Source organism: Pinus tabuliformis, chromosome 3_1 (genome assembly GCF_031772625.1).
Source record: "Pinus tabuliformis cultivar Carrire ecotype Pingquan chromosome 3_1, CPIR1, whole genome shotgun sequence".
NCBI classification, from domain to species: domain Eukaryota; kingdom Viridiplantae; phylum Streptophyta; class Pinopsida; order Pinales; family Pinaceae; genus Pinus; species Pinus tabuliformis.
Genome location: NC_142301.1, coordinates 978,350,578 through 978,422,666, shown reverse-complemented (window position 1 = coordinate 978,422,666; position 72,089 = coordinate 978,350,578). Strand labels below are relative to the sequence as shown.

Sequence of the window (72,089 nt, the reverse complement as noted above, 5' to 3'; positions counted from 1 at the left end):
CCCTATGATTGGGTTGCTCGACAGTGACATTGTATTAAAGAGGACCCAAGCCAATATTAGGAGGACCTGTGATTCTACTGGATAGTATATCATTCACAAGAACGATCACATCATTCAAATTTAGTGAGATGTTAAATGTAGATTGTGCATATAGTATGATAATGATGAGCAGACAAGGAATATTTGAGCATGCAATAGTAAGGAGTGAATCCATAATCACCTTTAATTGTTATTCTTCCTATATCATCATTAGTGATAACATTGGGTTTTTATTTACTTACTAATTAGTATAGCTTTATTTTAATCACAAATCTAGCAAGCGTCGAGAGGGATCAAATATTTTGAGGTGAAAATTCTTTTAGAGTGCAAAACTTGTAAAAAGATTTGTAGTTGGAGAGATTTGGGCCCCCTTTCTCCCTAATATGTTTTTGGTTGGTTATATTTTTTAAATTTCGCATATTAATTTTATATTAAGAATCAAATGAATTACACATCTCACTCTTACTATATTAATTAGGAATTAATTGAACTTTTTTACCTCCAATTACTTCTCTTCTTTGTAGAGTGAAATATTTTATTATGGTTAACACACACACCTTCTCTTCCTATATACATATATATGAAATTGATCTTGAAATAAATTAGTTAGTATAGATATTCAAAAAAGTCAATTTAAATTTTGTATTAAAATATTTTTAAAAAGGTGTAATAAATATACATCTTGTTCACACTCAAAAGTGAAAATACAAGATTTTTTACTTTTAGTTATTTTATCTCTCTATTGATGGTGCTGGACCCGCCAACATGTCAGGGGATCTCCTCGGTAAGGAGTCCCAATTAGACCTCAGACCATTTGGTGTAGGAGTCCCAGCAGTGGGTTTTACTATATCGCCTTGACCACGGTTTCACACAGAGGCAAGTAAGATGTCCCTGTTCATAGCAAGGGTGTGACATATGCAGTAAGTCAAAAAAGGTGCATGAGCACTTCTAACATATGGAGGGTGAGGTGAGTGTGACCCTTGGAAACCTGTGAAAGCACTGAGTTAAGAAGGGAACACATGAGCAAAGATGCATCACAACATGGAAGGCAAGTAAGCTAGCAATCCAAAGTCATGGTTAAACCAACAACACATTTCAGTAAGATTCATACATACATATACATAGAATAGGTACACATGCAATCATAAGTAAACATATACATATATCATTTACAGTAAACAATATAGCTGAAATACAATACGACATACGTGTTGGATTTGTTATAGCATGAAACGTGTTGGATTTGTTATATTAAGAAGTGTAAGTTTCATTCATACAATACATCCATGACCAACCACTAGTTCCAACAGCGGAACATTACAATAATTGTCACCTGCTCCTTGAAAGACATATACTAACTCTACATAGTCAAGAAGCTAAGGCTCGTTACAATATTGTCCAAGCTTTCTCTAAGATACTCCTATTGGAAGCTTGGCTGAGCAAAAGTGTTGGGTCGCTATAATACTAGTTATTACCCCATTAATATTGTAATTGTACCCCTTATTAATATTGTTGTGCCCCTATTATCCCCATATTGTTATTACTGTGCCCCATAGAATCCCTCTATTGTTATTTTTGTGGCTTTATATTATTATTGTTAGGTCGGCTGGGTTATATTGTGACTCCTTAGACTCCTATATATAGAAAGGAGGTTTTGTCATTTGAATCATCCAAGAATTGTTCATTTATGTAATGTAAAGGAGGTTTTCCCCTCGAAGAGGCTGAATTTTAAGGTGTTGATCTATCTTTTCTATCTCTTTCCTGAGCTGGTTTTAAAACATTTGGTATCAGAGCTTTGGATTCTAAAGTTTTGCTGCTCCAAACAGGTCATCGTGGAATTTTTGCTATAACTTTTTTTCTGCGACGTTTCAGAAGATAAAAAAAAAACCACTTGAGAAGACATCGCACTGAAGCTTAGGTCCGAATTTCAGAGCTTTTCGCGCTATATTTGCGGAGATATGATCTGAGGAAGTTGGTCTTTTTGCAAACTCCTGAATTACATTTCAAACGGATGACCTGGGGAAAATCGTCATAACTTTCTCTCTGAGTATCGGATTGAAATTTCATAAGAAGGCGTAGAAAGAGGACGGACTGTAGTTTCTTGTATATATTTTGCAGAGCCAATGGTCGAAACAGTGACTCGTGGCACGTCGTACAATTTTGCTCTACTGAACTAGTCTATAATCAGGTCACTGTGGGAGATTTCGCATAACTCTTCCTTGGAGAATCCAATTTGGATCAGAATAGTGGCATTGGAAAGAGGACAAAGAGGGTTACTGCAAGTCATAATTTCAGAACTGGAGGATTTGAATGTACAGAGATACATCAGAGGCAATATCGAGCTCCTACAAAGTGAAAAACAGTGTCTAGATTCTTTTAAATTTTTGTTTAAGATTGGTTTGAAATTTATTTTGAAGGAATTCAAAGGGCATAGTAGAGCATTATTATCGGTAACTGATGCCCCGAGGAAAGAAAATGCAAACACCTAGTAAGGAACCTGAAAGCTCTAGCATGACTCATGAAGAAGAGGAAGAAATGCAACATGATATATCAAAATTACAATACCAAGTGAAACAACTGTCCCTTGCACAAAAAGGAACAGAATCTAAGATGGATGGTTTAAAGAAAGATGTAGAAGCTAAGATGGATGGTTTAAAGAAAGGTGTAGAAGCTAAGATGGACTGTTTAAAGAAAGGCGTAGAAGCTAAGATGATTGACGTGGAAGGTAAGATGGATGATTTGAAGATAGATTTGAAGACAAACATGGAAGATTTGAAGACAGGCATAGAAGATTTGAAGACAGATTTAACAAAGTTTCTACAAGAAATGCTTACTAATGGTGAAAGGGTAGTAAAGGAAACTCATGATGAGAACAAAAGAAATGTTAATCATGATTTCATAGACTCTAATTTTGGATCAAAGACCCACCATATTCCAAAAATCAATATGAGGAATTTTGATGGCAAGGATCTCGCAAAATGGATATTACAGATGGAGCAATTTTTCGATCTCAATAATGTGAAAAACACACAAAAGGTACGTATTGCAACTTTATATTTGGAACCAAATCAGTTTATATGGTATCAATGGTTTTGCTCTCATAAACAATTTATCACTTTGGAAATTTTTACGGAAGAATTGATAGCACATTATGAGGATACAAAAAGAACACTTTCTTTAGCCATTTGATAAGTCTCAAACAAAAGGGTTCAATAATGGAGCACATTGAGGAGTTCCAAAAATTGAACATAAGGGTAAAAAATATTCCAGAGGAGCATAGGATTGATGTGTTCATAGGGTCTTTAAAGGATAATATCCAACATGATGTTCGCCTTTAGGAACCTGATTCATTAGAGAAGGCATTCAGGTTAGCAAGAAAAATGGAAAGAAAAATTATGGCAACCAGGAAGCATACCACTCACAACTATAAAGTTGGAAGTGTTGTTGCCCCTAGTCTTCCACAACTTATAAGGTTGACACCACAACAATTAGAAGAAAAAAGAGCAAAAGGGATTTGTTATAGTTGTGATAGCAAATACACTAAAGGTCATAAGTGTGCTGAGAAGAAATTATTCTACATAGATTGTGAAGAGGAAGAAGAAAAGGAGAAAGAAGGGTCAAAAGAAGAGGATATACTCCAAGAACAAAGCCTAGATAAAGAAGAAATGAATCCGACCATATCTTGTAATGCATTGGCGGGAATTACCACTCCTCAAACCATCAAGATAGAAAGACAAATCAAGAAGAAAAAGGTAATAGTGTTGATTGATTCAGGAAGTACCCATAATTTTATTCATTGTAAGGTAGCAAAAGAATTGAATTTCTTCTTATATCCAGCACCGGAGTGTCAAGTGATGGTTGCAAATGGAGGAACAATAAATTGCTCTAGAAAGTGTCATAATATCAAGCTATCCATGGGAGAATATGTATTGACTAGCCCAATTCTTTCCATTCCAATGGGAGGTGTTGATGTTGTACTAGGAGTCCAATGGCTATAACCCTTGGGTACAATAGCTTTTAATTTTCAAGAAATTTTCATCAAATTTTCTACGTAAGGAAAGAAAGTTGAATTAAGGGGTATTGCAGGGAAACCAGGAATGATAATCAGCTCTAATGGTATGACAAAGCTTTTAAAAAAGGAACAAAGAGGTGTGATTGCACAATTATGTTCGCTAGATGTTTCCACATTGGAATCATCTATTTCTCCAGATCTCAAAAAAGTCCTGGACAATCATTCCAAGGTATTTGAGACTCCCAAAGGTCTCCCACCTATGCGTGATCATGATCATGCTATTCATCTGATTCCAGGAAGTGTTCCTCCAAACATCAGGCCATACAGATATCCCTATGCCCAAAAGAGTGAAATTGAACGTATGGTTGCAGAAATGCCAGAGGTTGGTATAATTCAACCGAGTCAAAGTTCTTTCTCTGCTCCAGTAGTATTGGTGCACAAGAAGGATGGATCATGGTGCATGTGTCCGGATTATAGGGAGCTCAACAAGCTCACTATTAAAGATAATTTTCCCATTCCTGTCATTGATGAATTACTGGATGAATTGCATGGATCAATTTACTTCACCAAGTTGGATCTTCATTCAGGATATCATCAAATCAGAATGAAGATTGAAGACATTCCGAAAACAACATTTAGAACTCATGAGGGTCATTATGAATTTTTGGTCATGCCTTTTGTCCTTACCAATGCACCTTCAACATTTCAAGGTTTGATGAATTCAATTTTCAAACCATTCCTTAGAAAGTTTGTGTTAGTATTTTTTGATGATATACTAATCTACAACAAGTCTTGGAAGGATCATGTTGAACATGTTGACAGGGTGCTGCAACTATTGGAGGAAAAACAATTATATGCAAAAAGATCCAAATGTTTCTTTGGAGTCCAAGAGGTGGAATATCTAGGTCATATTGTATCTCATGAAGGGGTTAAGGTAAACCCTAGCAAAATTAAAGCCATTAAGGAATGGAAAATCCCCACATCCATAAATCAGCTACGAGGATTTCTTGGGTTGACAGGGTATTATTGCAAGTTTGTTAAGAATTATGGGAGAATAGCAGCACCTCTAACAACATTATTGAAGAAAGATGCATTTTCATGGACTCTGGAAGCAACGAAGGCCTTCGAACATCTTAAAGAGGCAATGTGTCAAGCACCGGTCTTAGCTACACCGGACTTCACAAAAACTTTTATTGTGGAATGTGATGCTTCAGGAAATTGAATTGGTGATGTTCTAATGCAAGATGAAAGACCCATTTCTTTTGAAAGTCGTCCAATCAAGGGAAAGTTTTTACACAAAGCTATTTATGAGAAGGAAATGTTGGCAATACTCCATGCACTTAAGAAATGGCGACCCTACCTAATGGGAAGACACTTCAAGGTAAAAACGGATCATGATAGCCTTAAATACTTTTTAGAACAAATATTATCCTCTGAAGAGCAACAAAAGTGGCTCACAAAGATGTTGGGTTATGACTTTGAAATCATCTACAAAAAAGGGAAGAAAAATGTGGTGGCAGATGCACTCTCAAGAAAGGATGAGGATGTGGAAGCATTGTTGTGTGCCATTTCTATTATCCAACCAGATTGGATAAATGAAGCAAGGGAGGAATGGAAGAATGATGAAGAAGTGTGGGCACTTATTCGAAAGTTACAACAAGATTCCAATACGTCTGATACATTTAGCTGGCAAAATGATTCGTTAGGGTACAAATATCACTTATACCTCTGTAAGGATTCCCAGCTAAAACAAAAGATTCTTATGGAATTGCACACTTCTCCCTTAGGAGGGCACTCAGGATTTTAAAAAACTTACCACAGGGTTAAGAAGGAATTTTTTTGGGTTGGCCTTAAATCAAATATTCAAAAGTTTGTAGCGGAATGTTTGGTTTGCCAACAAAATAAAGTTGAAACAATTAAGACACCGGGTCTATTACAACCTTTATCCATTCCAAGCCAACGTTGGGAGGAGGTTTTAATGGATTTTATCACAGGTTTAGCCAAGTCTGAGGGAAAGAGTGTCATCATGGCGGTAGTTGACAGACTTACCAAGTATGCACACTTTTGTGCATTATCACATCCATTTAAAGCCATTACAATTTCTACTGCATTTATGGAAACAATTCAAAAGCTACATGGAAACCCAAAGATTATTGTAAGTGACAGAGAACCAATTTTCACTGGAAATTTTTGGACAGAATTATTTTCTTGTCTTGGTACTCAGTTAGCTCATAGCTCATCTTATCATCCTCAATCTGATGGGCAAACTGAGATAGTAAACAAATGTTTAGAAGGATATCTTCGTTGCTTTTTATCTGATAAACAGACACAATGGGTCAAATGGTTGCCTTTGGCTGAATGGTGGTATAACACTTCCTTCCATACAGCAACAAAAATGACCCCATTTATGGCACTTTATGGGTATCAGCCACCATCCATCACATCATATTTAAGAGAAAATTCTAAGGTTTAGGCAGTGGAACATCACATCGAACATCAAAAACAAGTCCTCCCACGCTTAAAGGATAACCTCATGTTGGCACAGAATAGAATGAAACAACAGATAGATCAACATCGCAGCGAAATAAGTTTTGATGTAGGTGATTGGGTATTGCTACGGCTACAACCATATAAGAAAATGTCCCTCAAGCAAGCTAAGAAGGATAATAAATTATCACCAAAGTATTATGGTCCATATAAGGTGTTGCAAAAGATTGGTACTATGGCATACAAATTGGAGCTTCCTGCAGCTTCTCGATTGCACCCAGTTTTCCATGTTTCATGTTTAAAGAAGGTTATAGGCGACAAGCTCTCAGTTCAAACAATATTGCCAGAACTTGACGAGGAAGGAAAAATTATATTGGAATCGGAAGCAGTCACAGAAACAAGAACTCGACAGCTACGAAATCGATCAATTTCGGAGTATCTTATCAAGTGGAAGAACTTATCCGTTGAATATTCCACATGGGAGGATGAGAATTTTATACCGAAGTATCCAGAACTACTCAAGCGTTGAGTACAACACTTTTTTGAAGGAGAGGGGCATGTTGGGTCCCTATAATACTAGTGATTACCCCATTACTATTGTAATTGTACCCCTTATTAATATTGTTGTGCCCCTATTATCCCCATATTGTTATTACTGTGCCCCATAAAATCCCTCTATTGTTATTTTTGTGGCTTTATATTATTATTGTTAGGCCGGCTGGGTTATATTGTGACTCCTTAGACTCCTATATACATAAAGGAGGTTTTTTCATTTGAATCATCCAAGAATTGTTCATTTATGTAATATAAAGGAGATTGCCCCCTTGAAGAGGCTGAATTTTAAGGCGTTGATCTATCTTTTCTATCTTTTTCTTGAGCTGGTTTCATAACAAAAAGCCTCTAGAATGAGTTATGAGGGGCTATTTATAGCCAAAGGGTGGGGTGACCTTTGACATTACCCTTTGTGACCGTTTATCTACCCTCATGACTCTTCAACTACTCTATCACTGTTACATTCAACTATCGACACTTGAATTTCTACTTGAGAAGACGTACATACAATCTGCGCATGTACCCATGCGAGACAAAATGGCTTGAGCAAGCCATGCAAGACATCACTAACACTTGGAGCGTTGTGGTGAGAAAAACTCTTTTGAAATCCTTGTGATGGTCAATGGTGGTGAGCTGATGCCAAGAATGGTCGTCCGTGATGGTGTTCGTGTTCTCAATGGTGACATCCTACTGAAAGTGAACTCTTTCCTTCATTTCATCTGGGTACATTGATATGGCTCCTCTATCCAACTCGTCCGATAGCATGCGCATGGTTGTCTTGAGTGCATCTAGACGAGCAACACACTGATGCATAGTGTCTGTATTGACCTCCAAGTGTTTGCTAGTGACCATGTGCATCAACTTGTCAAAATACATGTTCAACTCTAGTAGGACTTACTTCTTGTCTTCGCCTCGGTGAGTGTGCCAAATGGGTGAGATCGCATGCATGCGCATAATGAAATATATGTTGCTGAATTCCCTTGCATGCGATCAACAACACTACTCACCTTGTTTACTCTGTGCCTACTGCTGGGATGGATATATAACTTGTATGGACGCGGTTTTATCCGTCTGTGCATGTTGCGCCCCCTGTTGTACCTGTTCCTACTACAACTCATTCTCTCATTTGTGCAGCTCCTGTTATTCCTTAAGTTACTGCTTTAGCACATGCAACTCCTTCTCCATTCCTTTATCTACTCTCGCACGATCTCTTGTTGCGCCATCACCTCATAGGCTCAATATCTAAAGCTAGTTTCGTCACGAGTGGATGTACTTTGAACTTGCAGCTTTGCTTTACCTCTTTGTTGACAACAACTTCCTCTTGCACTTGCCACATGTGGGTGTGCTTCCTTCTGCTGCTGTTGATGGTGCTTCTTGTTGTGATGCTGCTGCCATCTCATCTTGATGCCTTTGTCTATGAACAACTTGATGTCTTCATAAGTAGGCATGTTCATAGACACTTGCTTGGTTCCAACCCCCGTTGTGCTTTCAACGGTGTCCTTTGACTCTGCTCTCCTGAAGTCCATTGTACTTGAGCTGCTAAGATAAAGACAAACACCTGTGATCCCTAGAGACATAGCAACACTAATGGAAAGCTATCTGTTAGTTGAAAACCAAAACAAACTTGAGGATTGACTTGCAACATACCTTTGTGATTGATCGTGAATGTTGCGCAATTTTTGTTGGGAGGTTGGGAGGCTAATTGCCAAAACTGCACAAGGCACAGCTCGGGCTGTCTGAAGGCTAATTGACTATTGGAACTGCACAATGTAAATTCGAGCCCAGCCTGCTGAGGAGAGAAATTGCACAATGTGCAATTTTAGTGAGCAGTGACATCCAACGAGCAATTTGCATTGCACAGTTTTTGGGGCCAGCAGGACACTGCTGCCAAGAATTGCACAATGCAAGCTTGGAGGTCAGTGTTGGGAAAAACTTGAGCAATTTCTACAGGGAAGAAAGAGCTTTCACTTTCAAAAATGTGCAGTGCTAGCGGGGTAAGGCACGGTTCAGGTCAAGGCAACCTAGACTGGCTGATGGGAAACTAAAAACATAAGAAGTCTGAATGCTTGATGAGATGAGTGAAACCAAGAGTGAATGATCATACATGAAAACAACAAGTGCAAGATTCAAAAAATCAGAAATCATGCATGTGTGTGAAGTGAGTTGCCTCAACGGCAACCGTCCGTGCAAAAATAGTGTCATGCATGCGACAATAGTGAGATGCGAATGAAAACAAAAATAATGCTTCTAAAAGATAACATACATCAAAACGACAACAAGCGCTCACTGAAATCAAGAAGATAGCCCTCACACAAAGAGAAACACAAAAAGTGATAGAAATGCAGCACAAGAAATGAAAAGCGGGCTTACCTCGAAATGACTGAGATGAATTTGTCGACGACTCCTATATGCAATGTGGGATGTTAGAGCTGCAAGGTCGATGTGAGGAATTAGCTCTGTAGCGTCCAGTTGATGAGATTTGATAAAATCAAGGTTGTGACATGCATGCCACAAACCAAGGAAACACAACACTTGGCATGAGGTCTCTGAAATGATTCTTGAATGTAACCACCAGCTGCTAAAAATCGATCCATGAATCAAGGGATGCCTTTGCATGTTGCCTTGGGAAAGTTAGTCCATGCATCCAAATCATGTTTGCTCGGTCTCAAAGGGAATCGATCAACCTAAAGGTACATGTATCGGTCTATGAGCCTGGGATGAAAATGTGTGCAATTTCTGGGCTGAGTAGAGATGGTTTTCCCAGAAGGATTGTGCAATTTATGGGAGGAATAGGTGACTGTCTTCTAGGATTGTGCAATTTCAGGGTTGATCAGTTGTCTTGGGTCAGACCTCACAATTTTCTCAAGAAAGTATATCTCACTGTATTACGCAATTTCTGAGTTGAGCAGGGATCCTGGGTTAGACCTCGCAATTTTAACAAGGAAGCCTGTTTGACTATATTGCACAATTTCTGAGCTGAGTAATTGTCCTATGTCAAACCTCACAATTTTCTCAAGGAAGCATGTTTGACTGTATTGTGCAATTTTTGTGCCCAACAGGCTGCTTGGATGGATTTGTGCAATTTCTTCTAGCTGCTGGGTTGGTTGTCCCAGAGGGATTGTGCAATTTCTGGGAGTAGCAAGTGACTGCTGCCTAAAATTGCACAATTTCTAGGCCGAGTAGCTGCCCTAGATGAATTGCCCATTTTTGTCATCCCATTTTTTAGAGGAAGTGATGCAGAAGCATCTAACCTGGGTTAATCATTTACTATAGGAGTTAGTTTGTAAAGTAGGGATTTGATTAATTATTGTATTTTTCTATAGTTTTTAAGAGAGAATGATAATTCTTGTAAATAGCAGAATATTCGAGAGTATTGTGGAAGGTTTGAGAGGATTATGGATTAGTGAGCTCTTATCTAGGGATAAGGATTTGGATGAGAGATTTTACGGATGAAGGAAGATATTGTTGGAGTTTGTTGAGGGATCTAAAACCTACTTGGGTTTTAATCCATTTGTATAAATTGAGAGTCTATGAGGCATGTAGGATAGATTTTGTGAGTGGGTGTGAAGTATGAGAAGTTCTCTTGTAATTAGTTTATTAATTATTCTCATATTTCTTGTGTGCATATGTTTGGGAGTGAGATTCTAGTTAATGAAATTTTATATTTTGTTAATTTAATAATCGTTGCACCATTTTTGATATCAGAGCACAGAAAAATGGTAAGCGTTGTGAACAATTGTGAATACGATTGTTATTATACCCCTGTGTCAATTCCTGTTTGATTTAAAGTAGATCTCATAGTACTGGATTGTAGAATTTGGTGCGTTAAAATAGTCTGGACATTCAATGGAGCTCCCTCATAATGTTGTGAAGTTGATCATAAAATTGTGCATAAAAATGCATGATGTACAGACGCTATTAGTGTGTGGAGACTTGCAAAGAGCAACATTGGAAAAACGTGTACGATGATTGAAAGCGCGTGTGAGATCTGTAGACAGCGTGGAGCCTATCCTTACCCACGTATCTTCATTAAAGCGGAGCTGAGTAATGAGCCTGAAGTAAAGCCAAATTGGGTGGAGTTTCGAAGTGTTGTTTTGAGAAATCAGATTCTTGGATTGAGCAAGCAATGCTGAACGAGGAGTGTGAAAAATGAGCGAGGTTGTGAAACAATTAACTGCATTGTGACCCTGGGTAACCGAAGGTTGTAGCGTGGAGAGAACAAAGATTATTGGAGGAAGATTCGATAGCTCATGATACATAAAAATCGTATCCAAGCTTCACGGAGTTCACTTGGCATTATGTGTAAAGGCTCCCTGTGGTTACGTTGAAATTTAAAATTAATGGTATGGAAGTCAACGTAATTACCATAAACCTCATGTCTCATAAGTTATTTTAAGTCATAAAAGGGATAAAAGAGATTGTCTCATAAGTTATTTTAAGTCATAAAAGGGATAAAAGAGATTGTCTCATAAGTTATTTTAAGTCATAAAGGAATAAAAGAGATTCGTATGAGAGAGAGTGAGTGGTGAGATTATATTATTTTATTTAATGAAGAAGGATTTGTATAAAGAGTGGTTAATGAGATTGTTGATTTTAAACTCAGGTGTGGGTTGTCTATGACATTTGGGGTTTTATCATCAAGGCATGAGTCCATAATAGATATTCCACCTTTAGTTTATTTATAAGATTATTGTAAATATATTGCAATGGTCTACTTCAAAATTGAGACTATAATGTAATAATTTGAAAGCAAGATAGGGTCACGGAAGAGGAGTTGTAATTGAGGAGTCAATGTTTATTTGAGAATATTTTTGAAGTTGCAGTCAAATTAAAATTTGAGTTATTGTAAAAAATGATGCATTTTCGGTTGTACCCACACCCAAGGTCCATTAATGCATAATTGATGTAAAAGTTAAGGTTAAATTAAGAGTCAGGGTCAAAAAGTCAAGCTAAGTCAAGTCAAAAAGTTTGAGTCTTTAAATGTAATGGGTACATGATCGGCGGAGCCCGACACCCAAAGTCTCGTCAAAGTGTTGTAAGGATAATTTGAAGAGTTACTTCAGTTGTTGTTTGTAGCAAAACGAGGAGCATAGTGTTCTCACTAGTAAGGTTCAAGTGAAAGGAATCATGACCATTTTCATAGGAGTTAACATGGTAAAATTGCAGGTTACAGTGAACAAGGTGAAGTTCACGACAAAAGATGCAAATTCCAGGAAAAGGGCACGATGATGCCATAGCAATTGGCATTAATAATGACGAGAAAGAGATTGTTGAATTAAAGGTACGACTTGACATGTTGCTAGAGCTATTACAAAGACAGAGACACAGATGGATTATGAAAAGAAAAGTCAAATGGCATAGATTGCAAGTGAAGTGGGAGCATAAATTGAATGCTCAACTGAAGGAAGAGTTACTCAGAGTAAATGAAGTTTTGGTATGTGAACCAGAACATGGCCCATTGCTTTTTGAAAGTAATGAAGATACAAAGGAGAAATCTACAAAGAATCTTTTGAATCATATGAAGGATTCAGAGCAACAAGAAGACTTGGTGGCTGAAGCATCAATTGAGACCGCAAGGTCTTATGTTTTTAAAACTAACAATTTGTGTATGATTGCAGGTATTGCGGAAGATAGGCAACCTTTTGAAGATGTCTTCAGGATAGGTGAAGATCTTGAAGTAAAATATGATGAAGAAAACCTCTTAGATGAGGAAGGACAACTACTGAAAGACGTTAAGAAAGAAGAAGAACCTATTGAAGACTATAAACAACATCATGATGAAGTACTTGTGAGGTGTCAAAGAGAAATTGAGTTGCTAGAGTATTTGCTAAAAGAACATGAGTATGAGAGTCTGATTGCGGTCACGAATGAGGAAGTGTCTCAAGCTTTGATTAGGACAGAGATATGTGTTAGTTGCCAAGTTTCTGATGTACTGGCTAATAGAGAACAAGAGGTGGATGTGTATGCAATTAGAAAGATGACAAACAATTTACTTCTTGAAATTAAATTTGAAGATAAGCAACAAATGGAAATTGTAGAGGAAGGTGTTTTCAAAGGCATTAAGGATGTGTGGATGGCATAAAAAGTTGAAAAGAGCATCCAACAGATTAGAAATGAATGTGCAAAATTACCGCAAAGAAAGGATCTCAGGCAAGTTGCTGAGACAAAAGGATTACATAAGAAAGAATAAATTGATTTTGTGATTGAAGAACTATGGAAATTGATGATGAAACAGTCCAAATGGAGACAACTAACAACAAAAAGGATGATCAATCAAAATTTGAACCTAATTGAAGAAAGGATAATGAACCAAAAGATAGTAGACATGCAGCAACAGTAAAGGTGCAGAGCATTTGGACAATTACAAATTAAGGTTTGGGATCCAGGAAGAGTTTTATCATATATTGAAGATTAATGGTCAGAAGATCATAATTTTATTTTACCTTGGGATTTTGATGTAGGAGAATCTAACTTGGTTTGATCATTTACTAGAGGAGTTAGTTTGTAATGTAGGGATTTAATTAATTATTGTATTTTTCTATACTTTTTAAGAGAGAATGATAATTCTTGCAAATAGGAGAAGATTCGAGAGTATTGTGGAATGTTTGAGAGGATTATGGATTAGTTAGCTCTTATCTAGGGATAAGGATTTGGATGAGAGAATTTAGGGATCAAGAGAGATATTGTTGGAGTTTGTTGAGGAATCTAGAACCTACTTAGGTTCTAATCCATTTGTATAAATTGAGGAGAGCCTATGAGGCATGTAGGATATATTGTGTGAGTGAGTGTGAAGTATGAGAAGTTCTCCTGTAATTAGTTTATTAATTATTCTCACATATTTTATGTGCATATGTTTGGGAGTGAGATTCTAGTTAATGAAATTTTGTATTTTTTTAATTTAATAATCGCTACACCAGGAAGACTATTAGGAAGAATTGCACAATTCTGGAGCCTAGTTGGGTGTCCAGCTAGGTTTGCGCAATTTCTGGAGGGAAGACATCTTCCCCTCCATAATTGTGCAATTCCCTGATGGAGTTGCTCAACCAACAACTGACACTAAGTCTGGAAAGAAGCCTGTGAAATGGGTGGAACAAAATTGCATGCACACGCTAACAAGACTCTATGAAACAATTGAAGATGATGTGCTTGACAGTGAAAGACATGATGCTAAGGATGGTCAGTAGGGAGGCTCCAAAACGAAGCTAAGGAAAAAATTTGGAGGGTGGTTGTAGTCACTACAACACTTGGTGATACAGTGGTAGAACTCTAGCTCTCTGAATGGACCTTGTTCGTGAAAATCAAGTCTAACACCTATGAACGTATTGTTTAGTTCTTTGGTCAACTTGATTTTCACACTTGCTTGGTTTTAAGATGTAGCATCTGCCAAGTCCTTGGTCAATCAACACACATTCAAAGCCAAGCCAACACAGTTGTTTTGATTGGGGATGAGGGGTATATTAGTGCACAAGAAGTATAGTCATCAGATTTTTAGTTTCATCTCTAGTGTTGCTCCACTACCAGCAGGCCTGGACAATACCCTTGTGGAGTAACGCTGAAACACAACCATCGCTATGCTGCCAACAATCCTAGTCAGTACCCGAGTGTAGTTACTTGCATCACCTCTCTGTGTAGGAAGCCTTTAACTTCTTTTTCCTTATTCATTTTTCATTTTTTCCAAATTTTTCACATTTTCACTTTTCATTTTCATAATTTTTCATAGCACTTGTTCATTTCAGATGTAGAATAGGGATCCCAACTTATTGAGAGCAGAAGAGGTTGTTCCTTTAGAGAAGTGGTTTATATATACCTCTAACATGCTTGTTAAGGTCTTCCACATCACCTTACTCTACTTCACTGAGCTTATGAGGATTAACCCAAAAAAAACTGACTAGAGTAGGTGATACTAGTTAGCATGCAAGTGTTGTTTTTTCACCAAGGTTCACTTCAAACAATACGTATTTTCCATTGATGTATCATAGACTGAAGACGAAAATTTCTTACATAAGAGAGCAGACAATAGATAACCAAACGTTGATAGCTGTACAAGTCCTCTTGTACTTTACTGAACTTATTTCCAGAGTTGCACACGACCCATGCGAAACTAATCTACAGACAATAACAAGCAAACAAACCAAAAATCAAAGCAAGAAGTAGAAGCAAATGTGAAGGAAAAGTGAGTAAGCAAACAAAGAAGCAAGAAAACAACTCAAAAATAAAACACTACTCATACTCCTAAGCTAACAGTGCATGGGTCATCTTATGTGAAGTGATACTTCCAATTTAGCCATCAACGCATTGGTTGACCCATGTTGGTGAAGGCATGGTTCACAAACAACACAACTATGCGAACCAACAAATGTGAAAGATACAACAATGAAGAAATACACACTCCAAGCTTACAAGATTCCACAGAACAAAAATGAGTGAAAGTACATGACATGCAGTCCATGGACATACCATGATGCTATGTGACACTACGTAAAGATGTTGAGCATACCAATACTCTTGACTATGACATGCAAGAACATGTGAGGAAGGTAGACCACTTACGTTCCACAAGTGTGTTTGTTGAGTAAGATTCCTCCAATGCATGAGCGATTGGTTCATGGTTCGATTGGAGGAAGTGAAATATGAGTGTTGGATTGATCTTGAGTGCATATAGATGAGTGATGAGGAGCCTTGGGTGTTTGAACAATTTCGTCATCAGAAGTGAAACCAACCTCAGGACAACGAGGGCTTGAAATAACCATCAACTCAGGCTGAAGTGCATCGATAGTTTGGGGAGTTTCGACTTTGTTGATAGACGAGTCATCATAGACTAGTGGCTTAGAAAGATTAACAACGAGTGAATCAACATCGTGATCAGATGAAGAAGTAGAGGGATGATGACAATTAAGATCAGAAAATTTAGGATGTTTGTTGGCATCCTCATAGTTTGATGAATCACACAAAGGAGTAGATGAGAAGCAAGAATGTTCACTCTCCACGTTTCCAGAAAAAGTAAATGAGCAATCAAGTGGATTTTCAATGAATGATTGGTTCTCTCCATTGTTGGATGATGGGCTGACATACGGTGTGTCCTGCGAATGATCAACAATGGGTGCATCTATGGAGAGAGACACACATAAAAAATTAGGGATGGTAGGATCATCGAGGATGTCAAGGAAAAATGGAGGAGGTACGGATAGATGGTGATGGTCCTCTGCTACCAGTGGATGTTCAAGCTCCGAGTCGTACTGTTCATGAATGACAACACACGTTGGTTGTGCAACACCAACTCTGTCGATGGCTTGATCCTCATTCAAAAGAAGTGTAGAGTTCGGAATGGAAGAACACAAGACAGTGTCATTCGAAGGATCATCCATGTATGAAGACAGAGGTTGAGGTACACAATACATGTGATAACCCAATGGATTCACAACCAAGCCTGCAAAAAAATGAAAAGGAGCGATGTCAAGAGGATGTGATGGTTGAGCGGATGTGTGCACATATTCTCCCATATCACTCTATGGTGGTGGAGCCGTTTGATGAAGGGACGACAGATAGTCACTTGTGACAGTGACTGTGTCCATCTATGATTGCGCAGCTCCATCACCGAAGTATGCTGAGAGGGGTTTGAGCTTGAACTTCTTCCTCAGATTGATAGAGTTCATAAGGCAATATTCTAATCTTTCAATGAGGTATTCAAACTACATTTGACTTTTCAGGGCTTTAGGCATGAATAGGTGGAAGTGCTCTGAAAACTACATAGGTGATTTGTGCGAGGCCTTCCATTGTTTTAATAATTTCTTATCAAGTTCTTCAGGATCAAAATGATGGAAAACATATTCGGTTAGATCACTGAATTGCTTGAATGAGTGCATGATGTTATGATGAAGTGTGCGACACCATTGCAATAAGTAGTCGTGAAGTGTGTGTGCGAGAAATGAACATACCTATGTTTCATTAAAATCTTCCATTCCCTTCATGAGCGCATGGAAGTCATCTAAGTGCTTAGGCTAGGCCACTTTGCCTTCACCATAATATGTGATTTGTGACAAGTGATCTCTAAACTCCCTTTCGGTGTGAAAGATATGTCTGTTGGATAGACATTTCAGAGGGTGAACTATAACAAATGCCATGATAGATGTGTAAAGACTCAAACCAGAAGGTGAGGACTCAGCTTGTCATCTGGCCCTCCTTCTAGCACCAATGTATTGACGATGCTAGACCCACCAACATGTCAGGGGATCTCCCTGGTAAGAAGTTCGAATTAGACCTTAGACCCTTTGGTGTAGGAGACCCAACAGTGGGTCGTATGGTATCGCCTTAACGATGGTTTTGCATAGAGGTAAGTAAGATGTCCCTGTTGGTAGAAAGGGTGTGACATATGCAGTAAGTCAAGGAAGGTGCATGAGAGGTTATAACACATGGAGGGTGAGGTGAGTGTGCCCCTTGGAAACTTGTGAAAGCACTGAGTTAAGAAGGGAACACACGAGCAAAGATGCATCACAACATGGAAGGAAAGTAAGCTAGTAATCCAAATTGATGGTTAAACCAATAACAACTTTCAGTAAGATTCATACATACATATATAGAAAATAGGTACACATGCATGCGTAAGAAAATATATACATATATCATTTAGAGTAAACAAGATAGCTGAAATACAATATGACATAGGCATGAAAGGTGTTGGCTCTATTATATTAACAAGTGTAAGTTCCAATCATACAATACATCCATGACCAACCACTAGTTCCGAGAGAGGAACATTACAATCACTGCCGCCTGCTCCTCCAAAGAAATATACTAGCATTACATAGTGAAGAAGCAAAGGATCATTACAATACTGCCCAATATTTATCTAAGATACTCCTATTGGAAGCTTGGCTGACCAAAAGCCTCTACAATGAGTTATGAGGGTCTATTTATAGCAAAGGGTGGGGTGACCCTTGACATTCCCCTTTGTGACTGTTTATCTACCCTCATGAATCTTCAACTACTCTATGACTGTTATATTCAATCATCAACACTTGAACTTCCACTTGACAAGACATACATACAATTTGCACATGTACCCATGTGAGACAAAATGGCTTGAGAAAGCTATGCAAGACATCACTAACACTCAGACCATTGTCGTGAGACCAACTCTTTGACATCCTTGTGATGGTCGATGGTGGTGAGTTGATGCCAAGATTGATCGTCCGTGATAGTGTCCATGCGCTCAAATGCTAATATCCTATTGAGAGCAAACTCTTGCCTCCATTGCATCTGGGTACACTGATGTGGCTCCTCCATCCAACTCGTCTGATAGGATGCACATGGTTGTCTTGAGTGCAGCTAGAACAAAAACATATTGATGCATAGTGTCTGCGATGATCTCCAAGTGTGTGTTGGTGACCATGCACATCAACTTGTTAAAAGACATGTTCAGCTCCAATCAGACTTGCTTCTTGTCTTCACCTCAGTGAGTGTGCCAAATGGGTTGGATCACATATGTGTGCACAATGACATGCATGTTGCTGAATTCCATTGCATGCGATCAACAACACTGCTCACCTTGTCTGCTCCATGCCAACTTTTGGGATGGATCTATAACTTGTATGGCCGCAATTTCATCCATATGTGCATGTTGCGCCCCTTGTTGTACCTGTTCCTGCCGCAACTCATTCTCTCATCTGTGAAACTTATGTTCTTCTTTGGGTTGTTGCTTCAACACATGCAACTCCTTCTCTATTCCTTTCTCTACCCTCGTGCAATTTTCTTGTCATGCAATCACCTCATATCCTCAATCTCCAAAGCTACTTTCGTCATGAGTGGATCTACTTTGAACTTGCAGCTTTGCTTCGCCTCTATGTTGTCAACAACCTTCCTCTTGCACTCGCTGCATGTGGGTGTGCTGCCTTCTGCTGCTACTGATGGTGCTGCTCACTGTGATGTTGTTGCCATATTATCTTGATGTCCTTGTCTACGAACAACTTGATGTCTTCATAGGTAGGCAAGCTCAAAAACACTTGCTCAGTTGGAACCCCTTTTTTGCTCTCAACGGTGTCATTTGACTCTGATCTCCTGGAGGCCATTGTACTTGTGCTTCTGAGAGACAGATGAACACATGAGATGCCTAGAGACATGGCAACACTAATGCAAAGTAATCTATCAGTTGAAAACCAAAACAAACTTGAGGACTAACTTGCAGCATACCTATGTGATTGATCATGAAGGTTGCATAATTTCTGTCGGGAGGTCAGGAGACTGACTGCCAAAAATACGCAAGTTACAACCTAGGCTATAAGGAGGCTATTTGACTACTGGAATTGTGTAATGCATAGTACATCCTAGCCTGCTAAGGACTAAAAATACACAGTGAATAATTTCAGTCAGCAGCGACATGCAACTAGCAAACTGCATTGCACATTTTCTGGGGCCAGCGGGACATTGCCTCCATGAATTGCGCAATGCAAGCCTTGAGGTTAGTGTTGGGCCAAAATTGCACAATTTCTAGAGGGAAGGTAAAGTCTTCACTTCTAGAAATGTGTAGTGCTAGACGGTCAAGGCATGGTCCGGGCCAAGGCAGCCTAGACCAGCCAACGGGCGACTGGAAACATGAGAAGTTTGAATGAATGATGAGATGAGCTCAAACAAGAGTGAATGATCATACATGCAAATAGCAAGTGTCAGATTCATAAAATGGGAAAACATGCATGTGTGTGAAGTGAGTCACCGAGACGACGATTGTTTGTGCAAAAACAATGTCATGCATGCGACACCAGTGAGATGTGAATAAAAATCAAAATGATGCTTCTGCAAGATAAAATACATCAAAAAAGGAGCAAGTGCTCATTGAAATCAAGCAGACAACACTCACATGAAGCGAAATACAAAAAACAATAGAAACACAGTGCAAGTCATGAAAAGCGGCCTTACCCCGAAATGACTGAGTTGAATGTGCCAACAACTCCTAGATGCAATGTGGGATGTCATAACTGCAAGGTCGATGTGAGGAATGAGCTCTACAGTGTTCAGTTGATGAGTTTTGATAAAATCAAGGTTGTGACACGCATGCCACAAATCTAGGAAAGGTGATACTTGGTAGGAGGTCTCTGAAATTATCCTTGCATGTAACCTCCAGCTGCTAAAAATAGATCCCTGAATGAAGGGATGCCTTTGCATGCTGCCTTGGGAAATTCAGTCCATGCATGCAAATCAGTTTTGCTCGGTCTGGGAGGGAACCCATCAACTTGAAGGTACATGCATCGGTCTACGAACCTGGGATGAAAATATGCATAGTTTCTGAGCTGTGAAGAGATGGTTGTCCCAAGGGGATTGCACAATTTATGGGAGGAACAGGTGATTGTCTCCCAAGATTGCACAATTTATGGGCTGAGCAGTTTTCCTGGGTCAGACCTGGAAATTTTCTCAAGGAAGCATATCTAACTATATTGCACAATTTCTAAGTCGAGCATCTGTACTAGGTTAGACCTCGCAATTTTCTTAGGGAAGCCTACCTGACTGTATTGTGCAATTTCTGAGCTAAGCAACTATCCTGGGTGAGACCTCACAATTTTCTCAAGGAAGCCTATCTGACTTTATTGTGCAATTTATGTGCCCACCAGGCTGCCTGGCTAGATTTATGCAATTTCTTCTAGCTGTTGGGCTGGATGGCCCAGAGGGATTGCACAATTTTTGGGAGAAGTAGGTGATTACTGCACCGAATTGGGTAATTTCTGGGCTGAGCAGCTATCCTGGGATGAATTGAGCATTTTTTGAGAGGAATAATGTCAGGAATAATTGCACAATTCTAGAGCCCAGCTGGGTGTTCAGCTAGTTTTGTGTAATTTTTGGATGGAAGGTCGGTTTCCCTCCAGAATTGTGCAATTCCCAGAGGGAGCTGCTCAACCACAAACTGACACTAAGTACGGAAAGTATCCTGTGAAAGGGGTGGAACAAACTTGCATGCACAGGCTGAGAAGACTCTATGAAACAGTTAAGTTGATGTGCTTGACAATGCAAGATATGATGCTGAGGATGGTTGGTAGGGAGGATCCAAAATGAAGCCAAGGAAAAATTTTGGAGGGTGGTTGTAGCCGCTACAACACTCTCTAAAGTTTATATACAATTTTGTTACTTGACAAGGACATCAAAATATTTTATTTATGGTTGAGAGTCAGATTGAAATATTTTTACCACATTTTCTTCATACCAACCACATATATTCATTTTTATTGAATTATAGTTGGAATTATTTATTTTATTTAGAGAATATTTTGACATGTGCCAAGTTCACCTTGAGCATTAATAGAACCACAAATCACCCTCATACTCGGATTTAGAATCTGCCCTCTTGTTGCAATAACCATACTATCAACACAAATACATCACTACGCTACCACCAATATCCTTGTATCATCTATATTTCTTAGAACATTTAGAAAGGAAATGAACACTATATGGAATGCCACCTCTTATCCTCAAATATGGTTCATTCAAGATTGAGAGTAGAGACAATTGATAGAGGAAAAGCGAAGAAAGAAACAAATGATCATATAGGTGAACCATTACATACAATGTTTTTGGAAAGGCAATTAATGGAATGATAACACAATAATGATAAAGAAATAATTGAGTATCATTATCTATGTTAAACCTCATTCTATTTACATAGCTAATCCTTGGTAAACTGATAAATCTTCCACCTTGTTAATAGTATATCTCCCCAAATTCTAGGAAAATACTCTTCTTTTCTTTTTTCTTTAGGGTCTTAACACATTTATACCTAACACCCTATTGAAGCCTTGAAATTCACTGCGACAACATGGGGGATAACCACCCGGTCCGACCTTGAAAACAACTCCTTTTCTGTTTGGTGTGCTATCTCTGAATAGGGATAATGGGACCAAGTTCCTAGCAAGAATTAATATGATAATGATGTTGGGGTGATATAAGATATAACGAAAAATGATCTAAATAAAAGTGACCTATTTAAGTAGCGAACACATGCATCTATCTATTCTAACATTATGTTATTATATACTTGGGAATTATTCAAATTATACGATCTACAAAGATGTCTTAAAGCAAAAGATAATAAAGATCATTCAATTGCTATACGATAAGAAATCGTTTAAAAATAATTATTTCGACTAAATATTTATGCTAAATAATTAGGGAAAATATATCGCATATATCAATTGATCATGTATTTAATAATAAATTATGGCTGAAACATTTATACAAAAGTTCTTTGATGTTTAAAATATAACTCAGATTTCCAACATAACACAATATGAGAAAAGGTATTTCTAGTTCATAAATGAAACACAATCATAAGATAGAAGTACTATATATGAAAGGTCCTACTCATGAGATTAGAAATATTGATCCAGTTCCTTCCAATCAAATATACCCTATGAGTACATAAATGAAATTTCAGTAGAGTGTGCTCCAATATTCAAGAAAAATAGACCTTGTTCCAATTATTTCATCAAAACATTCACAAAAGTACAGAAGTGAAATCTCCTTCAAAATTTTTTTGATAAAATTCTAGACCCCTCTCTAAATGTATGAGAGAGGTTTAAATACTATAATACATGTTTCAAGAATATATTATTACAAAAAATGCTAAGGAGGTTTCAAACAACTTTCCTCAAAGTAAGCAAGTTAAAAAATAAAAATAGAAAACAAACTGATGACAAGCTTTTTCAAATTGAATGGTCTTAGTCGACCACTTGGTCCTTGAGATTGCAGATCTCCGTCATTTGTTTCACGTGGGGAAGATCGCCAATTGTAGATTTTAACTGTCCTGTGAATATGACATCTGAGAGAGCCAGCACCATTTTTTGTGCAGAACTAGTTAAGCATCGTAGAGTCATCCATTGGCTATGTGGTTTTACCAAATGATTCAAGTATGTCTCCTAGTCAAGTTTGGACAACTATTTGACTGCTTCCTCTTTGGTTTTGGTTGTTTTTTTCCACTGTTGTTCTAGCTGTCTGATGTTTGGGAGAGCCCCTGGTTTGCATTCTTTAAGAAGGTTTGAACTGTGAATATTTTTATTCATGGCCTCAATTATGTTGTTTTCTATACCCGATGTTGTTTTCATTGCCCTTTCTGCCTACTTTAACTGTGTATCCCAATCTGCAAATACAATGTCTTTATGGGATTCTTCTATCTTCGACAGATCATCTTTTCTTCCTTCATCAAATTCTTCCCAGGTAATAAACTCCGAAATCTTTTTATAGATTTCTTGATATTCAAACCTTAGATCAATCACTTGGTTAGTTAATGTATTACTTGTTTCATAGTAGGGATTGATCTGTGATATCTTTTGGTAGAACATCTCTTGTTATTGTGTCAATAGGGAATTTAGCTGGAGTGCCTCTTTAATGAACTCATATGTCTTAGGGTTATCTTTAAATCTATGTATCATGGCCTACAATTGGCAAATTTGTGAGTCTTTCTTTGACATGCTTTCCTGGTGTTGTAACCTCATTTGTTCAAAATACCGTTGAAGTTGTGCTACCTACTTTTCTTCTTTCCGATTGGTACTTTGTTTCTCTTGTTCCAATTTTTGTTCCCGCAGTTGCATTCTTCATTCTTTGTCTTTAAGAAGAAGTTGTAATTCTATAGCTTTATCAATGGTTGTAGTGGCATAGGTGTCTACAAACTATGACAACTTTGTAAGGTTCTCAGATGGATCAATGGAAGTGTCTTTACATACAAATTCCATTGATTCATTCTCAAGAGTTGCAACTATTGTTGTGTCTAACTTTCTCTTCTTTCTTTTTCTTTTTACCACAACCTTGTGTGTAGGGTTGTAAAATATGTCCAACGATGGTACTTCTTCTATTTTTAAGCCAACTTCAGAAGTGGGGAAAGCTGGGATAACCTCAATATCTTCAGTGTTTGTGACTCCTTGCCCTTTTGTCTATATATTTGTTACCTTTTGAGTCTGTTTCGGGGTCTGGAATCCAGATGTACCCTCAAGATTTGCCCCTGTCTGGAGCTTTTGATTGAATTTCTCCCATTCCTTATCTAGATCAATAATTGGAATCTTCTATGTTTGAGATGATGTGGAGTTAACCTCTATATGTTTCTCGACTAAGGCCTTTTTGGCCGTTTCCTTAGTATCTTATTCTTTATTTTTCTCAGAACCTTTATCGGAACTTTCTTCGTTACTCTGAGATTGATGCTTTGAATTTTTTGACTCCCGAGTTTATTTTTCTTGTGATTCTTCATCATAATTCTCCTTAGAACTTCCCTCCAGGCTCATGCTAGGAGTAGGTTCTCTTATTTTTTCAATTTGTAATAGGTCCGATGGGACCTTCAACAATCTTTTATTTTTGTATACATGAAATGTGTTGATGTCATCTGGGCTTAATTTTAGCGATGCTAAATGTAAGACCTATGTAAATGATTCAGCTTCCTACAAGAGGTCATCAAATGAATCCTCCTCATGAGTAAACTGCCTCATTTTAACCATTGTAGTGAAATCTTTGTCAATTTGGTTTGGGTCAAACTGTCGACCTCGAATTGTGGCTAGTTTAGAGATGTAATATTATCTATTTCTTTCACTCTGTGCTTGAAATCTTGTAGTGTGAAATCGCCACATTGCAACGGAAAGGTTGACCAAATGGACTTTTCCATTTCCTTTAGGGCTTTGGTTAAACCATCCCCTCCTGTCTAATAAGCAATCTCTCTAATAAGCAATGCTCCCAAAAACTCTGATATAAGTAAATGTTTCTTCACCAAACCATCTTGCGACTAGAAAGATGTCTATCTCTGCCTCTTCGGAAAGCCTGGGGTTTGTTTTTATCAAAAATGGTTTTATAAATGTGTAACATAATACCATGGCAAATTCTGTAAAAATGGGAACTGAACTGCGATTCCCACAAAATTTTATGATACACATGGATGGGGATAGGGTTCTATATAGTCCACTTCCAACCCATTTTTGGAAATCATGAGAAAAAAATATGGTTTCCATTACATAAGCACTCATGTAAAAATGGGGAATAGTTCTTGAGGATATAATTATCTTTTCCTTGTATTTCCTAATAGCCATAGTTAAATTAACTGACAAGATGTGACTCCAATTCATAATCATTGCATTAAAAACTACATTAATCAATGGAACCCACTCTATAGAAAATTTGGTACTATTAGCCTTCCCAAATAGTGTACACATCATCGTAGCTATGAAATTATGTGGAGCCGAAAGGGATGAAATTGGGTACATACCGGATTTCTCCCATTTTAATTTGTCAGAGCCCGACCTCTAGTTCTGCATGACATCCATTGGTTCCTTGTTTTCTTTGGGAACATGTTCAAGAAAATATTTATCATATAGATTTTGTGGCTCTGCTAGATGGTACATCTGGTGCAAGTTTTCTGGCGTGAAATATCCCATAACTTCACGCCTTCAATTTCTGAAAGTCCTATTTGAAATACTCACATTATCAATTATCCATTTCATCATATCTGTGTATGGTAATATCTTGGGCCTTGCAGCTATTCTATGCAGAAACAAACATGATGCCTCAAAGTAGGAAGCCTCGGATGATTCTTCGGCATCAATTGTCCCCTTAGTTTTTAGTGGTCTCAGTTTTTCTCCCTCTAGTAAGTTATACATGGCTTCCCATGATATGGTCCCTCCGTCTTTGTTGCAAGTTGTATCAGAGAAGAGTCGGGGCATGCCTAACTTATCAGACATAGTAGCTTTTCCTTTCTTCACCATATTTTCAAGCGTTGTTTCCCTCAGAGATTCCTTGGAATTGAGCAATGGATATTATCTAATAAACACACAGAGTGGAAATGACAACGAAAATGCAATGACACAGTTAATTCTGAAAGATGACAAGGAAGAATCTTTCATTTTAAAATACAGATGAAATATATCAAATCTCATCGAGCCGTTTTAAATGTAAATTCCACTAAAACTCATTAACTATGCACTAAGATATTTTCATTATTTATTTTATGACTCATTTAATCCATCACAACGCAAATTTGTAAGTGATAATTGAATTTGATGCATTAAAGGGTGCGATGTCGATGATGCAATTGCGATTAATAGTAATTATCACAATATTGTAAATCACAATATTGGTTATGTATCACTTTGAAGTCATTTAGTATTTTGCGATATGCAATGCGAGCGACATACATTTTACCCTTTTGAGCACATTTTGCTTAAATGAATAATTATTCCATAAATTAGTTGTTTACTATACGTCAGACCTGATCTAAGTTATAACAATTTTCATAATTCCATTGGGTCCAGATGACATCGCATTTCACAACTTTTTCATGGTTCACATGTTTGGCATTTTTGTAAAAGCCATGATGCAATGAGCGTTTGACTTATCATATCACAATAACGCAAATCACATATCATTAAGGTTTTGTTTGTCTTGTGCTTTTATGAATGTCACTATGCGATTGCGATAAGAAAAGATTTAAGCCTTAGTTTTAATGAAAAGTTCAATGATACCATAAGTCTACTATGGTGGTCCCTTTTATTTCAATTCGTGGATTTCGACTATCAATTAACCTTTATTATGTAAGGTCCAACTTTTTGCGATAAATTGAGTATGCCTAGTCATATGGATTTTGGCATGATATCTTAAGTTTATTTGAAATTGTATTTCTAATAGTTCAAAAAAGGAAGCTCTCATTTTCTAATTTTTTGAAAAAATTTAAAGTGTCCCCATTTATTAATTGAATATTAACTATCAAATAAATAAATGGGGGGGTTATTGAATAGTACAACAAGTGGCGATTCACTGGAAGAACCAGTTATCTTTGATAAATTTGAAACTTCTAAAACTTTCAAAATAAAGATAGTTAAGGAAATAGGAATTGCATGAGATTTAATATAAGTAACATTTCTCTGCATAAGAAAACAAACTCACCTAATTAGAATTCATTTGATATCCTCTTCAAAATGAAAATTCCTTTGTCTATATTAGTCTTTAGTTAGTTTATAGATAAAGTATGGGGCTCTTATAGATTAGCTTTTAGATGTACTCATTTGTCATAGGTAGAGGATCTGTTGTCAATAGGCGTCCATAACCTTGATAGGATTACCTTTTAACCGTCAATGAGTAAGTATCCCATCTAGATAAGAGTGCAATTTTTAAAGATAAATTTAGAACCATATACTTATTCTCTTTCTTTCTTTTTTTTAAACAATTTATTTTTTCCTAAGATTTTTTTTCTTTTTTTATTACTAAAAAATCATTGTCTTGGTTTGGTGGCCAAATAGTGACAATGTCATTCACTAGTTGTATTTCAATTGAACAAGCTAGATTGTGATGAGACCTATTGTCTTTTGATTAAAATAATCTCAAGCCATTACCCTATTTTGATATGTAGTATTGGTAATTTTAGCCTATTATTTCCCTAAGAACAAGGTAAGGTGACTCTTGATGAAATCTCTTATCTTTAAAGTTTTAGTATATTTTAGAGTTACACTCTAAAAAGAGAAAAGTTTACTGGATGGGGAGAATCATTGACTACTTAAGAGTTTTTGGATGACAATTATAGAGTTAAATATGCTTATCTACAAAGAGTCTTTACTCTGTTAGAGATACTTTTCTTGACTGATAATAGAACAAAAGTCTCTTTATAAAGTTGAGGTTTCACAAAGAATAAATAATTTTGGTGGAAACAACCAGATTTCAAAGAGATATAACCTAGCTTATTTTCAAATGTTATAATTATTTCCTTAACAATCTCTAGTTATACAAGCGAAAAATCAAAATTTTTGAATTTTTTTATTGGAAGGCGAAAAGTAAATACTATTTAACTTTTATTTTCCGAGGAAAATTAAAGGCGATAGTGTACAAGGGATAGTAGAGGTTGTCTTCTATGAAAAATATTTCTTCAAAATCTACCCATTCACAGGCAGAGAATCTCTCTTACCTGATAAATCTTGCAATAGAAATGTTGATGGGTTGATTTTTTCTGCAAACTGAAATGGTCCAAGCCACATTCTTTGGAATTTTGTATGCTTACCTTTTTCCTCATGTTCTTCACCCCACTTCAATACAAGGTCTCCAAGTTGAAAAGATTTAGGACTTACAGAATTTGCATCAAAGAAATATTTAACTAACTGTTGATGATGGGCATGTATGATTTTGGATTTCTCTCTTTCTTCTTCGAGTTTGAGGATTTGTGATTGCCTTAATTGCAAAGAAGAGGAAGGAGTTTCTTCAATAAATTGAACTAGGGCTAGAGAGGGAATAACTAAATTTGTAGGAAGGACAACTTCTTTCCCATAGACCAGATTAAAAGGAGAAGTGCCTATTAAGGCCTTCTGTGTTATCCGATCTTCCCATAGATAAAGTGTTAAAGATTTATGCTAGTTTCTTTGACTCTGATGAATAGTTCTTTTGATGATCCTTATGATATTTTTATTTGTTTATTCAGCTAAACCATTTCCCTGAGGATAATAGTTAGCAGAATACTTAAGTTTAAAACCCCTTTTGTGAGCACATTTTTTCATAGTATTGCTTGTGAAATAAAATGCATTGTCAAACATGAGGGCAGTTGGTAGGCAAAATCTGGTAATAATAAATTGATCAATAAATTCAATAATGTTTTCAGAATTGCCTACCTTTAGTGGAATTGCTTCCACCCACTTAGTGAAGTAATCGATTATTGTAAGGATGTATTTATGTTGCTTTGAAGAGTGAGGAACAATCTGACCTATTATTTCCAGTCCCTGTTGCTCAAATGGTTGTTCAATGTTGACCGACTGTAATGGAAATGTGGGTTTTGTTTGTCTTCTAGTAGTTGTTTGACAAGTTTTTCACTTCCTTACATATTTGTGTGCATATTTCAACAATGTTGGCCAATAATAATCATCATGCAGAATTTTATGTGCTGTTGTGTTTGCTCCAAAATGTCCACTAGCTAGTCTATCATGGAGTTCCCGCAGAACCTTTTCTGGCTTAGATTATTCAAGGAGCCTTAGTAAAACAGAATCATAATTCTTCTTAAACAAAACATCATTGATGATTTCGTATTTCTTTTCTTTTACTCTCAAAGCCCTTTTTCTTTTGTACCTGAGTTGCATAGGGGCATATCCATTTTTTAAATAAAAGATGAATAAACATATTGAGATTTATTATTGTTTAGGCTTACCTCAGATATTTGTATATCATCACCTAAATCTTTTGGTGTTGGTAAGTTGGATGCTTCAGCTAACATTCTGCAAAAACCTTGACCTCTAACAATTTTAGCTGGTCTAATTTCAATGTCATATTCTTGCAGTGATATCACTGAATTTGGTCTTTTCTCTCCTAATTCTCTTTGCATTAGCAAATTTATCACAGATGAAAATGGGACCATTACTTTAGTGTGAGTTTTAAGAAGCAAAGGTTTGAAATGTTTTATTGATTTGAAAACAAGGAAAGCCTGTTGTTCAACATCTAAGTAATTTAATTCAGCACCTTGCAAATTGGAGTTAAAGAAAGAAATTGGTGCTTCAATTTCCTCATCATTGACTTGTGTTAAAATAGCTGTGTATCATGTTTCATAGGAAAAAGCATATAAAATAAAATGATTGTAAAATTTCGGAGTTGCTAAAGATGGAGAATTTATAATTGCCTGTTTGATAATATTGAAAACTTCTTACTCAATATGTCCCCATTTAAAAACATATTTTTTCTTGATCATGGATTGCAAGGGTAAAACAATTCATGAAAAGTCAGGGACAAATCTTTTAACAAAATTTATCTCACCTATGAAGGATTGCATGGATTTTTTGTTGTGAGGAAAAGAGATTTCAAAAATTTCTCTTATCCTATCAAGATCTATGTGAATGCCATATTTAGATACAATAAATCGAAGAAGTTTATCTTCAGTTAAAGAAAAGAAATATTTCTTTGGGTTTAGAGAAATTCCATACCTTTTACAACATTCAAAGATCTGTCTGAAGTCCTTTAAATGATTATTGCACTTCTTTGAATATACAATTATATCATCTAAATAAATGACCATAGTTTTATTTACCAAACCTTTGAAAGCTATATCCATGGCTCTCTGAAATGTTGTGCCAACATTGATTAATCCAAATGGAATATTTTGATAAACATGTGTTCCCCATTTGGTTCTGAATGTGGTCTTTATTTGATCATCTTGATGTACAAGAATTTGATCGTAACCTAAAAATCCATCCAGAAAAGACATTAACTCTGAGCCTGCTACTGACTGCAGTATGTGTTCCATAGGAGGTAGTGGAAAGTTGTGCTTCTTATAAGCTTTGCTGAGATTGTGAAAGTATATACAAATTCAAATATCACCATTCTTTTTCCTGATTGGAACTAGGTTAGAAACCCACCTTAAATGTATGACAAGAAAAATTATTTTGGCTTGAAGAAGTTTATTTAATTCAGATTTGATTTGATTTTCCAAATTTGGATGAATCTTTCTCAATTTCTATTGTATAGGCTTTTCATCGGATATCATAGGGATGGTATGTTGTATAATAGAAGTATTGTATGTTAAGATCGTCATAATTCCAAGCAAAAACACTTTATATCTTCTCAACAAATGAAAGAAGGATAATATTTCGTCAGGTGCAAGACCAAGACCTAGATTAATATTTTTATGGTTTAATATCAGTTCCAAGATTTACTAATTCAAAGCTCAATGTTGAACTTTGAAGCTTTGTGTTAGTTGGTTTCTTGAATCTGTCTTTAAGATCATACAGATCTTGCAACTTAACTACAGATTTAGGTATGGGATTTACACTTGTCTTTTGTTTAATCTCGCTATCATGTTGGTCTTCATCTATTATCTGGTCATCATATGGGCCTTCAGATGTTAGAAAGTTTATGATATCCAGATTTTCATTAAAAACTCACTAATTGGTGATATTATCGGGAATAGAAGGTCTAAAAATTAATTATATAGAAAATCGATCAAGACTATAATCCCCTGGTGGTATGAGTTTCAATGAAATGTTAGCCAAAATATCAGCACTTGTGCTCTGAAGTCTTGGAATTGGAGAAACGTTAAATGCTAAGAAATGTGAGGTGAGGTCCTGGACTAATGATTGATAATGCTTTAAATGTCTAGAAACACAATGAATAGTATTCCTTACCCGTTTGATTACTATTTCCAAATCTCCAAAGACTTGAATGTATTTGATATCAAGGCCTATGGCTTTATACAATCCTTGAACTAATGCCTCATACTCAGCAGTGCTATTCATGCATTCAAATTCATGTTTTCATGCCAACACAGTTTTCTCTCCTTCAGGGCTAACTAATATGCAACCTGCCCTTTCTCCATCATTAGATTTAGATCCATCGAAAAATAATTTCCAAAATAAATAATTAACTACCTCTTTATTTACAAAATTGATACATTTAGAAGAATCTCTTTGCGAATAATTTTTGATCTGTGAGGTGACAAAGTTTTCCAAAAAAGGTGAAGCGTATGCATTAAAATTTCCCAAAAATGATTCAATTGAATAATTTCCAATGATATTATTAATGTACGAAACAAGCTCATTTTCTCCTTCCAGTTTAGTCATAATATACATTAAATTCTTCTCATGATCGACCCTTATTTGAATTGGCTTACCATTGTAAGGAAGCCACATATGAGACCACTCTATTACGAAATATCCATGAAGCTTTTCAGACTAATCTCTACTGAAGATCAAGTCATAAAATTTAGGAATATCAATGACGAGAACGTCAATTACTTGACATACTCTTGGATTTGATGACAGTTTGATGGTAATAGCATTAATTTTTCCTATGACTTCGATTTGCACTCGATCTAACTGTATAATGTGAAGAGCAGATTTCTGGGGTAAAACATTCAATTTTGCACAAACTTTTTTTGGCATAATATTGGATGATGCCCTAGAATCAACTAAACAATTGTACAAATTCTTATTAAAGACTTCAAAAGTAAAAGGAAAAGGACGAGTATGGGAATTAGATCTAACTCTAATTAAAGCAACATTAGTTGATTTCATTTTATCTGAAGAAGTACTAGGAGGCTTACCCATTTCTTGAGTAGCCTGAGAAATCACAACAGCAGGAAGAAGAGAGGTTGGGATTGCTTTTAATTCTTTGAGCAATGGCTTGTGTTAATGTTTGAGATTTCTAAGCTCATATAGCATGATATTAGCTTTGGTCTTCTTCATGTCTTTGACTATGCTATATTCCATATCATCAGAAACTAACAAGGTTTTCATTGAAGTGAAGAATTAGATTGAGGAGGGGACATATGAGTAGGCTTGGGAGAAGGTTTCTTACATATTGCTTTTTCTATGACAACAGGAGTTGATGATTTCTATTTTTGACTTGTCTGTTGAAAATCAACAGTGTTCTTGCTTTTGGCAGTGACAAGTAAATATTCTTCTTCTTCTTCATTGTTTGATAAAGGAAGAATGAAATCCCACATTCCATGTACTTCAACTAGCTCTTCCTCATCAGTTTGTTCTTCAGATGTTGATACTTCTTCTTCATCCAAATCTGATTCAACATTTGATATTGTATTTGGAGGTTTAGGATGAGAGACAAAAATTTCTTTTAAAAGGTTTAAAAGGTTTTCTAGAATAAGTTTCAGCTAATTACTTTTTTATGTCAATGATTTCATTAGACATGGTTTTAATTACTTTTTGCAGACCTTCAAAATCGAAACGATCTTTAGGTGTTTTTTTTTCTTGGATTCATCCTTGAAGGTGACCTTTTTGGATTTTCTTTCTTCTAATTCATTTTCTTTTCTAAAGCTAAAATTTGTTTTTCTATAGCTATAGCTTATTTCATGTTTTCAACCAAGGTTGGCTTGGCAACTCTATCAACAGAAATAGTTGCATTTGAGGGAAGAGCAAAAATGTACCGTTCATTTTGAAATTCAATACTTCATCTAGATGCCACTGGGATTTTTTTTAATAATTTGTTAAAACTTGAATTGAAGTTCTTGACTGGCTCTCTAGATTGAGCTTTCAAGTTGGAGAGATCATTAAGAGGAGTAGCCATTAAGCGGTCATCTCCAAACTTGGTTAGGAATTATTCTTGGAACGCATTCTAACTATCAATGGAACCAGATGGTAACGAAAAGTACTAGGATCATGCTGACAACTGCACCTTCTTCTACAACTCCATTTAGATTTATGGACAACATGAAGTTGTTTATATGTTCTTCGGCAGGAAGACCATCATCGAGATTGAATTTTGGCAACCATTTTTCTGGATGTTTAGGTAATGGATGTAATAGACCTACCATTTGAATAGATCCTATATTTCTCCATGGTATTTGTCCATGGTATTTGTGTGGAAGAAGATGCACCAGTGGTTGAAGGTGATTGGCTAGAGGAAGATTGTGGTCCTGTACCACTTTAAATCATTATCTGATATACTAAGGTGGATGATTGAGCTTGTGATGAAGATGATGGAATGAATGAGGGAGTTTTTGGTGATGGTGAAATAATCTCACTAGGAGTTTCCGACTCAGATTCTCAGTTTTCCTTCGAGGATGAGGTAGAGGAAATTCAAATAGAGGAAATTCCAAAATTTTCACTTTGCAATCTGGTTAATCTCTGAGAGGAAGGAAAATGAGAAGAAAAATTGGCTTGAGATAATTTAGATTTATCTAGAGATAGAGAAATCCCTTGTAATTTATGAATTAAAGTTTGTACTACGGAACTTTCTGTAGAGGAAGGTTGATTTGATTTATTTGGGGAAACTCTAGTGGATTGTAAAGATTTGTTCACAGCTTCACGTTTAGGATTTGGAGGTCTAGAGTGTGCTTGAGAATTTGGAGGTGATGGTGAGGGAGTCTTAGTCATAGAGTGTCTTTCTAATTTAGATTTACTTGCCATTCATATCCCTGGTCCTCCTTCTAGCACCAAAATTTTGAAGCCTCGAAATTCACTATGCCAACATGGGGGAGAACCACCCGGTCTGGACCTTGAAAGCAATTTCTTTTTTGTTTGGTGTGGTGGCTCTGACTGGGGATAATGGGACCAGTTTCCCAACAAGAATTTATATTATAATGATGTTGGGGTGATATAAGATATAACAAAAAATTATCTAAACAAAAATGACCTATTTAAGTAGCGAACACATGCATTTATCTATTCTAACATTACCTTATTATATACCCAGGAATGATTCAAATCATGCAATCTAGAAAGATGTCTTAGAGAAAAAGATAATAAAGACCATTCAATTGCTATAAGATAAGAAATCGTTTAATGATAATTATTTTGACTAAATAGTTAGGAAAAATAATTTGGGAAAATATATCACATATATCAATTGATCATGTATTCAATAAGAAATTAGAGGTGAAACATTTATACAAAAGTTCTTTGATGTTTAAACTATAACTCGGATTTCATACATAACACAATATAAGAAGAAGTATTGTTAGTTCATAAATGAAACATGATCTTAAGATAAAAGTACCATATATGAAAGGTCCTACTCATGAGATCAACAATATTGATCCACTTCCTTCCAATCAAATATACCCTAAGAGTACATAAATGAAATTTCAGTAGAGTATTCTTCAATATTCAAGAAAATTAGATGATGTTCCAATTATTTCATCAAAACATTACAAAAGTACAGAAGTGCAATCTCTTGCAAAATGTTTTTGATAAAATTATGGACCCCTCTCTAAATGAATGAGAGAGGTTTAAATAATATAATACATACTTCAAAAATAGATTATTACAAAAAAAGTTGAGTAGGTTTAAGACAACCTTCCTCAGAGTAAGCAAGATAAAAAATAAAAATAGAAAATAAAATGATGACAAGCTGCATCAAATTGAATTGTCTTAGTCAGCCACTTGGTCCTTGAGATTGCAGATCTCCATCATTGGTTTCACCTAGGGTGGCTGGCCAACTGTAGATTTTAACTGTCTTGCGAATATGGCATCTGAGAGAGTTGGCACCATTTTTCGTGCAGAACTAGTTAAGCATCATAGAGTGATCCAATGGATATATGGTTTTATGAAATACTACCAGTATGTCTCCCAATCAAGTTTGGACAACTGTTTGATTGCTTCCTCTTTGGTTTGGGCCATTTCTTTCCATCATTGTTCTAGTTGTCTGATGCCCGGGAGAGCCCCTAGTTTGCATTCTTTAACAAGGTTGGCATTGTGAAGATTTGCATTCACGACCTCAATTATGTTGTTTGCTATACCTGCTTTTATTGTCATTGCCCTTTCTGCCTACTTTAACTGTGTATCCCAATCTACAAATAGAATGTATTTATGGGATTCTTCTATCTTTGGTAGATCAACTTTTCTTCCTTCATCAGATTCCTACCAGGCAATAAACTCCGAAATATTTTTATAGATTTCTTCATATTCAAATCTTAGATCAATCACTTGGTTAGTCAATGTATTACTTGTTTCACAGTAGGGATTGATCTGTGAGATCTTTCAACAGAACATCTCTTGTTGCTGTGTCAATAGGGAATTTAGCTTGAGTGCCTCTTTAATGAACTCATATGTCTGAGGGTTATCTTTGAATCTGTCTATCCTTTCCTGCATTTGGAAAATCTGTGAGTTTGTCTCTGACATGCTTACATGGCATTGTAACCTCATTTTCTCAAAATCCCCTTGAAGTTGCGCTACCTATTGTTTTACTTGCCGATTGGTACTTTGTTTCTCTTATTCCAATTGTTGTTCTAACAGTTGTATTCTTTGTTCTTTTTCTTTAATCATAAGTGGGACTTTTTCTGCTTTATCAATGGTTGCGGTGGCATAGGTGCCTGCAAACTGTGACAACTTTGTAAGGTTCTCAGATGGATCAATAGGAGTGTCTTTCCATACAACTTCCATTGATTCATTCTCAAGAGTTACAACTATTGTTGTGTCTAACTTTCTCTTATATCTTTGTCTTTTTACCATGGCCTTGTGTGTAGGGCTGTAAAATGTGTCCAACAAAGGTATTTCTTCAATTTTTAAGACAATTTCAAAAGTGGGAAAAGCTGGGATGACCTCAATATATTGAGTGTTTATGACTCCTTTCCTTGTTGTCTCTCGATTTGTTACCCGTTTAGTCGATTTTGGGGTTTGGAATCCAGATGTCCCTTCAAGATTTGCCTCTATTTGGAGCTTTTGATTGAATTGCTCCCATTCCTTATCTAGATCAATAACTTGAACCTTCTCCGTTTGAGATGACGTGGCGTTAACCTTTGTATGTTTCTTGGTGAAGGCCTTTTTGTTCGTTTCCTTAGTATTTTCTTCTTTATTTTTATTAGAACCTTTATTGAGACTTTCTTCCTCACTCTGAGATTGATGCTCTGAATGTTTTGACCCCTGCGTTTAATTTTCTTGTGATTCTTCATCAAAATTATCCATAGAAATTCCCTCCAGGCTCATTCTAGGAATAGGTTCTCTTATTTGTTCAATTTGTAACAGGTCCAATGAGACCTTCAACAATCCTTTATTTCTGTATACATGAAAAGTGTTGATGTCATCTAGGCTTAATTTTAGCGAAGCTAAATGTAAAACTTGTGTAAATGATTTGGATGCCTAGAAAAGGTCATCAAATGGATCATCCTCATGAGTAAACTGCCTCATTTTAACCATGATAGTGAAGTCTTTGGCAACTTGGTTTGGGTCAAACTGTCAACCTGGAATCATGGCTCGTTTTAGAGATGTAATATTCTCTATTTCTTTCACTGCATGCCCAAAATCATGCAGTGCGAAAGTGCCACATTACAATAGAAATGTTTGCCAAATGGAATTTTTCATTTCCTTCAGCGCTTTGTTTAAACCATCCCATCCTGTCTGATAAGCAATCTCTCTTGCCAGTAGCTTGTTTGGAACAAAATATGGGAGGACATGTGGAGTTGCAATGCTCCCAAAAATTCTAATATAAGCAAATCTTTCTTCACCAAACCATCTTACAGCTGACAAGATGTCTATCTTTGCCCCTTCGGAAAGCCTGGGGATTGTTTTATCAAAAATTGTTTTATAAATGGGTAACATAATAACATGGAAAATTCTGTAAAAATGGGAACTGAATTGGGATTCCCACAAAATTTTATGATATACATGAATGGGAATAGGGTTCTGTATAGTCCACTTCCAACCCATGTTTGGAAATCATGAGAAAAAACATATGGCATCCATTACATAAGTGCTCATGTAAAAGGGGGTAATAGTTTGTGAGGAGATAATTCTTTTTTGCCTGTATTCCCTAATAGCCATAGCTAAATTATCTGACAAAATATGACTCCAATTCATAATCTTTGTGTTAATAATTGCATCAGTAAATGGAACCCACTCTATAGAAAATTTGGTACTATCAACCTTCCCAAATAGTTTGCACATCATCGTAACTATGAAATTATGTGGAGCCGAGAGGGATGAAATTGGGTACATAAAGATTTTCCCGTTTGAATTTTTCAGAGCCTAACCTCCAGTTCTAGATAACATTCATTGGTTCCTCGTTTTCTATGGCAAAATGTTCTAAAAAATGTTTATCATAGAGATTTTGTGGCTCTGGTAGATGGTACATCTGGCGCAAGTTGTTTTGCATGAAAGATCCCATAACTTCATGTCTTGAATTTCTAAAAATCCAATCTAAAATATTCACATTATCAATTATCCATTTCACCATATTTGTGTATGGTAATATCTTAGGCCTTGCATCTATTCTATGTAGAAATGAACATGCTACTTTAAAGTAGGAAGCCTTAGATGATTCTTCGGCATCAGCTGTTGCCTTAGTTTCTAGTGGTCTCAGTTTTTCTCCCTCGAGTATGTTATACATGGCTTCCCACCATGTGGTCCATAGAAAATTTTAGGGGCGAATCTTAGCCCATGTGCGATATTTAAAGGGTTTCATATTTTAGAAGGATGAATTTTTTAAACTACACACTTTTCAATGATTAGCCGAAAATATATTAAAAAGATGAATGATTATTGTATTTTAGTCAATTAAAAAGAAGGCGGATAAAAATTCCAAAACCCACTTTCGACTGGTTTGGCCATAGAACATTCTTAGCATCACCTCAATTCTATTTTGGCCATAGAATTGTGTTGGCATCGCCCCGATTTCCAGTAATGGGACTTTTTAGGGGCTAATTCGCCCTCTCCATTCTAGGGAAAAACAAAAATAGGTTGAGTTCGCCTTGGATTTTAGCGCCAGGGGTTAGTAATTTGATTCAATGAATTCACATTGCATTTGACCAACATCCTAGGTCTCTTATAGCCTTTGGGTTTGTATTCTGATCTGATCGATGACCTTCCTTTCTCCGCAATATATGGGGTGTCTCCTTGATAGATGTTTATAAAAGAGTGTGTGAGCTTGGCTTGTTCTCCTAGGTTTGCACTGTAAATACAAACCCCTCTTTGTTGTTCTGTTTAGACACTATAAATTTGTATAGTTGGATATTCGTGACTCATGAGCTAGAGATTATATGATCCCCCTCTTCGCACTGAATTGGAGATTACCCCCTTATTCACACTGCATTGGAGATTATCCGATCACCCTATTCATTGTTGAATTGTTGAGTAAACATTGAAATACTTTCTGAATCTATGGTCAACTGGGTAATGATGTTGAAATTGATGATATTAGTTGCTTTTTGGTTGCATATGCTTGTTGAAGCTTTGGAAAGTATTCAATTCACATTGGGAGATCAGATTGATGTGTAAATTTCTTCCTAGGCTTTATTGTTTTACTCTGTACATGGGTAGTATTCAATTAAATAATCAATTGTGTTTTCACTTCAAAATTACATTGGAATTTATGCAATATATTTTATGCTATGAGCAGAGTCAACAACATCTCAAAATGGTGAAGTATTAGCATGATCTTCAAAAATGCTATTATAGGTATAACCTACACTACAAGAAAAAAGGACATTGGCGAGGGGCAAAAAATGTCACCATAAGCTCATTAGTGATGGTCAAAAGAGCCTTTGTCACCAAAAAATGAACGTCATGAAAGGTGGTGTCGCCAAAAGTATAGGTGTTCTAGTGACATTGAAAGTCTGTCACCAATAATGATTTATGATGATGGATAGTGACCATCACCATTTCATATGAGCAATGGTGATGGACCATAGCCTCCGTCACAAAAAACTAAATGTCACCAAAGGTGGCATCGCCAAAAGTATAGGTGTTGTAGTGACATTCAAATTCCGTCACCAATAATGATTTATAATGACGGATAATGACTGTCACCATTTCATATGAGAGATGGTGATGGACCATAGCCTCTGTCACCAAAAATTGAATGTCACCAAAGGTGGCATCGCAAAAAGTTGCATCGCCAAAAGCATAGGTGTTATGGTGACATTCACGGTCCGTCACGAATATTGATTATAATGACAGATATTTACCGTCACCATTTCATATGAACAATAATGATTTATTGTGATGGATCTTTCAAGGTCATCACTGTTGCCACATATATATGGTGACATTTGTTGACCGTCACCAAAAACCGCATTGCCAGAAGTATAGGTGTTGTGGTGACATTCGAAGTCCATCACGAATAATGACTATAATGACAGACAATGACTGTCACCATTTCATATCAACAACAATGATTTATGGTTACGGACCTTTGAAGGTTGTCACTATTGATGCATATATATGGTGGCGTTTGTTGACTGTCACCATTTCATATTTTGGTGAGGGTCAAAAAATGTCACAAAAGCTCATTGGTGATGGTCAAAAGAGCCTTCCTCACCAAAAAATGATCGTCTTCATTCCATATAGATGTCAGGGCATGATGGAATCGAACCACCAACCTCCTGCTTATAAAGCAGGTGCTCTTCCATTGAGCTAGCACCCTTTAAAGAATTAGACTTTTAAAAATTAGACCTTGAAACTTCATAAATTGTAAATACTACAATTTTCAATAAATTAAAGTCTCAGCAATATTTTACTAAAGAAGCAAAACAACATCCAAGATGTAGGTCCCTACCTAATGGTTATGGAAGTTACAAAATGTGGGGGGAGGGAAAAATAATTTTGTATAAGAGAATCAATATGTTCAGTTGAATACTCAATTAGAAGTGAAACTCTGAAGACATTTACAATCTATAAATGACCTATAACTAGCAAATGCACCAAATATTACAAAGGAAATGTCATAAGTGGATAGCATATGGAAGAAGAAAATTGATGAAGATAGATGCAACATGTTATAGGTTGAGTGAAAGAAAAATCTCAATGTTGTTGTTGTTTTGTGTTTAGATATCTGAATGATATCTAAACTTATGTGCAATTGTAACACGGATCTCCGAAAACCATGAACGATATATATATATATATATATATATACATATATATACATATATATATATATATATATATATATATATATATATATATATATATATATATATATATATACATATATATATATATGTATATATATACATACATATATATATATATATATATATATATATATATATATATATATACATCTATATATACATCTATATATATATATGTATATATATATCTATATGTATATATATATATATATATATATATATATATATATATATATATATATATATATATATATATATATATATATATATATATATATACATAAACCAACATGCAATTTGGAATTTCACAAGTCCACACTCAAAACATGACAGCAACCAACAAATAAAAGAAATTGACTTGGATAGAAAGCAATAGCTTCACCTTCATTCTTGACCTGCTTCTGTTTATTTGAATTTGACTTGTGACATTCCTTATCTGATAAGGAATCAAAATCATCACTAATATTAAATTCATCCAACACAGACTTTGGAGATCCCACTGACATCTGCGTTTTTGTTGTCATGCCTGGAAACCATGGATATCCATGTCGATAGTATAATAAGATGTGTGTCTATTGCTAAAGAACACATCCCTTATTAACCATTTTTACCTGATAGAAACCAAAGAGACAACACAATATTAGCGTACAAAAAATCCCCTATCGAAATATAATCATAAGTTATCTAAGAAGTCTAAAAGATGTTATTAATTAATAAAATTTGTATTTGGAAATTTTGTTTCTTTAGATTTAAGAAATATTATGTTGTACAACACTTCTATCTATTTATCTAGGCAATTATATCATAGTATATGTCACATGGTAGTAATCTACAGTACCTAAAGTAAAAAAGAAAAATTTGCTCAAGAAAAGAGATTTAGAAAAGAGATTTGAAAACTATATGTTTTTCTTCCAAGCTTTAACTAGTTTAGCAACAAACTAGTTGGGGTTTGAAAATCAAAACCATTCATAGGAAACAAACAGGTCAATGGCCAAAGTTGCTTTCATACAAATAAAGCTAGAGTCACTATTGCCATTATAGATAACTGAAATTTGGGCAGTGGTCTAATAGTTAGAGCTTATTTGCAGGGAAGACTCATCAATACCATCATCTTTTTTCCATGGTCTGTTGTGTCTCTAGATCCAAATCAGATAGCTTATTATTATCAAGTTATACCTTTCAAGTGTTGATTTCTGGCTCACCTTTTAAAACACAATTCTACCACTCCATTTGATTTTGTTTTGTCAAGAGAATTGGTAGGACCTTCCCATCCTCTATTTTACATGAATCAATAACCATCGAGCGATGATATAAAGAATAATAGATACACAACAAAGGCCAAAGATGCACTTGTTGTATACCTATGTTCTAGGAATCATCTGACCTTACTGGTGCAAAGAGCTCACCCTCAAAAAATAGCAGCCACATGGAATTTACAAAACTTTTTTAAATCAAGCTCCAAGTAAACCAATCAAAATATGAACATCCTTTTAATCAATAAAATCTCTGACTAAAAATAAAAGTGGCCTAGAATTGAATGTTATACCAACCATGTCAAGTGTTGAGTCCCAAACCTGCACTTCCCTATATACCCTTTCAGCCTTCTTTTTCCATTTACTTCATCCACCAAGCTGTCAAATCGTTGCATAATAGTCTAAAAAGAGCTTATGAAATGGTTTCCTAACTATGTTTATGACTGTTGTTTCATTTAGATTTTTGTTCAAGCAGCTGCGGAAACTTGTCACTTTCCGCAGCCAGCCCAAGTTTCTGCAGCCATTTTGTTAAAGGCTATGCTACAGGTGTCCAATGGAGAAACCAGCCACATGGGTAAGCTACAAGTGACGTGTACATGGAGTGTGTCCTCTCAGATCAGCCAAATCACTCATAAACAGTCGCGGTCAACGATAGTCAAAGGAAAGGCCAAATGAGGAATTTTGCGGTGGCACGGCTCTGTTTTTCCCACGTGAAGGTTTGCGTGGCACGATCCTTAGTTTTTGGAGGTACTGGAACACCTGGAGAGAAGCCCGTGAACTGAACCAAGCAGCCACCACTCCATGAATTCATGACCGTCATGCTAGATCTCGGCTCAAGGAGATTTATGTGTCTCTTGGCAGCATAAATCTAGGAATTAGTTACAGAACCTTTTTCTTATATATAACGCGTTGATATACGCTGAATAGATTAGCTTTTTGTATTGTAATTTCGACTATTGTCACCCACTGTACTGCATTTCACTTTGCTTTAAATACATAAAAAGACAGTTTTTCTGAACCTGATTTGTGAGTAAGTGATTGACTGGTCGAGGTTGCAGAGGGCCCCTGTACACCAGAGCTTTGTATAGTTTCTTACTTGCTTTCATTTACTGTTTTTTTAAAATCATTGCTTGTATATATATTGTGCTGTTCTGATGTTCATTTGCTGTCTATATTTCCTTTATGTTTCGTTTCTAACTGTTAGCTGATCAGTGCTTCTTTTACAGGTTTTGTTGTAGGTAGCCCGGGCAGATTTACATATTTTTTTGATAGCTACTGACATGAGATCATCTTGTTCTTCCTGGTGATTTTCATTTCCTGAAGTTTAATTCCAGCACTGTCATTTTTCAAATTGCATTTTGCTTATTTATTTTTCTTCTACTTAGACATCATATTACTCATCTGTTTATGATTTCCTTTCTATAGTCAAGTGACTCTATTAGTAAGGAATCAGAATATTACTTATTGTAGTATGATTTAGTTTGATTTCTTGCAATTTAAATATCAAATTACTCAGCTTGTTCATGATTACTTCCTATAGGAAGATTGAGTTGAAGGGTAAAGGATCAGAACAGGGTTGAAGTAGTGTGATTAGTTAAATCTTAGTTTCCTTTTATGCAATTTAATTTCCTGCAATTTAGATATCATATTACTCAGCTTTTTTATGATTACTCCCCATAGGCAGACTGAGTTGAAGGGTAAAGGATCAGAACAGGGGTTGAAGAAGTGTGATTCAATTGCTTTGCTTTTAGTCTTTGAGTTGCTTTAAGTTCAGTTTTTATTTTCTTTTTCATGCAGCAGTAAGGATACTGGGCCATTGTCATTAGTTCACTGTTTGGTACATTTACTTCCTCTTGAGAATTGATTTCATTACAGTTAATTTAGAGCTTTCTTTTTGAACACTTTAAGTTTGGAAAATCACTGTAGAAATCACCATTACCATCCATACTTAACTTTCAATTTCACCATCACACACTAGGGAATCCATAAAAGATAAATCCAAAAACAAACTAAAAAACTAAAAAACGACAAAAGACTAAGAAAATGGTTATCTTGTACATATAGTACACCTCACTTCGTCAGTTTACGAATCCCGGATTGACATTTTAATTAGCAATTTAGAACACACTAAATTGACCAAACATTTTGGCACTGTTGCTGGGGAAGTGAAATTAGGTAGCCAATTTCTTAAAAAATATATATATATATAAATAAAAAAAAATTCAAGGAAGGAAAATTGATAACCTCTCAAAGTATGCTCTCCTCCTGCACTTAGCGTGATCTGGAGGATCAGAAAAGAGAAAGTTATTGGTTTAATAGTTTCTTGAGTATGCTCTCTTCTTGCACCTAGAGTGACCTGGAAGATCAGAAAGAGAATTATTAGCCTGACTTGAAGAAAAATAAAAATGATATGCATAGAGTAAGAGATTATAGGGGAAGGTTTTTAGCTAGAGCCAAGAGTTCGATTTTCACAACTCCATCTACTTCAAGGAATAGACAAGAGGCACCTCCATCATCTCCAACCTACACTCCTAGCCCTAGGATTCCTGGAATTCAAGGGGAAGTAGTTGAGTTAGGAGACTCTTCCACACCATCCATCGAATCTGAACTAGGAAAAGATCCTTTCTTTCCTTCTATAGGGAGACACATTGTAATTGAAGAAGTAGAATCACCTGAGGAACCAGTTATAAATCCATATCCTCCAGCAGCAGAGCAAGATCCATATGCGGTAGACCCATTTCGAGAGCCACCTGTTTCAGATCCATAGCCTCCTAAAGATCCAAATCCAGAGCAAGAAGAAGGAGAAATTCCTCCTCATTCGCCATTAGTAGAGGAACCAGAGGACTCTGAAATCTCTGAGGAAACTACCATGACAGAGGAGGGAGTTAACGGATTTGGTAGAGGTAGAGGTAGAGGAGGGGGAGGAGGAAATAATGGAGGAGGTAGAGGTAACAATGGGGGAAATAGGGATGGAGATAACTCATTTGGATTTCCTATAGTTGATGAGGATTCTCGAGCAACAATGAAAAATATTTCACCATCTGTCCTCCCAAACTTTCATGGGTTAAGAAATGAGGATCCTGAAACATTTCTATTTGAGTTTGAGGTCGTGTGTCGAACTTATGATTATCTGGAAGACTCTAAAAAACTCAAACTGTTTCCTTCAACATTGAAAGGAGCTACTTTGAAATGGTTCATGGGATTACTCACTCAATCCATTAGGACTTGGAATGATATGAAACAAACATTTCTAGATAGATACATGGACTATTGTATGCCCACCAACCACAAGGATGAAGTATTTAAAATGGTACAAAGAGAAGATGAAAACTTGGAGGATTTACTTGAAAGATTCCAATACAATCTGAAAAGAGCAAAAATGAGTAACTTAGATGAGGAAACCTTGAAAGCCCTTCTATTAAAAGCCATTAGAGATGAATGGATAGATATTTTGAATATGATGGGAATAGGAGACATATCTCAACTTCCAGTTCATGATATAGCAGAGCTGTGTGTCCATCTCTCAAGAGGAAAATCTAAAACTAGAAAAGGGCCTAGAGATCCTTCTCTCATCAGAGCAAACAAATCTGCAACTGGATCAGTAAGTAGGGCTGAGATTGGCAATATTCTTGATGAATTCAAAATTGATATCTTAGGGAGTCTTAGTGAGCAACTAGACACTCTTAAGATCCACAATAAGCAGAAAGCAGAAGCTGAAGCTTTAGCCATCTTTTGCCCAAAATGTAGAAAGAAACATGCTCTCAAGGAATGTCCCTTGGATTCAAAAGTTGTAGAAAAATGTGCGATTTGTTCAGAGAATCATGAGACCAAGGATTGTCCTTCAATTCCTGGGCTCAAAGCTGTCTTCCAAGAAGATCCAAATACAATTGAGTCTCTCTGTTTTGTTGCAAGGAGACCTTGGTAGGGGCAAAAAAACCAAGGGTTTAACAACTCTATGAACTTTCAAACCCCACCAAATTGGAATCCTTGGCAACAACCTTGGTCCCAACCTCAAAATCATTTTCAATCATGGGTACAAGTTATGCGAAATCCTTATGGGAGATTTTCTCAATTTTATCAATATCCTCCATCTTTTCAAAACCAACAAGCTTCACAAATTCCATATCAAAATCCACAACTATCATTGTCATTTCAACAATAACAACCTTCTCAACAAAACCCAAATTCTCAACTCTTGCTTCCATTCCAACAGAAGTCAAAATCAACTTCCTTCCCAGCCATTGCTGAACCCCAATAATAAAAACCCTCAAAATGCTTACATGGTAGAAGGTCAACAATTTCCTACCTATATGATTGTTCCTCTCAATGATGTACAACTTAGATCTGGTAGAGTTTTAGATAAACCTTCTATAGATGCCCAAAAGCAAAGTATTTCTGAGGAAGATTCTCTTGAAGCCAATAAAGGGTCTGAAGCATCTCTTCAAAACCCAAGCACTTAGAAAGAAAAAGAAAAAGAGCTAACCACCACAACTCCTATAGTTGACCAACCTGCATCTTCATCCACACCTCCTTTTCCTGAAAGATTACAAATTGACAAACGGGTGGAAAAACAAATCTTGTTGCCTGGCTATGACTTTCTAGATGAATTGAAGAATGTCTGTATCAAGATTCCCTTGTTACAAGCCATTAGAGAGATTCCTATTCTAGCAAAAACAATAAAGGAGTTGAGTCTTAAAAAAACCAGGAAGGAAACCTAGAGATACAAGAAGAATCCACCTGGTAGGAAAAATTGCAGATATCATGATGGGAAAAATTACTATGCAGAAGTATGTAGATCTCGGTAGTCCAATTGTCAAAACACATATCAATGGGGTAGAAATTCCAAATACTTTGATTGATTTAGGGGCTGCTATCAACATTATGAGTAGACAAACTATGGAACAGCTAAAACTTCCTAATCTTCTTTTTACACCTACTTTACTGCAACTTGCAGATCGATCAATTATCAAACCAGATGGTGTATTAGAAGACATTTTGATCTCCTTAGACTCTTGGGAATATCCAGTAGATTTCATGATTTTAACCCCCAAGAGTAATTTAGGAGGACACCCTCTTATCTTAGAAAGACCTTGGCTAGCCACAGCTGATGCTTTCATCAGTTGTAGGTCTGGGGATATGTATATTTCTGATGGCAATTCGACAAAGAAATTCAATCTGTATCCTCCAGCAAAAGCAATTACAGAAATAGGAGATAATGAGTGGATTGATGATGAGGATACTATACAACCTGTCTTTACCATTTCTGAAGTTAGTGAAGATAGTCAAATTCTGAACACATTAGAAAACTTTGAAACATCTTCAGAATATGACCACACATAATTTCAGTTAGATTCTGATATTGAGTATCTACCATCTAGACAAATGTCTCTTTTCTCTATGGAAGAGTTTGGTAGTTCCACCATTGAGATCTTTCCAGATAAAACATTGAATATCAACAAAAATTTGGAAAGATCACAACAGGGAGAACTAACCAAAATCTTGCAAAAACATTCTACTGCATTTGCATGGGAATATACTAATATGAAAGGTATTGACCCTAAGACTTGCATTCATCACATCTACATTGAGGAAAACAATAGACCAATCAGAAAACCTTAGAGATGGATGAATCCAAACCTTAGGGAGATAGTGAAAGAAGAGCTCCAAAAACTACTTAATTTAAACTTCATTTATCCAATTTCAGATAACTGATGGGTTTCTCCTTTGGTTATAGTACCTAAAAAGAATGGTAAATGGAGGGTATGCATTGATTACAGGGAATTGAACAAAGCAACTTTGAAGGATCACTTTCCTTTACCCTTTATCGATCAGGTATTAGATACTTTAGCAGGCAAAAAGTATTTTTCATTTTTGGATGGTTTTAGTGGCTATAATCAGATTTAGGTAGCACCTAAAGATCAGGACAAGACCACATTTACCTGTCCATGGGGAACTTTTGCTTACCGAGTACTTCCTTTTGGATTATGTAATGCACCCGCAACATTTCAAAGAGCAGTACTAGGAATCTTTTCCGATCTAATCCATGATTGTGTAGAGGTTTATATGGATGATTTTACAGTTTATGGTAATTCGTTTGAAGAGGCATTAGAGAATTTGGAAAAAGTCCTTATAAGATGTAAAGAAACAAACCTATCATTGAGTCATGAAAAATGTTTTATGATGTTTACTGAAGGGATTGTTTTAGGACATCATATTTCAGGGGATGGGATTAAAGTTGATAGATCAAAAGTTGAAGTCATCTCCAAGTTGCCTATTCCAAATTGTCAAAAAGATGTTAGAAGTTTTCTTGGATTTACTGGATACTATAGAAGATTTATTGAAAACTTCACCAAAATAGCATCTCCACTCTTCAAATTACTTACAAAAGACTGTGAATTCAAATGGGATCCTGATTGTCAATCTATATTTGAAACTTTGAAAACAAGAATATCTGAAGCACCCATTTTGAGAGGACCAAATTGGAAACTTCCTTTCCATATTTCCATAGATGCTTTAGATACAGCTCTAGGAGCTGTGTTGGGACAAAAGGATTTAGTTCCTTATGCCATTTACTACACTAGTAAAATTTTGACTCCCACTGAGTTAAACTATACTGTGATGGAAAAAGAGTTCTTAGCTGTTGTTCATGCAATCAATAAGTTTAGACACTATATAAATGGCTATGAAACTTTTGTCCATACTGATCATTCTGCAATTAGATATCTCATGAATAAACCTGTTACTAATGGCAGAGTTACAAGATGGCTCTTAATTTACAAGAATTCAATATTATTGTGTTGGATAGACCAGGGAAACAAAATACAGTAGCTGATTTCTTGTCTAGAATCCAAAATACTAATGAAGATTCTCCTGTAGAGGATAAGTTTCCAGATGAGTATTTATTTGCAATAACTACTAAGACTCCTTGGTATGCAGATATTGCTAACTATTTGGTTACAGGAAAGCTACCTCCACATTTATTTCCTGGTGAAAAAAGAAGAATTATCCAGGAGAGTTCAAGTTATTCATGGATTTCTAATGAATTGTTTAAAATAGGGCTAGATTGTGTGATCAGAAGATGTGTTCGGGAAGATGAAATGCCTGACATCCTCAAGGAATGTCATGATGAACCATGCGGTGGACACTTTGCTGACAAAAGGACGGCCTATAAAATCCTTTCTTTAGGATATTATTGGCCTTCCCTTTTCAAAGATGCAAAACAGTATGTCAGAAGGTGTGACAGCTGCCAAAGAGTTGGGAGACCGACTCTTTCAAATGAAATGCCATTACAACCACAGGTACTCATTGAACCCTTTGAAAAATGGGCTTTAGATTTCATTGGACCTATTAATCCACCATCTAAACAGAAAAATTATATATTGGTATGCATTGATTATGTCACTAAATGGGTAGAAGCCAAAGCATTGCCTTTTGCCACTGAAAATTCAGTTTCTCAATTTCTTTTTGAGGATATTTTTACTCGTTTTGGTGTCCCAAGAGAAATTGTGACAGATCATGGAAGTCAATTTACATCTAACTTGATGGAGAAGCTGATGGAAGAATACAAAATCAAGCACAGAAAATCTACTCCTTACCATCCGCAAGAAAATGGCCAAGTGGAGTCTACAAACAAAGTTCTTGAGAGCATCATCACCAAAACTGTTCATCTACACATAAAGGATTGGGTAGAAAGGCTTCCTGAAGCCTTATGGGCCTACAGAACTACATGGAGGAATACAACAGGACATTCTCCCTATGAACTTGTTTATGGGAAAGAAGTCCTGCTCCCCATTGAGTTTCAAGTCAAGACTTTCAAGATGGCAGTCCAGTTGGGGATGAATCTATCAGAAGCCCAAAAGAACAGAATTGAGCAGTTGAACGAGCTAGATGAGATCAGACAAGAAGCAATTTTAAAGACTGATCTAGTTCAACATCAAAGAGCTAAATGGCATGACAAATACATCAAAGAGAGAAAGTTTCAAGAGGGAGATTGGGCATTACTATTTGATTCCAAGTTCAAAGAATTTAAAGGTAAATTTCAGACCCATTGGCTTAGGCCATATGAAATTGACAAAGTCTTTAATAATGGAGCAGTAAGAATCAAGACCATTGATGAATTTCAGATTTCTTTTCTTGTGAATGGCCACCGATTGAAAATTTATCATAAGCCACTCTCAAAAGAAGGATTTGTCAAGATGTTCCAAGAGAATTCTGCAATAAGGCTGGTGGAGAAGAATCCTTCTTCCCCACCAGCCTAGCCTTTGATTCTTTCAGTTAAAAAAAATTATAATAAAATAAAATAAAAAATAAAAACTGTATAAGCCTAAAAACCAATCATAGATTGACAGTCTTATACAGAAAATATAGAGTGAAAATCAAGGACACTTGACACTCTATATTTTCCAAAAAAAAAATCCTCTTTCCATCTTCACTCCACCTCATTCGCCATTCCACTCCATCTCCATCTCATTCACATTTTCTCTTCACTTCACTCTGCTTCATTTTCATTACATTCCACTCATTTCATTCTCATTTCATCAATAAAAGTTCCTTTCAGAACTATTTTCACTTAGTTAGTTCTTTTCTAATCATATTTGTTTAGCTAAGTGGGTGTTGTCCCAGTTTCCGTAGCTGGAAGTAGTTTCTGCAGCTAGAAACAGTTTCCGCAGCCAGAAACGATTTCCGCAGCTACCACCACTCTGTTTTTCAAATTCACAGTCAAAATGTTAGTACAAAAATCATAAAAATGCAGGTGTAAGTGAGAAAATGCCATAAAGACATGGAGCATCTCCAAGACATCAAGAAAGAACAGTTGGTTAAAAGCTATGGGCAAGAAATGACAAAGTTTCCAAAGGTATGAGCAAAGATTTTTATCAAATAGCAATTAAAGTCATGATTATGCATAGTTATCAAACCATGAAAAGTTCTACTATGTGCAATGATTCGATATGATAGCTCCATTCCTCACTCCTATCCCATGCTCTTACCCCATACACCATGCATTCATTTCTTAACGGTGTCATGATGGGTTTTCGGGTTTAAACTCAAGTTGACTGCACTGTCATTTGCCACCTGCGCTCATAAGATGTGACCAATCTCTTTACGGCTCTTCTTCACCGTATTTTCCGCAGCTATCTATTAAAAATGTGTGATCTCCCGTATGCAGTCGTTAATTCAAAAAAAAATATCTCGTCCCCACTACCGGTCACTTACCATTTCATTTAAGACCTTCCTTTCATACACACGCACTTCAATTTGTAAACTCACTCACTACTGTTTATCCTCTGTTCTGCCTGTAATCCGAAGCATTCCCGTTACCTGCTATCGATTGCAGCCATTACCTTTTACCATAAACCCTGCAACCGAGCTACTATCCTCTGCTAAAATCCTCATACGCAATTTCATCCTCAGTTGAAATTTGAAACAGGGAAAGAAATGGGAAAACTACTAAGGGCAGAGCCAGAAGGACCGAAATATCTAGAAGGCTACCCTCAAGCCAAGGATTTACTAAAGAAAGCTAAATGGTTATGGTTCATTCAAAGGTTTAAAGGTTATAACAAAGAAGTAACCAAGGCTTTTGCATGGCCATTTGATGGTCAGAAAGTGGAGATTGGAGATTTGAAGCTCACGGTGTCCGAAACAATAGTAGCAGCTGCCACACTCTTACCTCAGGAGGGTGAGAGATGGTTCAAAAATAAAAGCGTGGATGAAGAGGCATGGAGAATCATGCTAAGAAACCCAGGTATGGACACCACTGTGTTTACTAAAGGAATTCCTGTTCATGCATTAAAGGAAGAATGGGCTAGTCTGCTATTAGTTATCCAAAAATTTGTCACCTGTGAAGGATGCTTCGGTTCGATGTATATGTACCATGCTAGACTGTTGATGAATTTCTTAGACAATCAGACTCTTAATTTGCCTTATTTCTTGCTCTTGAGTTTGAAGAAGATGAGCATTACAGTCCAAAAACACATAGGCAATATAGAGCCTTATCTATACCATCATGGACTTATAAAAATTCTTATTGAAGACCACTTAAGGAAAAACAAAGATACATGGGAGAAATTCCTGATAAGAAACTACTTCCAAGAGCCATCTGAGGCCTCTGAAAGTAGCACACCAAGGACACCAAGAAAAAGTAGGAGGAGAGAAAAGAGCACTATAGTCCAAGACTCCCCTACTATAGAAACTCAAGAAACCGGTCAAAAAGAAGAAGAAGATTGAGCTAAAGACAAGAAATAGAAGAAAGAAAAAGGCAAAAGGACCATCCAAGAAGTCTATCAATCCCCTGAGCAATCCATAGAGGAGGATTATCAACCACTGTCAGAAAGATTAGTACATCTTCAGGCTGCTGCTATAGCAAAGAAAAAAGCAAAAGGAAAACAGAGTATACAAGAAAAGAGTACTAGTCCACCATACTTAAGGAGAAGCACAAGGTTAAGAGGAAAAGGAAGTAAAATGCAAATAAAACGGACCCACTTCATTGACTTGGGTGGAGAGACACCTGAGAAAACTCCAGCTGGTCGTAGTCCACCTCATCCTCAGCCAAGCATTGAAATCAACCCTCCATATGATGAAAGCCCTTCTTGGCCAGAGTTAGAGAGTAGTCCTCCTCCTCCACCAGATTTTGAACTCAGTCCAAGAAAGACACCTGAAGTAGACCCCAATCAACAGGAAGTATATGACTACTTGGAATCATTAGAAAAATCAGCTGCAGGTCCAAGTACCACTCTGCCACTAGATGCACAAGTTTAGTCCTTAAAACAGGAGGTATTTGAATTAGAAGTCCTAAACAGGCATATCAAGCAGGAAAATGAAGCACTCAAAGAGTAGAGCAAAGTAGATAAAATTATTCATGATAACACTATGCTCCATTTAGGACTATGGCAAAAGAAAAACAAGAAACTGAAGAAAAAGTGCAAAAAGTTGAGCAGAGCATTGATTAATCTTAAGTTCAGATGTCTAATAAGGAAACCAAGAATGGTGGTAGCACCAAAGAAGAAGAAAAGAGGGCTAGATGTCCTAGCAGAAGCATCAGAACATATGTATTAGAAAGGGGTGACTAAATTTTAGTTGCATGAGGACATGCAACACCTTCACAGTGGGGGTATGTTGAGTCCCAAACCTGCACTTCCCTATATACCCTTTCAGCCTTCTTTTTCCATTTACTTCATCCACCAAGCTATCAAATCGTTGCATAATAGTCTAAAAAGAGCTTATGAAATGGTTTCCTAACTATGTTTATGGTTGTTGTTTGATTTAGATTTTTGTTCAAGCAGCTGCCGAAACTTGTCACTTTCCGCAGCCAACCCAAGTTTCCACAGCCATTTTGTTAAAGGCTATGCTACAGGTGTCCAATGGAGAAACCAGCCACATGGGTAAGCTGCAAGTGACGTGTACATGGAGTGTGTCCTCTCAGATCAGCCAAATCACTCATAAACAGTCGCGGTCAACGATAGTCAAAGGAAAGGCCAAATGAGGAATTTTGCGGTGGCACGGCTCTATTTTGCCCACGTGAAGGTTTGCGTGGAATGATCCTTAGTTTTCGGAGGTACTGGCACACCTGGAGAGCAGACGGTGAACTAAACCAAGCAGCCACCACTCCATGAATTCATGACCATCACACTAGATCTCGGCTCAAGGAGATTTACGTGTCTCTTGGCAACATAAATCTAGGAATTAGTTGCAGCACCTTTTTCTTATAAATAACGCGTTGATATACGCTGAATAGATTATCTTTTTGTATTGTAATTTCGACTATTGTCACCCACTGTACTGCATTTCACTTTGATTTAAATACATGAGAAGACGGTTTTTTTGAATCTGATTTGTGAGTAAGTGATTGACTGGCCGAGGTTGCAGAGGGCCCCTGTACACCAGAGCTTTGTATAGTTTCTTACTTGCTTTCATTTACTATTTTTTTAAAATCATTGCTTATATATATATATTGTGTTGTTCTGATGTTCATTTGCTATCTATATTTCCTTTATGTTTCTTTTCTAACTGTTAGCTTATCAGTGCTTCTTTTACAGGTTTTGTTGTAGGTAGCTCGGGCAGATTTACATATTTTTTTGATAACTACTGACATGAGATCATCTTGTCCTTCCTGCTGATTTTCATTTCCTGAAGTTTAATTCCAGCACTGTCATTTTTCAAATTACGTTTTGCTTATTTATTTTTCTGCTACTTAGACATCATATTACTCATCTGTTTATGATTTCCTTTCTATATTCAAGTGACTCTATTAGTAAGGAATCAGAATATTACTTATTGTAGAATGATTCAGTTTGCTTTCTTGCAATTTAAATATCATATTACTCAGCTTGTTCATGATTACTTCCTATAGGCAGATTGAGTTGAAGGGTAAAGGATCAAAACAGGGGTTGAAGTAGTGTGATTAGTTAAATCTTAGTTTCCTTTTATGCAATTTAATTTCTTGCAATTTGGATATCATATTACTCAGCTTGTTTATGGTTACTCCCCATAGGCAGATTGAGTTGAAGGGTAAAGGATCAGAACAGGGGTTGAAGTAGTGTGATTTAGTTGCTTTGCTTTCAGTCTTTGAGTTGCTTTAAGTTCAGTTTTTATTTTCTTTTTCATGTAGCAGTAAGGATACTGGGCCATTGTCATTAGTTCACTGTTTGGTACATTTAATTCCTCTTGAGAATTGATTTCATTACAGTTAGTTTAGAGCTTTCTTTTTGAACACTTTTAAGTTTGGAAAATCACTGTAGAAATCACCATTACCATCCATACTTAACTTTCAATTTCGCCATCACACACTAGGGAATCCATAAAAGATAAATCCAAAAACAAACTAAAAAACTAAAAAACGACAAAAAACTAAGAAAATGGCTATTTTGTACATATGGTACACCTCACTTCGTCAGTTTACGAATCCCGGATTGACATTTTAATTAGCAATTTAGAACACACTAAATTGACCAAACATTGGGTTAGAAATACATGCCATGAATATTGGATTAGTGAAATAATTCATGTGATAAAGCTCAAGATCAAATATATGACCTAGAGCTAAGAAACGCGAATAAATGACTTACAACTAAGACATGAGGTTTCCCTTTCGACACTGTTGTTAAATAACTCTTCTTTATGTCACAGACCATTAAACCTTTTATGATACCAGGTGGAAGTGGTTTTGTAACACTAACCTTTGATAGAGTCTATGTCCATGACTACTTCTCAAGATATGCTCCATTACCAACATTTGGGGCTAGATACGATACATGCAAAAAACCATCAACATGAAAATGAAATCTACATCCTTGTAAAAAAATGGGAAGAAAAAAATAACCCACAAATTGAAAAAAACTGTAGGATAACTCATTCCTACAACATGATTATCCTGTCATGAACAATAAAAAAATAAATCGGGAGGAAATGTAATTTTTGCCACATTTTGACAATAATTTCCTTTTGCATATTCTATGAGCAATTGATGAAAAAAGTCAAGAAAAGCTTTTCAACATCAAGATTATAGTAATACATAAAGGAACCGCTCCAACACACATAATCATAAACATAAGTATCTATATATATAAGTATTTATTGAGGACATTGTATTTTGTGAAAATATGGAAGTCAAATCTTTGAAATAACACAACTTATGTTACCATTGCCTTATGAAGTCCATTAATTCGAGTATTTATGAAGTCCATTTAGGAATTTCTTTAAAGTTCAAAGTTCAAACAATTAACATGTAGCCTAAAAAAACTCAAATTTGAAAAGGAGATAACCCAACAATGTAGAGTATATATCTCACATTTAAATATCCTACTTTCCAGACATTTAAATGACACTTTTTAGCATACTATTGTGAATTCAGCCCAAAATGCCAAAAAAAAATATTGATGGTTATTTTAAAAAAATGGAAACTAGGGCCAAATTCGACATTGAACATCTCATTTTTGGAATATGATTGTGGCATTGAATTCCTATTTCCTAGAGGATCAAAATTGATCTAAAGATCATCAAATTTGGATAACTAGAAGCGGAATTTTGAATTTATGTTTCTCTCATGTCAATTATGAGGTCAGCCTCAACTATATGTCGAATTAAGAAGATAAAAAGTCACATCCCCTCAACTCCACTGAATTGTATATATAGAAGAGCATTCTCTCTCATTTGGGACACATCAATCAAAGGAAAAAGATATCTCTGTGGTAGCGAAGATTAAGGAGGATAAATTCTGGTTATTGTTGGGGCTAGTTTGGTTAGGGGTTTTTCATAATAGGTCCAAGTTTGGAAGAAGTGCTTCACTATGGTTAAGGAAAATATTATATAGGGGTTGTGTCTTGTTTCGTATGGGACTTCTTACTATAGTTTGGCTGCAGCTAGATGATATTCTCACAGCTTGACCGCATGCCTTGAATCACTTGCCCAAGAAGCTGAAATACAACAGAAAGTCATTGAACTTATATGATAGTATTCAGGTGATTGTTGAGGATGACATGGAAACATAAAAATAGGCTAGGACTAATACAAATAATAGAGCCCTTGTAAGAAGAAAAAGGCCACACTGTTCATAGAATTTAAGGGTTGGAGCAGCATACTTCAGAAGCCCTAATCCAGAAGCACAAAGATAATATCGACAGTGACCTTAATGTGGTCATAAACCAACTCCTTATGTCAGCCAAAGGGAGCATCATGTGAAATAAGGAAGGTTGTAGTAGAAAGGAGGATTTTTGTATCAGTCAACTTATAAAGCAATGGAATATTGTTGCCCTAACCAGACCAATCTTATACAACAATATGATTTGTCCTCTATGAAATAACTACCCAAATTACAAGATTGAATGGATCTAGGAGAAGTGATGCTTGATATTCATATTGGCAAGTTATTTTATATCATTTTACTCTATCTCTTTCTCTATTGAACATTTGATGATAATAATAAGAATATTTGATCAAGGGTTTTCCCCATCTTGGGGTTTTTCCCTGGCTTGAGCCATATTCTCATGTCTTTCTGTCTTCGCTTGTCTTCTGCATCTATCATTTATGTTATTTCGTCAGTTACTGTTATATAATATCTAATGTGATTGGTAAAGGGATTAATGGGCATATGGTTGAATGAAGTGTCTAACCTAAACAAGGAACATGTTAAGTCAAAATTAACATGGTATTGGAGCTCAGGTGAGGACAAGCCCAAGCTTAAAGAGATTGCAATCACTAAAGAATTTCATTGATACCTCCATCTCTATGTGGTAAATCAAGTCAGAGTTCAAATCTGGGTTATTTCTCAAGGCCATATTCAAGCCCTAATTAGTAAACATGGGCACCAATCCTAAAGATATTCTACTATCACAGGAAAAAGTTGGAAGACAACAAGGTATGTTCTTGTACATTATAGAAGTCCTACTCATCAAGCTTAAGACTGTATCGTCATCGTAATCTTATGGAAATATATTTTCTATCATCCCTAGAGGTAAGGTCAACCCTCTACAGATCTTTGTCTAAAATACTATTCTCATCTCTAGAGGACTGATCAAGTGAAGGATATATCTGTCTAAGATATATCGAATACTTGAGATAAAAAGTATAGGCTTGCATTCATTCTATCATTACTTTTGAAGATGAGATTCTTTCCTAAGAAGTTAGAGTCCTAGAAATCGATCAAGAGTACCAAATCCTAGACTAAAACATATTTCAGAAGGGTCCCGGAATCTAAAATTCCTCCATCAAATTCTAAGCATGATCAGCATGATCATTGATTAGTATTAATTGTTCAGCACCTATTCTCTCTATCAGTGCCTCTGGTTTTGGAAGGATATTTCTCTTTGAAGATAGAAATTTTTTGTGATAGGGTGAAGTCACTATAATTCCTTGCTTGAAGGATTGAATCATCTAACTTGCTGCAGGAATAAGGTGAAGGGATTGCGTAAGAGAAAAGTTAAAGAAGGATCATATTGATCCCAAGAGACATATCATGGTTATGTTGGAGGTGTCCCTAAAACAAGGATAATCTAAGCACAAGAAGGTTAGATTAGTCAACACATGGCACTCTATGGTGATTTTACATAATCTCTTGGCCTCCTTGAAGGTCATTGTTGCAGTAAAATCATAGTATATTCCTTTTGGTGAAAACTACAGTAACCATGCAGACTTGGTTATTATTATTTGGAAGGCTCATATATGAACCCTGTGGCATATTGAACTTGCTCGTTGATTGAAGCATGATAACCTTATCATTAACATAACTATGTGGCCTCCTTGAAAGAGAACTGATTCATTATACCATCCTACAACTCGCAAGTTGATTGGATATTAACTTTAGATATATGTGAGCATGAAAGTTTAAATAAGACATCTTTGTCAAGGTTCTGAAAGAGGTAAACTATAGCAACAAGACCAAGATGACCCTATTTGATGGAAAACAATAACAAAAATGAGACTAAATGAACACAATCCACATAAGAATGGTTTTAAACTTTTATTGTTGAATATCTTACAATTGCGATAATTATCATCAACACATGTATCTATTGTCCTTTGATAACACTACAGTTTGATAACTTAAAAGCAATACAGGTGAAACACAAACAAAAAATTTACTGCATGTAGAATTTCCTGCCAAGACTCATATCAAATTTGTAGTCATGCATTTGTTCTTTATTATTGTGACACTCACAAATTTCAAACTAAGGAAAACATGGACAAAGATAAAAATAACTTGGTGAAATTGAAGGCTCTATTTTTCTTATTAACATCTTCCTTTGACAAGGATATTGGTCATCTATAGGTCTTTGGGCACTCAACATTGGATGTTAATTGGATGAATGCACAAGGTCAGATTCAAGATACTTCCTTATCTCCCTTAGCTACTCAGGTGAAAGACCTCTGTAGGCAGTTCTAGATGATCAAAACCTCTCATGTGTTCAGAGATCATAATAGGACAACATATACTCTCTCAAAGGAAGGACTGAAGTTGTAGGAGAACTAAGTTCTAAAGAAGGAATTCATTGGTGGTCATTTATCTTATTTAAGAGAAAAGAATAATAGGTTCCACCACATGGAAACCTTCCTTCAGAGAATTCATATCAAACTATAGTTTTTTAACATTTTTAATTTGTAGTAAGCAGAGAAATGTAATTTTATTGATGTCCAACAAATGACCAAAAAATGCCAATGAGACTAGAATGTACAATCAGTAATTACCAATCTATATGGTTGTCCTGGGCTACCCTGAAAGCATAAAGATAAACTTGTTTAGTTTTGTTAGAGTGCAGTTGTGCCAAAGTTTTAATTCTAAATTTGGTTGCTCTTTACAGACAACTTCCACACAAGTCTCCCTGAGATCCTACTTTTATCAATAAATGATACCCACATTTAGTGCAAAAAACCACTAGTGGAGTTTTAAGGCCTCCTAGTCATTGGGGAAGTTGATTATTAGTATTACGTGTGACATCTTATGTATTTTTCAAATGCCAATACACCATATATAATTATTATGTATTTTAGAAACTCCAATACAAAATCAATATTACTAGGAGTCATCAAGGCCGACAAATATATCTTCAACCATATAGTTGGCCTTGATGACTCCTAGTAATATTTTTGCGTTCACTAAATGTATATGTAAGATGAATTCACTCACATCCAAATATGCTTCTAAGAAATAACTTGCAGGTTATTAAGGATCATTTAAGAGGTAATGTCCAAATCATGTAGGTTAATTATGTGTGGAAGTGTTGTAAAATTTAAATATACCTGCCTCTCGTGTGCAGTGCTCTATTTACATTTTCCTAAAGGCAGATAACATCATGTACCTCATGTGGAGTGCTATGTTTACTTTGTCCTAAAGGCAGATAACAGTAAATAGAAGTGGTGAGGTATACTCATATGGACAATTGAGAAAAGCCATTTTGTTTACTGTCATGTCTTGAGGCTCCACTTCTCAACATACCACAAACACTTGAAATATTGGTGGTGGAAAGGCATGACCCCATGGAAAATATTGTATGACACCCATCAATGAACTTGTATGAAACTGAAGCTTCTGAAATTCCTGGAAACTGTTTTTATTGATGTTGTTGCTTACCCTTCCCTTTCTTCTTATAACACTAAGAAGTAGAGTGGCCATCCATACTCAGAGGTTCTACAATTATTGAAACTATTTTACTATTATTGTTGCTTACCCTTCCCCTACTTCTCAAGATACTGAGAAGCATATTGAACATGCTTCTTAGACTTGATATGGCTCAAATTATTCTTTTACTAGTTGGAAGAGCTTGAATCTTCATTCTTCTTCTAACCTTTCACAAATCCTATTTTATTCCCTCCTTTCCTCACCCTCCCAATGAGGGCTACCTCTGGTACATCCTTATCACTAGCTGAAATGATCTCCAATCCCATTTCCTCCTCGATAAATGCATCCCACAAAATTTCAATTGAAGGTCTCACAAGCACATACAAACTATACAAAATGGTTCCAAGATGGACCAAAGCCATTCAAACTGATCCAAATTAGTCCATTCTCTTCTACCTTGTCATCATGTGTAGCTCGTTCATATCTCAACTCTTGATCTTTATCAGATAGATAACTATTGTAGTAGTGTTGCTCATGCAAGTAATGGATGATTTCTTCATTAAGAGCATTCTCCTAGACATGTTCTCACTCTAATACAATGTAATCAAGGTAATATGCATTTCCCTATCAATATTTTTCTCTACAATGAAAGGGGTTAGATGATTCTTCACCAAATCCAAAACTATTCATTCCAGTTTGACCAATTTCTAATCATGCTCAACCAACTCCTTGGTATGTGTTGAAAGTAAAATCTCCTTCTCCACTACATACCACAATTCAACCTCTTCCAAGAAATGTTGCATCCTGAAGTATAATAGAGTTGGAAGTGCCCTCCAACATGTGACAATCCTAAAGACACTAACTACTTATGATTTCAACTCTTTAAACAAACATGATAACATATCGAGAACTAAGAATCAAACCTGCAACCTCTTATAGGTGGATGCCACCTTTCACAAACACACAAAATAACACTCTAATCCCTGGAACATCTGGTACATCACACCCCATGGGCCACAACCTTTAACCAGTCAAAATCTGCTTCACTTGCTGAAACTCGAGCATCCCACCCTTGAAACCCTTCAACAACTCCCTCTAACAAGTTGCAATCCTATCCATGCACAACTTCCTATTAGTTTCAATGAAAGTGCTCTGATACCATGTAATCCAGACAATACTAAGTAAATTTTTCACTAAAAGAATATTCCTAAGATCCCAGGAAATTTAAATTCCTTGATGGGTATACTAGAATCTACAAAAACGCATTGCTGAGAAATAATAACAGCATATACACAAATCTGAACTCTAAATCACATCTACCTTCTATTGAATGTAGAGCAAAGAAAATACAACGCAACACCTCAAAACCAGAAGCTTTCTAACCAACATGGAAGTGTTCACTACATATCCTTTATAGAATAGGAAGATGAGAAAAGATAAAAAGTATCTGGTCACATGCATGAAGCACTCAAGGTGACTCAGTCAAATGCTAGCCCAAGTTTAATCATCTAGTGTACCCTTGCTGCATGGATAAGTGTGCTAGGTAAGTGCATCTCCACTGGAAGACAAACAGAAGCATGCATCCCCTTTCTTGAGAATTGTGCCCCCTACCAAGATTGGAACCTTGTCATGCAAAAGAACTCTAATTATCTAGGGTTTTGTGCCCTCCAAATATTAGATCATGCATGTAGAACTGAACTGAATTGAATCTGAACTACAAACTAAACTAAACTGAAGAAAAAATGGAATTGCTTAATCTTAAACAACATGAAAACTAAAATTAATTTAGGATAGAAAAACTGGAAATATACCCTCTACTCTTTTACATAACAACACGTCCCTAATACTATAATGTGCACAGGAACAATGACAAACTATTGCCATTATTACTGTTGTATGGAACAGCAAAACGTACACCCTTACTACTATTGTACTTGCCAATTAAGTGCACACTGGTATTGTGGAGAGGACTGTTAGAGTTAAACAAGGTAGAAAATCTAACAAAGGATATGAACCAACTAAGCAAAAAAATATTACCACAGTGATAAATTGAATCCTTAAAAGAGTGACTAGCGTAGGAAGAGACAGAGTTAAGTCAAACAAAGTATAAATATTGCCATAGATAAGACAAAATTTACTGCATGGTTTTAAGAAAATTCATCTCAATGGGATAATAAATTTTTTCAAACCCCAAGATTGAAAGGAAAATGAATTAATGTACAACAAAATGTTAGTATTTTGTTAAGCTGCATCTGCATTTACTCAGACGTGTTGATTTGATGGTATATAATTCTTAAAGCCATGTCCAACCTACAATGAGTCTCTACCTTTTCTGTTGTTAAAGTTGCAAACCTATTTTAGCAAAGCCATAGGCTTTGATCATGATGAAATGTAGTTAAAATATTTTTTCTGGATTTATATATTTTTCACAGTTTCATTTCAATTATGCATTTTTCCATACCAAGTAAGAAATAAAACAAACCATTAGCAAAAAAAGAACATATCAATGAAAGATAAACATGTAAAATAGAATAGATAAAGGATATACAAATGTAGAATGGAAAGTTTTAACTCAAAAACTGAATAGACAATGTGGTGTTAATAGTACCTATATAGCAGGGTTCGATATTAGGAATAAAAACACACCAAGTTCATTGAATGCCTCTTTCTAAAAACCCTCAATAAGAGTTTTCCAAACTCCCTTTGATTTCCCAAATGCGCTAGTTTACATTCGAGCAGACATTGTGTCTAGTGGATTTCCAAAACAAAATAAAACACCACATAACATAGTGTTTATGTATAAATTTGAGCAAGAAATGTACAATTCAAAATACCAAAATTTGGCTAGAAATTCCAAATCACTAGGACAAAGCAGGAAGAAAAGGAGTTGTACCTGTGTTATCACAACTGTGCAAGCTCTAGTTGCACCAACTACAACCAATTTTTCCTTTGTTCCCATATACTTATTCCTATGTTTTAAGTAAAATCTTTTAGACTATAGCCATAATAGTATTGGTTAAATTTCTGATGTATAATTACTTGATGAAAATTGAATAAGCTAAACTCATGGTAAATAATATCACAAGTAATTATCTGTAGATTAGAAAAGGTTTTCCAACATGGTATCAGAGAAGTGAGATCAGGCAATGGAGTGTGTCTTGGTGGAATGATCTTGCATCAAACAAATATGTGTATTTTCCCTAGAACTACTTTATCTACATATCTGATAATTCAAGCGTGCATTACATAAAGATCCATTGTCTCTAGCACCATTATTATACCCAACTGCTTTTGAATTTTTGTTTTATCTTATTCTAGAACATGTGTAAGGAGATGAGAATGATGATTCTGCATAGTCAAGTTGAAGGGAGTCATAGCATGAGATGTGTGGAACAATAAGTATTAATTCATGAATGTTTGCAATCCCAAGGGCATGGTTTTATGTAGTCTCCTCTACTCCGATTTTCTTTGAGCACCACAGATATCAAAAACTGAAGGAACGATGAGCTTGGGAAAATTAAAATGGAACACTTCATCATTTGGAAATGACTGACAATGTGCTGGAATATATTCATGATAATCCATTTGATGTGTTTCGATGTGCATTGATGGGATAACTTGAGGGAGAGGCTATTTTCAAATAGATGAGGACCATAAACATACCTTCCAATACCATCTTGTATTCTATTATGATAAATGGATATTACAAGCAAGCCAAAATGGACGATGCTTTCAAATTTTTTGATGGAATGGTGGGGTTGTCATTTATATTGCACTCATTAGTGGTATCTCCAAAGGAGGCAAGATGATGAAATCAAATGGCCTTATAGAGGAAATGATGCCTAAATGCTTGTTACCAAATATTGTTAATTACAATGTTGCTCATTCAAGGATACTACAAGGAAGGGGACACTGAAAATGAATTCAATTTCCTTTCCAAGATTGCAAGCAAAGGTTCTTCCCCTGACATTGTAACATACAATACTCTGATACATGGATTTTGTAAAGAAGGTAGATTGAGGTATGCATTGAATATTTTGAACAAAATGGGTGATTTGTTTCCAAATAATGTAACATATACTACCCTAATTGATGGCGATTGTAGAGAAGATAATATGATTGGGGATTTTAGATTGCGGAATGAAAGGGCTAGTGCCAGGAATGGTGACATACAGTGTCCTCCTCCATAAGCTCTATGAGGAAGGGAAATTGGAAGAAGCCAATAACCTTTTGCGTGAAATGGAGAAGAAGGGTCCTGAACCTGAGCACTTCACATGTGATATGTTGATCAATTCATAGTGCAAGAGAGGTAACATGGCTAATGCCTATAAACTTCACAACAAGATGTTACAAAGCGGGATATTTTTTTGTGTATACATACAAGGGTTTTATTCAACAATTTTATTCATGGCTTTTGGAAGTTTGGGAAATAAATGAAGCAACAAAGGTCCTATTTAAAATGATAATTGTAGGTTTATGCCTAATTTTAGTGTCTACTCATTGCTAATTGATGGCTATTGTTTCCAACATAAGGAACACGAAGATCTGAAGCTTCTTGATGATTTTTTCAAAAGAGGTTTATCTGAAGATGTTTTTTATATAGTAACACTATTCGAGGTTACAAAACCTGAGCAGGGACAAAAACAAAATCAATAAAATGTTTGGAGGGGCTTGTTGGTGATGCCCTTATTTATACTACTCTTATTTATGCATACTTAGGAGAAAGTGAGAGAAATAAAGCTTCAAAACTTTTGAATAGCCTAAAAAAGGATTCTAGTCAATCTTAAAAATAAGGTTTTTGATGTATTTTTTAGATATAGATGGAAAACTTGAGGTTTTCTGGAATGGGATGATAGAGAGAGGCTAGGTTGTCAAATGTGCTATTAGAATGTGAGAACTATTGCACAAACTTCCATTTCTAGTATGTTGTTTTGATATGTAAGTTGTAACATTAAGACTCTATGATCTCTTTGAGTATAATATTTGTTGTCTAATAGCTTGGGATGCCTCTCACGATTTTTTGAATGGTGTTTTGAACAAAAAAATAAAGTACTTTAATATTGTTTAAAATCAAACTAAATGGTTCAATGATTACATAAGAGAATTATAATTAACGTTGCACTCAAAGGCTTCTTCAAAAATGAGATACATAAATTTGGGCTTGCAAAGAATATCAGAATAAGTCCATGCCATCCACATCTCAGTGTTTGATATGGGGAACTTAGGTTGCCCCATTTATGGGGCCTAGTTTCATGGAGAAAACACCATTATAAAAGTGGAACTTAGAGATTTAGGACAATTTCAACTAGTTTTAAAGTTAAAATGGTCCAAAAAAGTAGGGTACTTTTAGTGCCAGATATCCCATGCTCCATTTATCAGTTTCGTATGTAGAAATCCATGTGGTTCAAGTTTGCATAGAGGTTAATATAGTGTTTAATGTTCTCAAGCTTGTGAAATTTCATTTCATGCAATGTAGAAATGAAAGTTCTCAAGAAAATTAAATTGTAGCATGCTCTTTGGGCCAATTTTAATGTTTCTTAAGTTTAAAAGAAGCACTTTCACAAATCTAAGAGGTTGTTAATACAAACTGCAAACATCTTTCAATGTTATTCTGTGTATTTTTCTGTTTTCCTCTAATAGAATAAATTGTAACCTAAGGTAATGAGTTGCACAAAATATCCACAAGGAAAACTTCCCTGAAGCAAAGATGAAGTCAGTCAGTAAAAAACTAATGTGAAGATGCTAGTAGTCAATTTCTCAAGGGTGATTTTGTATACTCTTGCCAGAACTGAAGGCTGTATCCCACTATCTAAAGTATGTTCTCTTAACTACACTTGGTATGCTAATAAATGCTTGTGGGAAAAATTCATAGCCTATTTTGCATAATTCACTAGAAAATGTATTTACTGAACAAGTATTGATTAAGCAATTCAAGGCTTGATCACCTTTTCTAGTTCGAGAGCATACAATAGAAGGCCTTTCCAGCTTGTATGCAAATAGCTACTTATGTGGCAAGCTCCAAAATGCAGAAGAAAAGTGTTTGTTAGTGGGTTTACTTATAAGGGTTGCAAATGATGTTCAGAAGGAACTCAACGTCTCTTAAAATTATCTACAATAGTGCAAATAATATGTGGCATGCCATTTAAGGCAGGAAAGGAGCAGAACGCTTGATTTTGCTTCTTGCCCTTTCTTCAAATAGTAGCAGGAATGTGCAGTGGCCTTGCATTGTATGTTGTCAAATGAAAATGATAAAAGCAAATGGGAAATTATTGTTGCATGTGGCATACCTCCTCTAGTGCAGATTCCAGAGATTGGATCTTCAAAAGCGAAAAAGCACTCTAAAAATGTTATTGTGAACCTCTGTAATCGTAGTGAAGATAACCATTCATGTTTTGAAAGTGCAGATGATGTACCTACATTCATTGGGTTGTTGAAATAGTGGTAGTCCAAGTAGAAATAAATTACTGCAAAGATACTAAATCATTTCACCCATAAATAAAATAGTAGCAATATCAGCCAACTCATTACCTTTTTAAATGGTGACTTACCAAAAACAAAAGTTCATGTTTTGGAGGCCTTAAGATCTGTACTGAAGATAGTACTGGAAATGATGGAATTGAAATAATGATTAAAATCCTTTGTTCTACTAATGACAATACTTGAGGTAAATTTTCTTCAATTATTGCTGCATTATTTAACTGCAGGAAATATTTACATGAAAGAAATATAGTAATTGAATACATTGGATTAGTCATAAGGCTCTGCAATGCACAATTAAAATATATTTTGATTGAAGAAACATGTTCTCTTGCTGCTAGTTTTTGTTAATAAAATAGAGCCAGGAGGGTGCGAAGCTATTTCTAACCATTAGTTAGCCTCACAAAATCTTCAGTGATGTTTTTAGAAAATATGATCATGAATTTTCCCGCATATAGCGTACTCGTGAGATGTTGGTTTGAATAAGGAAAACTTTTCAGAGCTCTTGGAGATGAGATGTTGAAGTTTTCCCATCTTTTCCAGTAATAAATTTATTCTTGTTTTTTGACATTTTAATATAACAAGAAGGATTGAGGAAGATCTTGACTTCATCCATGAGATCAAGGAGAGAAGCCTTTTGCCTAAGCCCAAGAGTTTCCATATGCTAGTTAAAGATTGTGCAAAAAATGGAAAAATAGATTATGCTATGCAATCAATGTCATGAAAATGAAAAATTACATGCCTGATGAAAATCTTTATGGCATCCTTATCGATGATTACGTGAAAATAGGCTAGGTGAAGAGAGGATTTGATACAATGGATATCATGAAAGAACTAGTTTGAATTCCTATTGTTTCAAGCTACAATGCCTTGGTTTAGCATCTTTTCAGGGAAATAAAATACAAAGAGGTTAATAACTTAATAGGTACCTTTGGTAAATGCAAGCATGTTGTTGTGAGTGTGATGTTCTAATTATCGTAGAAATTATTGTTGGATAAGTAAGCTACAGCCACACTTCTAAAGCGTGGGAATTTTTCAATGCCACAAAAAGCAAGGGACTAAACCCTACGTGGAAACCTATTGTATATTAATTTGTATAAGAATGCTAACTCTTCAATTCTACTAGATATTAACAATCATGGGAAAGTTGATCCTAAATAAGGGGACACTCATTGAATGTGTCTGAGTCAACAAAAAGTTTCAATGTTTGTCAAAGTTCATTCGCAGCTTCAATACGACTTTTCCTGTGCAGCTATTGTTTTAAAAGTTCTATTGCTTGGCTATAAAAGCCCGTTGGAAAGTTGATCTTGAATGAGGAGACACTCATTGAATGTGTCTGAATCAACAAAAAGCTTCACTATTTGTCAAAGTTTCCTATACTTAGTACTTGTCATGGCCACTAGCATTCAAATCAATCATAAAAAAGTAAAAAGCACCTGTTGTTACTAATGCAGTGAATATGAATTAAAAGACATAGCATTGGAGAGGTTAATTAGGTGATAGTATTGAGTAGATGTTTGCACAATGGTAAGAAAAAGTGCAACAATTGCTCCCACCAGAGCTAGACTTCTCCAGGGTGATGAGAAATGCTGCTTCACAAGCTCGATAAACCAAACCTTGAATTTGCTTATGTACTGATCATCTACATCTCCCTTCAGTTTTTCCAATGCATCTATCTGGCTCACGGTGACTCCCTTGCATAGATCATTGAAGAACTCGGCAACCTCTGAATCACTCCCAACGTAAATTATAATGATGTCACTTTTCCTGAGCATAGCTACATCTTCTTCAGAGTCAATCAACTCATCCACTAGACTCAAGTAACATGTCACATAATTTATTTCAGATGCCTTGCATGCCTCAAAAGTGATTAGATTACGGAAGAGTATGTCTGTGTGATTAGTGATATTGATGGGTGGAAGATAAATTACGATGCTTTTATGCTCAAAATTGATCTTTTGGATGCCTCCATCGCATAGCGCAAATTTGATCCTAGAATTTCCTAATTCTATGTCACAAGGGATAAGTCTAACGCCATTTATTACATTATCCATAGCATCACGGAAGATTTATATAAGAATGCCGAGTCTTCAATTCTGATGGATATTAACAATCATTGGAAAGTTGATCCTGAACAAGGAGACACTCATTTAATGTGTCTGAGTCAACAAAAACTTTCACTATTTGTCAAAGTTCCTCCATAGCTTCAATACGACTTTTCCTGTGCAGCTATTGTTTTAAAAGTTATGTTTCTTGGCTATAAAACCCCGTGGGAAAGTTGATCCTCAAGGAGGAGACACTCATTGAATGTGTCTGAGTCAACAAAAAGTTTCAATGTTTGTCAAAGTTCTTCTAAAAGCTTCAATACGACCTTTCCTATGGAACTATTGTTTTAAAGGTTCTGTTGCTTGGCTATAGAACCCCATTAAAGGAGAGTTTTATATTGAAAGTATATGCGCACCCAAGAGAATGTGCCTCATTTAATGAACTTGGGTGCCATTCTTGATGGGATTTTACACTTGTAAAATCTTGGCAATGAATTTTGGATATTTCTCAGAGAATTATGCCCTCTAAGCCATTGAGAACCAGCCAACACTTAATTAATTTTCTCAGGATTTCATTTAGCAATGGTTGGGACATCTTTATTCTACCATATGGAACTACTTCAGACACCAATAGAAAGAGAATTGCACACCAATATCTCTAGAACTTCTCTCATCAAACATGCAATTACAAATTTAACTCATGGCACAAATATTTGTGGAAGAATTCATGAAATTAGTACTTTCGTAAGTTCCAAATCTTGCCCAATTTGCACAAATGTCAAATTTCACTTCCACGGCAATGCAGAAATCTCACTGAAATCTAGCTAGGGTAGCACCAATGTAAAATTTCGTTGCCACGACAATGCAAAAATCTCGCAATCTAGCTACGGTGGCACCAATGTCAAATTTCGCTTCCACCCCAATACAGTGAATGGCGAAATCTAGCTCCAATCTACCTAGGGCTGGTTTCTCACCACCAAAACAAATTTTCCCAATGGGTTTTTTGGACACCGTAGCCTCACAGGATTCCAAACTCACTAAGAGTTTTCTTCTTCAAAAATACAAATGATCAAAATGAGGAGAATGCTCATTTGCCCTTTTTACAATTTCCTTTTCAAAATGAAGAGAATGCTCATTTTCCCTTTTTACAATTTACTTTTCCTTTCTGGATTTTTATTTTATTAAAATTTTTATTTTTTTCAATTTCCCTCCTATTTAAAAAAATATTATATTTTTCAATTTCCCTCCTATTTAGAAAATATAATTTTTTTCAATTTCCCTCCTATTTAAAAAAATATTATTTTTTTCATTTTTACCTCTTATTTTATAAAAGCTAACATAAGCTGAAGTGGGAAATCTAACATAAGGTGAAGTGGGAAAGGAAAATGCTTTGAAAATACAAATGACCAAAACTAGGAGAATTCTCATTTGCCCTTTTTATAACTTCCTTTTCATTTTTGGCCTTTTATTTTATTAAAATTATTAGTTTCTTCAATTTCCCTCATACTTAAAAAAATAAAAAAAAATTCATTTTCCCCTCTCATTTTATAAAAGCTAACATAAGCAGAAGTGGCAAAGGAAATTGAAAAGTGAGTGAATGATAATGATATGTCGTTTAAAGATTACATAAGTTTTTTAATTAATTTGTAAAAAAAATAATAGAAGATTTATGGAAAAAGGTCTATGGATAATGTAATAAGATGATATTTAAGATGATTAAGAATATTTTCACACGGGTTTTTTGAATTCGTCAAATATTATGAGCAGTGATAAGATTGGTGTACAAGTGCGAAAATTTCCATGTCTTGGACAATTATAAGGGCCTTCCTAAGTAGGACATGGCTATGGGTGTATTGTCTCTAATCAATTCTTTCAATTTGAGAGTTAATGTTTAGAAAAACGAACGTCTTCTTTTGTGCTTGAACCCTCTATATGTATTGATAGAAGGTGATGTTCAAGGAGTGTATAAGCAACATGTGGTTTTCTTGGCCTCTAAGGAAGGTTTTTGGTTCATTGGAAATAGTAATGATGTAAAGTCATTAGAAGTTGAGGGAAAATGTGTTCTTAGTTGTGGGGGAATATACTGCAGTCAACCAAATCCTTGACCTTTCAAGATGCACTTTGGCATTAAATTTTATTGGAAAGAGGGTAGGGATGTACTACTTTCTAAGATAGATAAAGTAGATTCGGAGTTCAATTTTACGCTATATACTAGCAACTCACATAGTATCAAGAGAGATGCAATCTTTTTGTCTTTTGGAATGAAGAAGATGTAGTTTTTATATCAAATGAAGTTTGGTTTGTGGATAGGTCTTATTTTTCTATAAATCCCCACCACTCCTTTTTTGTGCTAGGGATGAGACCATGTCAGACACCCTAGTATGGATAAAACTTCTTGGACTCCCCTTGGAACCCTAGACTATTCAATATTTATGCACAAACACAAACAAGCTAGGAAAAAGTATTCTCATGGATGTCGTCCTTGTTTCTGAAAGATAAAGGTCAATTGTAAGGATGTTAGTTTATATTTATGTAACTATAGGTCTTTTTGAGACAATTGAATTGATTATTAAAAAAATACAAGTGTTCTTTACATACACTTTCCTAACCCCCGATCAATTTTCACATTTTTTTTGTTGTACATGGTGGCCGTACTTGTTGGCCCTTCATTTTGTCATAGTAAATATGACTTGTAACCTTTGCCAATTAACCAAATAGTATTTATATTATAAATGTGACTTTAGATTTAATTGATTTATTAAAGATAATTCAACCAACTAATTATCCTTCCAACTCTTCATGTTTTGTAAGCTTATATCATGTAGTTCTTTGAAGTTAGAATATTTTGTTGTGATGGTGGTGTTTGGTCATGGATTAGTGGAAAAATCTAGAGTTTTCTCCCCCTCCTTAAGCCATCTTATGTGATATTTTTTGCATTAGAGAAATTCTTCCTAAATGCAACCTTTTTCTAATTAAGTGAGAAGCTCACTTTCTTCCTCAACTAATTTGTCAGATCGACCTTCAAGAATAATGCATTGTTGGACTTATTCCATGTGATCCTCTAATTCCTATTTGATTTGGTGGATGTTCCAAAAATATTCTCTATTCCATTTTTTTATTTGAGCTTTGAAGAACTTGATTTTCTACTGGAATTGGTGCATAATTGAGGCCAATCGAGGAGTGGCTTCCTATGACCATTATTGGGAATTTTCCAAGGAGGAAGGCTCCCTAAGAAGAAAGTTTTCAAAGCGAAAGGGTCTATTTTTGGGGCTTGTTTTGATATTTGCTTCCAAGCTTACAAGCCAATGATATGATATGCAATAAGGAAGGATTAAAACCTCCACAAAGGTCTCATTGTCCCAAGGAACTTTTGAGATGAAAAATATGTCAAATCTGGAAGTAATTTGAGGGCAACTACCTTTTTGATTATTCCAATTAAATATCCCATGTATAGTATCTGCATATGTGGCATGTAGGTCTTGCATGGGGTCAAGAAAGAGTTATGCATCAGAGTCCAGTTATTGCAAGCCACCTTTTTATCTTCCATCAATTTAATGATATGGAAGTTCCCCACTATTATCCATAGGTATTTCAAAGATATGGAGTGGAGATCATTCAATAGAGCTAGACCACATGCATTTGTAATTCTACCTACTGACTTAAAACTTTTGAATTGAAAATGACCTGAAAGAATGCATGGGGCTATAGTTAGATTGGTGATGGTACTTTCCATGGGATTTCATATAAGAGCTAGCCTTCCTACTTTTCCTTTTGCATCCAATTCCATTGAAGCACTACCTTTCTAACATTTCTCTAGGATTTCACTTACACGGTCGTTGGAGAATTTTGTTTTTTGTAGTATGAGTACTATAGGGATTTCCTTATGTTTTTAAACTTTTGGGAGCCT

The 72,089-nt window shown here is 35.8% G+C and overlaps 1 non-coding gene across 1 annotated transcript; it reads right to left on the bottom strand.

Moving 5' to 3' along the window:
• Positions 1 to 39,799: 39,799 nt before the first annotated feature.
• Positions 39,800 to 39,871, bottom strand: TRNAI-UAU (transfer RNA isoleucine (anticodon UAU)). The gene has a single exon. It is a non-coding gene; the product is annotated as a tRNA-Ile (tRNA).
• Between the last annotated feature and the right edge of the window lie 32,218 nt (positions 39,872 to 72,089).